General features: G+C 33.4%; 4 protein-coding genes across 5 annotated transcripts; 2 read left to right on the plus strand and 2 right to left on the minus strand.

The window, feature by feature from the left end:
• Window positions 1–20,789: 20,789 nt before the first annotated feature.
• Window positions 20,790–21,962, minus strand: LOC141684458 (uncharacterized). Its single transcript, XM_074489443.1, has 2 exons — window positions 21,421–21,962; window positions 20,790–21,071 (listed from the first exon to the last, which is right to left on the minus strand). Exons 1-2 carry the CDS (start codon window positions 21,703–21,705, stop codon window positions 20,982–20,984), a joined length of 375 nt encoding a protein of 124 aa, XP_074345544.1. The 5' UTR covers window positions 21,706–21,962; the 3' UTR covers window positions 20,790–20,981.
• A 3,064-nt stretch (window positions 21,963–25,026) lies between these two features.
• Window positions 25,027–39,964, plus strand: LOC141683826 (exocyst complex component SEC6). 2 transcript variants are annotated; one of them, XM_074488590.1, is made up of 26 exons: window positions 25,027–25,140; window positions 25,402–25,542; window positions 25,757–25,795; window positions 25,941–26,029; window positions 26,185–26,275; window positions 26,606–26,695; window positions 26,797–26,876; window positions 27,425–27,517; window positions 28,423–28,449; window positions 28,694–28,801; window positions 28,952–29,084; window positions 29,183–29,227; window positions 29,644–29,699; window positions 30,161–30,269; window positions 31,688–31,828; window positions 32,020–32,199; window positions 32,989–33,072; window positions 33,377–33,463; window positions 35,348–35,392; window positions 37,028–37,106; window positions 37,650–37,719; window positions 37,821–37,908; window positions 37,993–38,082; window positions 38,238–38,354; window positions 39,374–39,436; window positions 39,572–39,964. In XM_074488590.1, exons 2-26 carry the CDS (start codon window positions 25,414–25,416, stop codon window positions 39,704–39,706), a joined length of 2,268 nt encoding a protein of 755 aa, XP_074344691.1. In that variant the 5' UTR covers window positions 25,027–25,140; window positions 25,402–25,413; the 3' UTR covers window positions 39,707–39,964. The 2 variants fall into 2 exon arrangements, with proteins under 2 accessions (XP_074344691.1, XP_074344692.1); XM_074488591.1 differs by lacking the exon at window positions 25,027–25,140 and having other exon boundaries at window positions 25,446–25,542; window positions 25,934–26,029.
• Window positions 39,965–40,909: 945 nt separating this feature from the next.
• Window positions 40,910–56,795, plus strand: LOC141684292 (putative aarF domain-containing protein kinase At1g71810, chloroplastic). Its single transcript, XM_074489208.1, has 21 exons — window positions 40,910–41,327; window positions 45,098–45,142; window positions 45,674–45,712; window positions 46,152–46,322; window positions 46,419–46,571; window positions 46,819–46,854; window positions 48,130–48,173; window positions 48,957–49,047; window positions 50,143–50,184; window positions 50,300–50,408; window positions 51,420–51,534; window positions 51,618–51,667; window positions 51,804–51,882; window positions 52,509–52,559; window positions 52,707–52,848; window positions 53,180–53,224; window positions 53,892–53,996; window positions 54,079–54,120; window positions 54,750–54,932; window positions 55,186–55,305; window positions 56,286–56,795. The coding sequence occupies exons 1-21, from the start codon at window positions 40,974–40,976 to the stop codon at window positions 56,388–56,390; spliced, it is 2,121 nt and encodes a 706-aa protein (XP_074345309.1). The 5' UTR covers window positions 40,910–40,973; the 3' UTR covers window positions 56,391–56,795.
• Window positions 56,796–59,694: 2,899 nt separating this feature from the next.
• LOC141685312 (uncharacterized) lies at window positions 59,695–62,063 on the minus strand. Its single transcript, XM_074490420.1, has 4 exons — window positions 60,536–62,063; window positions 60,366–60,433; window positions 60,120–60,276; window positions 59,695–60,059 (listed from the first exon to the last, which is right to left on the minus strand). The coding sequence occupies exons 1-4, from the start codon at window positions 62,061–62,063 to the stop codon at window positions 59,695–59,697; spliced, it is 2,118 nt and encodes a 705-aa protein (XP_074346521.1).
• Window positions 62,064–72,089: the final 10,026 nt, after the last annotated feature.

Here is a 72,089-nt window from a genome sequence, read left to right on the forward strand (position 1 = left end):
AGGTAAAACCATAATTAGTAGTTGATTGTTTCAAGTATTAAAACAATAAAATGATATGCATTGCGGTAACTGATAAGTAAGCACACAAATAGGGATTAGTTAAAGTACCTATGATAATGATCATCATCAAAATCATAACCAATGGCCTCGTCAGAGCAATTAGTTAGCATCTTTAAGTTATGTTTTTTTCATCAATGTTATTTTTATGTCTGATCATACATACCCCAAGTATCTCAACACTGATCACAATAACATTTGAGTAATTGTTTAGAGGTTCACCAATTCCATAATTGGGTTTTAGAAACTTGAGTAAGACTGTAACATTTGCGGTTACATCTAAAGTTACATAATTTATGTATTAGATAAATTTTTAATTTTTAAAGTTGCATAGGTGGTTGAAATCTAGGTTTAAATTATTTCTATAAGGTTAATTTACAGTTATGGTGAGATTACATTTAGAGTTACATAATGGTTATATTAGATATTAATAATCTTGTAATTTTTATAGTTGCATATGTTGTTGAATTCTAGGTTTCAAACATGTGTATATAAGGTTGCATTAAACATGTTATATTTAGGATTGCATAAGTAGTTTCATAAAAAGTTACAAACAATAATGTATGTTGCTTTTTATAACAACATAATATTAAATGTGTTGCATTTGAGGTTTCTTTGAGTTGCAAATGTACTTGAGGTACTAGTTGAGATTTCTTTGAGTTGTATTTGCAGTTGAATAATGGGTTTATAGTTTCGTATTTATATGAGTTGCACCAGTAGTTGAATTTTGGATTTCTTTGAGTTACAAATGTAGTTGCAGTTAAGGTTTCTAGTTGAATTTGAGATTTATTTGAGTTGTATATGCAGTTGCTCATAGTTGCTCATAGAATCTCTCAATGATATTGTCGCAACCGTAAACTAGTGAACTAGTTTGAAATAAGTTTTAGAAAATGCACAACCTAACTATTGAATACACCAAAATCTTCGATGTAAGTAATATGACCAAGAGCAATTTCAGATGAATCTTAAATCAAATTTAGAACCAAATTATAATTTAATCTTGGACCCTAATTTAATAGTTTTTTAATATTTAGAGTTCAATAATTCCCTACTGGGTTTTAGAAACTTTTATAAGACTGTAATATAACGTACAACGATTTTATAATTTATAATTTAACCCTAAACCCTACAATCCAAACATTTTATGCTAAACATTGAGTTTCATAATATGTTTACATATTAAATTTTAAATATTTTGTAATTTCATATGTGGTTGCAATCTAGGATGAATATCATGTGTATAAGGTTGTATAATATGTTTAATATCAAAATCTATCATATTAGGTTGTTTATCATGCATGCTTTTTTATTAGACTTAGAGTGTATGGAGAGGTTGCATTGAGAGTTACATAAGTGGTTGCATAAATAATGTCACAAACATTATATGCAATGTTGCTTTTGTGGTTGCATTGAGAGTTGAATCATGTACATAAGGTTGCATAAAGAGTTCAATATGTAGAACTATCACAAGATGGTATAGTACAAATGCTTTCATAAACCTTTTAATCATATTTCTTATTCAAATAAAAATGAAGCCAAAACTGAATTTGTGTTATACAACATGAAACAACTATTTTATGCCAATTGGTGTTTCCTTGGCTTCATAAATCTGAAATTTTGATAAATCTCGATGGTGTTTGTCAATGATCACCTCGTCTTTCTTGTGATGTATAATATCTTCTTCTACTGTTTTTCAGTTGGTATTTGTAGTATTTCTACGAAAACTAGGTCCGCGTAATCCACTTAATCTCCAGTCATTATGGTATTTACTTCATCACTGATATCATTTGTTGCGTTTGATGGTATAACCTATTAAATTTGAATATCAACACGTCAATATTTGTTATCCTTTCACTATTAAAGATGGTAGATGATAGTTCCGTAACCGAGTTTTCAAATATTATTCACAAAGGGTATTTGTTGAAGTCTTTTTCCCTACTTGAGCTCTTTATAGAATAGCCATTAAAGATCGTCAAAAATTGTGAAAGGAGAACATGCCTAACAATGAAAATTACACAACCAAAGAACATGTTAGGTGACATAATTTATAGGAATTTATCAATTCATATATAACATAGTTGAAGATATCAATTGCAATCACAAACTGCTAAAATGCAGGAAAAAAATAACATCTAGGCTTTTTAAAAATAAATGCAACTTAATACAGAACATTTTTCTAGAATCAATTGCATTAGCAAAGTCATAAATTGAAAAATGAGGTAAATCATGTATTTTTCGGACATAAACAAATTCATTACATTGTTCAACATGTATTGCTGCATGTAATTCCTTAAATTAAAGTACATCTAGATGAGGTGTTTTAAGCATCAACTAATGCACCAATTTGACTTATTTTTAAAAAGTATCAAAATGTAGCCAGTAAATACATTACATGCTTAAAAACTTTTACTGCAACCTAAAGTTCATAAAATGGATCTCCATGTAATTTTTGCAAGTACAAATTAATTCCTATTTTGGAATAATATTTTTAAAGTTATACAACTTATAACTGATTGCACAAATGCTTTGATAAATGACAAGATCATTGCAAACCGATCCTCCTAAACTGCAAGGAGCTCTCGATTTTCCTCAACCATAACTAATACAATAGTTTAAGTTAATTATTGCAAAGTTCGCAACCTAGTGACTGAGTACACAAATGTTTTGACAAGATTGTTGCAACCTGAACTTCCTAAATTGCAAGAACCTCTCGATGTAATTTTTAAAAACATAAACCAATAAAATAGTTCTAGTTAACTATTCAAAATTGTGCAACCTAACGACTGAATTCACAAATCCTTTAACAATAAAATTGAAAACTGAACCTCGTAAATTACAAGGGCATCTAGATGATCCTTTCGCAACCATAAACTAATGAATTACTTTTACACTTTCTTTTTAAAATTATGCAACTTATTTAAGAACTGAATAACTACTTTCCTAGACACATCAACCGCAACAAAAAAAGAAGTTAAAATGAAACATCATTTAGCTTAGACACTTAAAAACATAATCTAATTAAAGAAATTTGTTACACATTATTCAAATGTATTCAACTTAATAGCTCAATCATATTGAAAATCAAAAATCTCTTATACAACTAAAATAATCAATTGCTCAAACTCAACAATAAACTTCATAATCCTTTCATAATACAAAACAAGTATATCTATAATTTTCATATAAAATCAGTAATTAGAAGAAATAGTTTGACTTTCGATATCAGTGATGACGTACAGATAAATTGTCAATTGATTTTTATGTTTGTCTTCTATGAATATGTACATAATCGAAAGAATCAATGATGTTTGTTGACGAAAAAGAAATTTGCGGATTGTTGATGATGAAGAAATTGTGGAACGAAGTGTACGGAGGAAGTCCAATTTTCTAATTTTTTATCTTCTTGTATTGTTGTCGTATTTGTGCAATATAAATTGTTTATTAACGTAGATTTGCAAATACTTTTAAAAACTGTAATTATTTTTGCAAAACTTTTCTTTTTTTAGTATATTTACGAAAAATCCCCTAAAAATATAATTAAAAACAGGAAAATGAAAGAAAGAGAAGTCTATATGAACATATCAAAATATGATTTGTAAATCTCTTCTACTCAACAACTCAAGTATCTTCCACACAATATTTGAACAAAAACAATAAAAACGTATATTATTTATATGGGCTATTAAATTAATATATAAATATGATTAAAAGCTCAAGATATGAAACTGAAATATTAATATAAAAATTATTAATAAGAAAATATTTATCAATAGAAAAAAATATATAAGAAATTTATTTTTATTAAAAATTATTTATTCAAAAATATCTAACAAAATATCTCTTAAAAATTGTCACTAAACTACATTGTTGCAAAACTAATATAATATCAATGTTATAAAATTCGGGAATCGAAAGATATCGATCGAGATACCGATTAGAATTTATCGGAGATCTGGGATTAATCAGATGCACTTTATATTTTAAATTATATTTAGTTTTAATATCCTTATTTTAGTAGTAATTTATAAGTTAATACACATTTATCATATTATATAATTATCATTATTTATGTTTAATTAAAATTATATATTACCGATTAAGAAAAATACATAAAGATTAATCGGATTTCAAAAATCGAATCGGTATCGTGCCTTTTCGAGAATTAATCGATAAAATCGGGAATCTTTAGAATCATGGATAATAATGTATATCCGACAAAAAGAATGTATAATAATGTAAAACATAGGTCCTTATTATATGATATGCATGAAATGGATTTTATCCAGATTTTTTATAGTTATTGTCCATTTACTATCAGTTTATTATGGATTGTTATATCTTTAAAAAAATTGATCATGACCGTTAGATTTAAAATAAATGAATATTTTATAACCAACAATAAGTAGGTATTTTATATTAAATAGAATATCCTACCCTTTCAATGATTTAAACAAAAAATAAGTAGGTATTCTAAACCGAATATAATAATAATGCAAAATTCATAATTACTATTTTCTTCAAATTCTAGATCATATTTGTTGAACAAAATTTATAAACCATCACTGAATTAAACATTAATTCTTGAGATTCGCATGAGCTGTATATCGTAAAAATCTAATGTACAAAACTCAAGATAGAGCCGAAATAAAATCAAATGAAACTCAGTAATATTTTTGTTTGTTTAAAATTTAATATAATTTTTTACTTTTTTAAATTAATGAACAATTGTTAAATAAAAAGTAAAATATTCGTGCATTGCATGGCGAAACATTAAAAATTTGGTAGTCGGTTAGTCGGTACCGTATTTGAGTTTATATAATACTTGAGTTTATATAATATACGGGATTGTTTTTTTTATTTATGTTATTCATGATATTTTCTCAAAACTTAAATGGAGACAGTTCGTTCATCGGTGTAATGACATTGGAATAAGACAAAATAATATATGTTATTTATTCTGAATAAAACAAAATTATACTATTGGACGTGATTAATATAAATTTAAAACAAACTAAATATAACTTCTTAAATTTAGTCGATGCAATGGATTTCGGTTTAAAATAAAATAATGACTACTTAGCTAAAAAATTATACTCATTATGTCCCCCTAGTAGTATATATTGGAGGACGGGGGCTTGACACACATTTTAAGACTCCTTTAAATTATAGATCCGTAAACAGTTTTTAAAACTTTTTTTGTTCCGAATAAAAATTTGTTGTTTAAAGTATAATAAAAAAATCAAAAATAAATAATAAAATTATACTTTATATTCACTTTAAAATGTGTGTCGAATATTGAAAAAAGACTGTATTCCGTCAATCGAAATAATAGCACCAGGTTAAAACAAAATAACTTAAACTATTCATCGGACTAAAAAATTATACAACCCATCCGCGGTAAAATAAAATTAAAATCAAAATAAAATTCAACCAATTTAAACAAAATAATATGTACTATTCATATGAGTTAAACAAAAGTCTATATTTATCTGGGTTTAAACTAAATTAAAATCAAATTAAATATTATTAGTTGAATTTGATCATATAATGGGTCTGAGGATAAAATAATTTAAAATTAAATTAATTATGATTCACATACTTTTGAACCAGGATAAAACTTATCGTTTAATTAAAAAATAATTATATTTTATAAACACACATAAAAATAACAATAATACTATATGTTTCAATTTGAAATATTTCTTTTCAAAGTTATATACATTTAAATAAAACTATCGAATTATTTATACCAATAATTTAGTTTATGAGTTTTTAAGTTTTGGGAATAATAATTTACTTGTCAATAAGGCTTTTCCTGATAAAATGAATTAATTGTAACTAAATTTAATATTATAAGATGTCGTTCATATAATTTTTATTTAATTTTACATTAATTAATAAGATTTTCCCTATATTTTGTTTTCGTAAAAAATTATAAGATTTTTAATTTTATATGAAAAAAAGAAAGTATTATTTATAAGTAGCATCAATTGAGCATAAAATAAAAGTTGATCTAAAATTTGATATTAAGACTCATTGCATAAGTATTTTTTTTTCTTTTTTTATTGAAGTATGTGTTTCTTTATTTTTTTGTCTAAGTATGTATTCTTTCTTATTTTAACATTAATTCATAATTTATTTAATAGTTAATATTAATGTCAGTCTATAATAGTTAACACACCTAATTTATTGTCGGAGAAATTAAGAAAAGTAAACAACTTTCCTTGTAGTTGTTTACTTGGCACAGGTGATATTATACCCAACGGCACTAGGAACGACACTAGGAACGACACTAGGACTAACAGCGGAATAATTAGGATTTATTACAAATAAACAAATTGTGATTAAATTAAATAAGAATCCAAATAGAAGTTTTTAAACCCAGCCCATAAACCCAGCTCACGTACTATATAAACATTAATAATTTTGAATCATTAACAACATTAGAGAATTGTCACCTACTCACGATGGACAGAGAGGAATGTGACATTTGCGAAGGACTAAAGGTAGGGTTTCGCTTTGCGCCTTCACCACACGAAGTCTTGCTCCAATATCTCATCCCTATGATCCAAAAACAACCACTCCCCTGCGATCATATCATCAAACAAGCTGATGTTTACGGAGCCTCGACGCAATGCGAAGTTTTCAGAGATGATGATCTCTTCTGGCAGTCAGCATCATCCGGCAAGAAGAAGACTATTTACGTGTTCACTAAGTTGTCCAAGAACGGTAAGCGTGTTTCGAGGAGAGCTGGTCGTGGCACTTGGGTTGGTCAGAGTAATAAAAAGATTGAGGACAAGAAGAGTAATGAGGTTCTTGGAAGCAGAGGAGCTTTTACGTACAAAATCGACAAGAAGGTGAGTAGTAATGGTGAGAGTGATGATAAGTGGTGCATGTATGAGTATACTCTGGATGATAAATTTTCGAAAAAACTTGGTTTACCAGAATCAGTTCAAGACTATGCGATATGCGAGATTATTAAGCGAGGTGATGATAATGCCAGCGAGTACTCTGTTAATCTACTGGAATCATCTAATCAATATGATACTGATTCTTCAGTGCTTATGGGCGAAGTTAATCAGATACTAACAGATTCACAACGAGTTCCCAACATTATTGATACTTATTCTCCGATGCATGTGGGCGAAGTTAATCAGATAGTCCCGGTTGCACAAGGAGTTCCCAACACTGATCACGAGCCTTGGTTCGATGCTGATTTTTCAATGCCTATGGGTGAATTTAATCAGATACTACCTGTTGCAGAAGGAGTTCCCAACATTGATGACGAGTCTTGGATTGATGATATTGATTTTACAATGCCTATGGGTGAATTTGATCAGATACTACCTGTTGCAGAAGGAGTTCCCTACCTTGATCATGAGCCTCGGATTGATACTTATTCTTCGATGCCTGGGGGTGAAGTTAATCAGATACTACCAGTTGCACAAGGAGTTCCCAACATCGATCACGGCCCTTGGATTGATACTGATTTTTCAATGCCCATGGGAGAATTTAATCAGATACTACCTGTTGATCAGCAAGGAGTACTTCCCAACATTGATCACGAGCCTTGGATTGTCGATGACAGCAATTATTCGCAAGCAGCAAATCCTCAACATGTTATCAATCAGAATAATCCTAATATTCCAATGCTTCCTGGAGAGACTGATCAACCAATCCTGGTTGCAGAAGGAGTTATCCACAATGTTCCTGCACCGGATTATCAACCTGAGACTGTAATCGGGAACAATCAATCATCAGCGACTATTCCATTGATGGACGAAGGTGAGCTCGAGTCCCTAGTATCGCTTTTTGCTTCATTGCCAGGGGAAGATTTCGACGACTACATGCAGAAAAACTCGATAAAGTGAATTAGACAAACAAGAAAGTAAAACAAGGGAACCAACTACACAAAACAATGTTTGTTTAGGGTTCTCTTAAGTAGTGCAGTATCTTTTCCCTACATTAGGAGTTTTTTGCTTTTGAAATACTTTTAGGTTTTCTATTCCAACATTGTTGTAATTTGTGGTGTTATTTAAACTTTCATTTAGCTTTTGCAGTTTCATATTTCTACCTGTTTAGATAATTTTCATCTTAAATTTCATGTAATCTCTTGATTCAGTATATCTACTACTCTGCTTTCATTTAATAACTCTCAAACCCAATTTTCTTTTTCACTATGAGGCGAATATTTTATTTGCAGAAGGTGATAAAGTCTGGACCTCATGTACAACGATTCTGGTTGAGGTTTTCGTCGATGGCGGTTGTGACAAACAAGACGTTTTCTGCAACTTCTCTTCACATCATCAAACTCCCAAGAGAATGGAATCTGCAGCAGTTGATAAAGTAAAACTCGGTTATTAGTGATTATGTCGAGTGTGGTGTTCATTGCTAGGCTAATAGGGAACACAGTTAGAACCGAACACTAACAGAAAATAAATGAGCGAATGAAGAAAGTAAGACCTGATTAGAGTATACAAGGGATGCATATTTAGGCATTTTTGATTAGTTTTACTGGTTTTTGTAGTTAAAAGTTGCGAGCAGCCTTGTTCTTTGGAAGATCCATCTCGTGTTAGTATTTTCATAATTATAGGCATTACTTCTATTCCAGAGAAAAGTTTAAGATTATAGCAAGATAACGTGCAACCTATATATCCTCTCTAGCATTCATCCACATGTTATTATAATTAGTAGAGAACTAATTGAAACAATCTACGTGTTTTGAACAAAATAGAATGAAAGATATCATAAAAGAACTGACACCGGAGCAGAGATATGACTTGATTCATACTCAGAAAGCCTCACCTGCTGCATTGCTGGCAGTACCTTTGCTCTCTGCCTTTACTTATCAGAACAGGGATCTTTGAGTGACCCTCGCAAACCCTGTGGCGCCTATGGTACTCCCTGCACTTATTGAGGTCTTCCGAACACCCATCCACTAAACACGTTGCCTTTTTTGCGTAACTGAAAGCACATACCTTCTTCGATTCTAAAGGTAATGGCAGTGATGGTAACCCCTTTGGCCCCTGCAATCTGTCCATTGCTCCATCTCGCACATCTCCTAATGTACTTGGTCTTGATCATAGCAAATCATCACCATTCTTTGACAATCACGCATATGCTACCATAAATTACACACTTTAATTGATTTTCTTTGTTTTGTTTTTTTTTGTCTTGTTAACTCAACATGTTATCAATCAGAATAATCCTAATATTCCAATGCTTCCTGGAGAGACTGATCAACCAATCCTGGTTGCAGAAGGAGTTATCCACAATGTTCCTGCACCGGATTATCAACCTGAGACTGTAATCGGGAACAATCAATCATCAGCGACTATTCCATTGATGGACGAAGGTGAGCTCGAGTCCCTAGTATCGCTTTTTGCTTCATTGCCAGGGGAAGATTTCGACGACTACATGCAGAAAAACTCGATAAAGTGAATTAGACAAACAAGAAAGTAAAACAAGGGAACCAACTACACAAAACAATGTTTGTTTAGGGTTCTCTTAAGTAGTGCAGTATCTTTTCCCTACATTAGGAGTTTTTTGCTTTTGAAATACTTTTAGGTTTTCTATTCCAACATTGTTGTAATTTGTGGTGTTATTTAAATTTTCATTTAGCTTTTGCAGTTTCATATTTCTACCTGTTTAGATAATTTTCATCTTAAATTTCATGTAATCTCTTGATTCAGTATATTTACTACTCTGCTTTCATTTAATAACTCTATCATGTTTCAAGTTGAAAACTTTTGTCAAGGCAACAATTTAAATGTGAACGATCTAATCTTTTAAAACCTAATGGATGAGATCCTGGTTCTCTAGGTTTGCTCACTGAAGTAGATTTCCCTATATATTGCCTACAAATTCGATAATGTTATATAAATTTAAGAACTTTTTCTACTGATACAACATGACAGAGTTCACAATGTTAAAGACAATTTAAAAATCTCAAATTATCGGTAATTGAGCGTAATGCTACAAAAAGTGAAGAATTAGAGAGTCTAAAAGTGAGGTTTAACCGTACCATCACCGATTTTTTCACAAAATTCTACGACCTCCAAATTTTAAAGGTGGATCCGCCATAGCACATGAACGCATATGTATACACGTTTCAGGCCTTCTGGGCCTGATGTATTGATAGTGGCTCTATGGCTGTACACTACTGACACTAAGTTGGTGCCTGGTGGGAGATCAGAATTGGAAAATTGGATGCCTTTGGAAACGTGTATTTGTTTGGGCATGTTTTGGCTAGAGATTGCTATAAATTCCATGATCTCTCTAATCCACAGTCCACAGATCAAAATATTCATCCCAGAAATTAACAGTGCTGCACATAATTCAAAATAAAGCAAGCACATCAATTACATTGGCAGAGACATCATTACATAGAATCCTTAACATCACTATTAATCCAACAACAAAAGAACAAGAAACTTATACTGAGGATGTAAAAGCTAGCTTAAGAATTCCCTGAAGAATTAGTCTCAGGTCCACTTCCTCTGGTGGGCGGTCGCCTTGGAGGCGGTTGGAAACGCATTGTCATGTCTTCCTGGGACAGATAAATACAACAAAATTATAGTGATCCAACTAGAATCTTAAAATATTTGTGACAAAATACATAAGTGTAAGGAAACAATTAAAATTTCAAGACAGTCGAGATTAAAAAAAATAATTCAATTTATTTACGAGGTTAGTCGAGTTTTAGCCTCCCCTGGTTCCATCCCCGGATTGAGGAGGTTAGCACACATTAACCGACTTCTGTAACCTTATTTTTGTTTTGTTTGGGAGAAGGTCAATTTGTGACAATTAAACCTCATATACTATCAAAATATATTTTACACATATCCAAAATTCCTTCATCTTAATCTGTGTATATATTCAAGTAAATGGAAGAGATTAACAGAACTTACAGTTGGTTGTGGAGAAGATGATGGACAGGGTTGAGGAACAGGTTAAGTTGTTGAAGAAGGCTGTGGTGGATCTCCTTCTTTCACATCTGGAGTTGCAACAGCAGCGTCTGGTTTAGTACTAGTTTCATAACCAAAACACTTGAAGAAAATAGCTCTTACAACTTCATGCAAAGAATACTTGCAAAACACTATGTTACTGCAGCAACTATAATGATCATGTCCCCACTCTGTTTTTCTCTCTCATGTTCTCTCTCTCACTCGTGTTCTCTCTCTGGTGCTCTCTCTCTCCACACACACAAATATACATACATATTCTTATATTCAACTTGTTCTCAATTAAATTCTGAACTATTCTAGTTTGTTGATTCTTGTAATTCACAATTCAATCAGCTCAACCTTGTTCCTAGTGATTTATGTGCAGACTTAAAGATTAGGGGGATGGGTTTTGGGGATTTTGTGTTCATGGGGTTGTGGTTAAGAAAGGGTTTGTGGAGTGTAATGTGTTTGTTTGTAATGTGCTTACGATGATGTATTTTAAGAGTGGGGTTTTGAGGGATGCGCGGAAGGTATTTGATGAAATGTGTCAGATAGGGGTTGAGGATGTTGTTTCGTGGAATTCGATTGTGATTGTGTACGTGTAGAGTGGGGGATGTTAAGGGTGCGTTGAGGTTGTTTGAGAGGTGGGGAGAAGGGGGAGTTTGGTGTGAGGGTGGATGCAGTTAGTCTTGTTAATGTTCTTCCTGCTCGTGGGGTTGAGAAAGTGTGGAGGAGAGGGAAGGAGGTTCACGGGTATGCGGTTCGGAGTGGGCTTTCTGAGGATGTGTATGTGGGGAATGCTATTGTGGATATGAATGCAAAGTGTGAGTTGATGGATGATGTGAGTAAAGTGACTGAGAGGATGAAGGTGACGGATGTTGTTTCTTGAACTGCAATGGTTACTGGGTATTTTCAGGTTGGGAGGTTTGAAGATGCTTTGAGCTTGTTTGAGATGATAAAAGTGGAGAAGAGGTTTGGTATTGACGGGAAGTGGAATAGGAAGATTGGAGAGGATGGATTTTGGTTGCGTTCAGGCGATTTTTGCTCTGATTTTAGTTAATTTCATGGTTACTTTTGTGATATTAGTATTGGCCCTGCAGGCACACTTATTTTTCGTCATTTGCAAATACTTGCAACTTATTTTGCAACTAAATGTAATTTTCAACATATTTTTTCAAATTTGCATTTGTGGTTGCATATATGGTTGCTAGCAGTTGTAGGTATGGTTGCAAATACAACCTTCATCTTTAAGTTAACCTTTGGATAAGAGATACTTCAGTTTATGTCAAGTATCTCAACACTGATCACAATAACAAGTTATGCTATGTAAAAGATTCCTTAGAAGAGGGTCACGTTTTAGATTCTGATACAGTAATCTCCTACGAACAAGAGTGTCAAATAGGTAAAACCATAATTAGTAGTTGATTGTTTCAAGTATTAAAACAATAAAATGATATGCATTGCGGTAACTGATAAGTAAGCACACAAATAGGGATTAGTTAAAGTACCTATGATAATGATCATCATCAAAATCATAACCAATGGCCTCGTCAGAGCAATTAGTTAGCATCTTTAAGTTATGTTTTTTTCATCAATGTTATTTTTATGTCTGATCATACATACCCCAAGTATCTCAACACTGATCACAATAACATTTGAGTAATTGTTTAGAGGTTCACCAATTCCATAATTGGGTTTTAGAAACTTGAGTAAGACTGTAACATTTGCGGTTACATCTAAAGTTACATAATTTATGTATTAGATAAATTTTTAATTTTTAAAGTTGCATAGGTGGTTGAAATCTAGGTTTAAATTATTTCTATAAGGTTAATTTACAGTTATGGTGAGATTACATTTAGAGTTACATAATGGTTATATTAGATATTAATAATCTTGTAATTTTTATAGTTGCATATGTTGTTGAATTCTAGGTTTCAAACATGTGTATATAAGGTTGCATTAAACATGTTATATTTAGGATTGCATAAGTAGTTTCATAAAAAGTTACAAACAATATTGTATGTTGCTTTTTATAACAACATAATATTAAATGTGTTGCATTTGAGGTTTCTTTGAGTTGCAAATGTACTTGAGGTACTAGTTGAGATTTCTTTGAGTTGTATTTGCAGTTGAATAATGGGTTTATAGTTTCGTATTTATATGAGTTGCACCAGTAGTTGAATTTTGGATTTCTTTGAGTTACAAATGTAGTTGCAGTTAAGGTTTCTAGTTGAATTTGAGATTTATTTGAGTTGTATATGCAGTTGCTCATAGTTGCTCATAGAATCTCTCAATGATATTGTCGCAACCGTAAACTAGTGAACTAGTTTGAAATAAGTTTTAGAAAATGCACAACCTAACTATTGAATACACCAAAATCTTCGATGTAAGTAATATGACCAAGAGCAATTTCAGATGAATCTTAAATCAAATTTAGAACCAAATTATAATATAATCTTGGACCCTAATTTAATAGTTTTTTAATATTTAGAGTTCAATAATTCCCTACTGGGTTTTAGAAACTTTTATAAGACTGTAATATAACGTACAACGATTTTATAATTTATAATTTAACCCTAAACCCTACAATCCAAATATTTTATGGTAAATATTGAGTTTCATAATATGTTTACATATTAAATTTTAAATATTTTGTAATTTCATATGTGGTTGCAATCTAGGATGAATATCATGTGTATAAGGTTGTATAATATGTTTAATATCAAAATCTATCATATTAGGTTGTTTATCATGCATGCTTTTTTATTAGACTTAGAGTGTATGGAGAGGTTGCATTGAGAGTTACATAAGTGGTTGCATAAATAATGTCACAAACATTATATGCAATGTTGCTTTTGTGGTTGCATTGAGAGTTGAATCATGTACATAAGGTTGCATAAAGAGTTCAATATGTAGAACTATCACAAGATGGTATAGTACAAATGCTTTCATAAACCTTTTAATCATATTTCTTATTCAAATAAAAATGAAGCCAAAACTGAATTTGTGTTATACAACATGAAACAACTATTTTATGCCAATTGTTGTTTCCTTGGCTTCATAAATCTGAAATTTTGATAAATCTCGATGGTGTTTGTCAATGATCACCTCGTCTTTCTTGTGATGTATAATATCTTCTTCTACTGTTTTTCAGTTGGTATTTATAGTATTTCTATGAAAACTAGGTCCGCGTAATCCACTTAATCTCCAGTCATTATGGTATTTACTTCATCACTGATATCATTTGTTGCGTTTGATGGTATAACCTATTAAATTTGAATATCAACACGTCAATATTTGTTATCCTTTCACTATTAAAGATGGTAGATGATAGTTCCGTAACCGAGTTTTCAAATATTATTCACAAAGGGTATTTGTTGAAGTCTTTTTCCCTACTTGAGCTCTTTATAGAATAGCCATTAAAGATCGTCAAAAATTGTGAAAGGAGAACATGCCTAACATTGAAAATTACACAACCAAAGAACATGTTAGGTGACATAATTTATAGGAATTTATCAATTCATATATAACATAGTTGAAGATATCAATTGCAATCACAAACTGCTAAAATGCAGGAAAAAAATAACATCTAGGCTTTTTAAAAATAAATGCAACTTAATACAGAACATTTTTCTAGAATCAATTGCATTAGCAAAGTCATAAATTGAAAAACGAGGTAAACCATGTATTTTTCGGACATAAACAAATTCATTACATTGTTCAACATGTATTGCTGCATGTAATTCCTTAAATTAAAGTACATCTAGATGAGGTGTTTTAAGCATCAACTAATGCACCAATTTGACTTATTTTTAAAAAGTATCAAAATGTAGCCAGTAAATACATTACATGCTTAAAAACTTTTACTGCAACCTAAACTTCATAAAATGGATCTCCATGTAATTTTTGCAAGTACAAATTAATTCCTATTTTGGAATAATATTTTTAAAGTTATACAACTTATAACTGATTGCACAAATGCTTTGATAAATGACAAGATCATTGCAAACCGATCCTCCTAAACTGCAAGGAGCTCTCGATTTTCCTCAACCATAACTAATACAATAGTTTAAGTTAATTATTGCAAAGTTCGCAACCTAGTGACTGAGTACACAAATGTTTTGACAAGATTGTTGCAACCTGAACTTCCTAAATTGCAAGAACCTCTCGATGTAATTTTTAAAAACATAAACCAATAAAATAGTTCTAGTTAACTATTCAAAATTGTGCAACCTAACGACTGAATTCACAAATCCTTTAACAATAAAATTGAAACCTGAACCTCGTAAATTACAAGGGCATCTAGATGATCCTTTCGCAACCATAAACTAATGAATTACTTTTACACTTTCTTTTTAAAATTATGCAACTTATTTAAGAACTGAATAACTACTTTCCTAGACACATCAACCGCAACAAAAAAAGAAGCTAAAATGAAACATCATTTAGCTTAGACACTTAAAAACATAATCTAATTAAAGAAATTTGTTACACATTATTCAAATGTATTCAACTTAATAGCTCAATCATATTGAAAATCAAAAACCTCTTATACAACTAAAATAATCAATTGCTCAAACTCAACAATAAACTTCATATCCTTTCATAATACAAAACAAGTATATCTATAATTTTCATATAAAATCAGTAATTAGAAGTTACCTTTCTACGATTTGAATAAATTTGAAGAAATAGTTTGACTTTCGATATCAGTGATGACGTACAGATAAATTGTCAATTGATTTTTATGTTTGTCTTCTATGAATATGTACATAATCGAAAGAATCAATGATGTTTGTTGACGAAAAAGAAAGTTGCGGATTGTTGATGATGAAGAAATTGTGGAACGAAGTGTACGGAGGAAGTCCAATTTTCTAATTTTTTATCTTCTTGTATTGTTGTCGTATTTGTGCAATATAAATTGTTTATTAACGTAGATTTGCAAGTACTTTTAAAAACTATAATTATTTTTGCAAAACTTTTCTTTTTTTAGTATATTTATGAAAAATTCCCTAAAAATATAATTAAAAACAGGAAAATGAAAGAAAGAGAAGTCTATATGAACATATCAAAATATGATTTGTAAATCTCTTCTACTCAACAACTCAAGTATCTTCCACACAATATTTGAACAAAAACAATAAAAACGTATATTATTTATATGGGCTCTTAAATTAATATATAAATATGATTAAAAGCTCAAGATATGAAACTGAAATATTAATATAAAAATTATTAATAAGAAAATATTTAGTATTATAATTGAAAAAAATTATAAGAAATTTATTTTTATTAAAAAGTATTTATTCAAAAATATCTAACAAAATATCTCTTAAAAATTGTCACTAAACTACATTGTTGCAAAACTAATATAATATCAATGTTATAAAATTCGGGAATCGAAAGATATCGGTCGATGTACTGATTAGAATTTATCGGAGATCTGGGATTAATCAGATGCACTTTATATTTTAAATTATATTTAGTTTTAATATCCTTATTTTAGTAGTAATTTATAAGTCAATACACATTTATCATATTATATAATTATCATTATTTATGTTTAATTAAAATTCTATATTACCGATTAAGAAAAATACATAAAGATTAATCGGATTTCAAAAATCGAATCGGTATCGTGCCTTTTCGAAAATTAATCGATAAAATCGGGAATCTTTAGAATCATGGATAATAATGTATATCCGACAAAAAGAATGTATAATAATGTAAAACATAGGTCCTTATTATATGATATGCATGAAATGGATCTTATCCAGATTTTTTGATAGTTATTGTCCATTTACTATCAGTTTAATATGGATCGTTATATCTTTAAAAAAATTGATCATAACCGTTAGATTTAAAATAAATGAATATTTTATAACCAACGATAATTAGGTATTTTATATTAAATAGAATATCCTACCCTTTCAATGATTTAAACAAAAAATAAGTAGGTATTCTAAACCGAATATAATAATAATGCAAAATTCGTAATTACTATTTTCTTCAAATTCTAGATCATATTTGTTGAACAAAATTTATAAACCATCACTGAATTAAACATTAATTCGTGAGATTCGCATGAGCTGTAAATCGTAAAAATCTGATGTACAAAACTCAAGATAGAGCCGAAATAAAATCAAATGAAACTCAGTAATTTTTTTCTTTGTTTAAAATTTAATATATTTTTTTTACTATTTTAAATTAATGAACAATTGTTAAATAAAAAGTAAAATATTCGTGCATTGCATGACGAAACATTAAAAATTTGGTAGTCGGTTAGTCGGTACCGTATTTGAGTTTATATAATACTTGAATTTGATCATATAATGGGTGTGAGGATAAAATAATTTAAAATTAAATTAAATATGATTCACATACTTTTGAACTAGGATAAAACTTAGCGTTTAATTAAAAAATAATTATATTTTGTAAACACACATAAAAATAACAATAATACTATATGTTTCAATTAGAAATATTTCTTTTCAAAGTTATATACATTTAAATAAAACTATCAAATTATATTCTTATATAAATATATATAAGGGGCTTTTATCCAAATTTTTATTAGTTATGACACTGTACCGATTTAATATGGACACTTAGATCTTTTTGTAAATATATGAGTATATATGTATAATTATTCATATCTTAATCATATAAAATAAGAGTAAATAAATTCCGCAACCTAAAAGTTGTCATTCAATTATTATTTAGAAAAATATAAAAAAATTTGCATCGCATTGGTTAGTAATAAAAAGAATAAGACGTGAGGAATGAACTCGCTAAACAAGAACTTGTTAAAAATTGTTTCGTAGACAAAATTATTTATACCAATAATTTAGTTTATCAGTTTTTAAGTTTTGGGAAAAATAATTTACTTGTCAATAAGGCTTTTCCTGATAAAATAAATTAATTGTAACTAAATTTAATATTATAAGATGTCGTTCATATAATTTTTATTCAATTTAACATTAATTAATAAGATTTTCCCTATATTTTTTTTTTGTAAAAAATTATAAGATTTTTAATTTTATATGAAAAAAAAGTATTATTTACAAGTAGCATCAATTGAGCATAAAATAAAAGTTGATCTAAAATTTGATATTACGACTCATTGCATAAGTATTTCTTTTTCTTTTTTTATTGAAGTATGTGTTTCTTTATTTTTTTGTCTAAGTATGTATTCTTTCTTAGTTTACATTAATTAATAATTTATTTAATAGTTAATATTAATGTCAGTCGATAATAGTTAACACACCTAATTTATTGTCCCAGAAATTAAGAAAAGTAAACAACTTTCCATGTAGTTGCTTACTTGACACAGGTGATATTATACCCAACTGTACTTGGAACCACACTAAGACTAACAGCAGAATAATTAAGATTTTTTACAAATAAACAAATTATGATTAAATTAAATAAGAATCCAAATAGAAGTTCTTAAACCCAGCCCATAAACCCAGCTCACGTACTATATAAACATTAATAATCTTGAATCATTAACAACATTAGAGAATTGTCACAGACTCACGATGGACACAGAGGAATGTGACATTTGCGAAGAGCTTTGCGCCTTCACCACACGAAGTCTTGCTCCAATATCTCATCCCTATGATCCAAAAACAACCACTCCCCTGCGATCGTATCATCAAACAAGCTGATGTTTACGGATGATCTCTTCTGGCAGTCAGCATCATCCGGCAAGAAGAAGACTATTTACGTGTTCACTAAGTTGTCCAAGAACGGTAAGCGTGTTTCGAGGAGAGCTCGTCGTGGCACTTGGGTTGGTCAGAGTAATAAAAAGATTGAGGACAAGAAGAGTAATGAGGTTCTTGGAAGCAGAGGAGCTTTTACGTACAAAATCGACAAGAAGGTGAGTAGTAATGGTGAGAGTGATGATAAGTGGTGCATGTATGAGTATACTCTGGATGATAAATTTTCGAAAAAACTTGGTTTACCAGAATCAGTTCAAGACTATGCGATATGCGAGATTATTAAGCGAGGTGATGATAATGCCAGCGAGTACTCTGTTAATCTACTGGAATCATCTAATCAATATGATACTGATTCTTCAGTGCTTATGGGCGAAGTTAATCAGATACTAACAGATTCACAACGAGTTCCCAACATTATTGATACTTATTCTCCGATGCATGTGGGCGAAGTTAATCAGATAGTCCCGGTTGCACAAGGAGTTCCCAACACTGATCACGAGCCTTGGTTCGATGCTGATTTTTCAATGCCTATGGGTGAATTTAATCAGATACTACCTGTTGCAGAAGGAGTTCCCAACATTGATGACGAGTCTTGGATTGATGATATTGATTTTACAATGCCTATGGGTGAATTTGATCAGATACTACCTGTTGCAGAAGGAGATCCCTACCTTGATCATGAGCCTTGGATTGATACTTATTCTTCGATGCCTGGGGGTGAAGTTAATCAGATACTACCAGTTGCACAAGGAGTTCCCAACATCGATCACGGCCCTTGGATTGATACTGATTTTTCAATGCCCATGGGAGAATTTAATCAGATACTACCTGTTGATCAGCAAGGAGTACTTCCCAACATTGATCACGAGCCTTGGATTGTCGATGACAGCAATTATTCGCAAGCAGCAAATCCTCAACATGTTATCAATCAGAATAATCCTAATATTCCAATGCTTCCTGGAGAGACTGATCAACCAATCCCGGTTGCAGAAGGAGTTACCCACAATGTTCCTGCACCGGATTATCAACCTGAGACTGTAATCGGGAACAATCAATCATCAGCGACTATTCCATTGATGGACGAAGGTGAGCTCGAGTCCCTAGTATCGCTTTTTGCTTCATTACCAGGGGAAGATTTCGACGACTACATGCAGAAAAACTCGATAAAGTGAATTAGACAAACAAGAAAGTAAAACAAGGGAACCAACTACACAAAACAATGTTTGTTTAGGGTTCTCTTAAGTAGTGCAGTATCTTTTTCCTACATTAGGAGTTTTTTGCTTTTAAAATACTTTTAGGTTTTCTATTCCAACATTGTTGTAATTGGTGGTGTTATTTAAACTTTCATTTAGCTTTTGCAGTTTCATATTTCTACCTGTTTAGATAATTTTCATCTTAAATTTCATGTAATCTCTTGATTCAGTATATCTACTACTCTGCTTTCATTTAATAACTCTATCATGTTTCAAGTTGAAAACTTTTGTCAAGGCAACAATTTAAATGTGAACGATCTAATCTTTTAAAACCTAATGGATGAGATCCTGGTTCTCTAGGTTTGCTCACCGAAGTAGAATTTCCTATATATTGCCTACAAATTCGATAACGTTATATAAATTTAAGAACTTTTTCTACTAATACAACATGACAGAGTTCACAATGGTAAAGACAATTTAAAAATCTCAAATTATCGGTACTTGCGCGTAATGCTATAAAAATGTGAAGAATTAGAGATTGTAAAATAAGGTTTAACCGTACCATCCCCGATTTTTTTACAAAATTCTACGACCTCCCCACTTTAAAGGTGGATCCGCCATAGCACATGAACGCATATGTATACACATTTCAGGCCTTCTGGGCCTGATGTATTGATAGTGGCTTTATGGCTGTACACTATTGACACTAAGCTGGTGCCTGGTGGGAGATCAGAATTGGAAAATTGGATGCCTTTGGAAACGTGTGTTTGTTTGGGCATGTTTTGGCTAGACATTGCTATAAATTCTATGATCTCTCTAATCCACAGTCCACAAATCAAAATATTCCAAAAAGTAGTGTGAGACATGGAGTCATGGAAATAATATATGCAGTCAATAGCATGGTGGAACATGAATACATTCATCCCAGAAATTAACAGTACTGCACATAATTCAAAATAAAGCAAGCACATCAATTACATTGGCAGAGACATCATTACATAGAATCCTTAACAGCACTATTAATCCAACAACAAACTTATATTGAAGATGTAAAAGCTGGCTTAAGAATTCCCTGAAGAATTAGTCTCAGGTCCACTTCCTCTGGTGGGCGGTCGCCTTGGAGGCGGTCGGAAACGCATTGTCATGTCTTCCTGTACAACAAAATTACAGTGACCGAACTAGAATCTTAGAAGATTTGTGATAAATACGATGGAATAAGGAAACAATTAAATTTTCAAGTTAGTCGAGATTAGAAAAAATATTTAATTTATTTACGAGGTTGTTCGAGTTTTTAGCCTACCCTGGTTCCATCCCCGGATTGAGGAGGTTAGCACACATTAACCGACTTCTGTAACCATTTTTTTTGTTTTGTTTGGGAGAAGGTCAATTTGTGACAATTAAACCTCTTATACTATCAAAATATGTTTCACACATATCCAAAAGTCCTTCATCTAAATGTGTATATATGACAAGGAAATGGAAGAGATTAACAGAACTTACAGTTGGTTGTGGAGTAGATGATGGACAGGGTTGAGGAACAGGTTGAGTTGTTGAAGAAGGCTCTGGAGGATCTCCTTCTTTCACATCTGGAGTTGCAACAGCAGCATCTGGTTCAGTACTAGTTTCAAAACCAAAACACTTGCAGAAAATAGCTCTTACAACTTCATGCAAAGAATACTTGCAAAACAGTATATTACTGCAACTATAATGATCATGATAATCACCATTTCTCTTCTCTGGTTTCACCACCACCACCACCACCTTCTCCTCTGATGTTTCTTCCATTGCAGAGCTTTTTTAGTATTTCTCTTTTGATTCAGAACTACAGTTGTACATTCCTTTATCAGACAATTTATTTCTTAGTTTGGTTTTGTATGTCAAAGTAAAAGCCAAAAGTTTCTATAAATCTTTGAGGAGATAAACATGAAGAATTCTACATAACTCTTTTATGGTATGAAGTAGTATTTGACCCAGGTAGTTGTGAGGTGAAATAATTTAATGTCGGCATTAATGGTTTCTCTTGCTCCACTATTTACTGAACCCTCTCTGCTGTTTTTGCAGTTTTTCATTTTTTAGTAAATTTCAGGGATATCACTTTCAACATCACATCACCTTTTACTTCATTTTTTTAATCACATCTTTTACTTCAATTTTTATTTTGTAAGGAAAAATATCTTTTTATTAACTAACATAATAGTTTATTCTATAGAAATCAACTTGGTACATTCATTTATGAAAATACAGCTTCCATTATATAGTTTAAGTAAACGAGCAGCTATTACTCCCTCCATCTCATATTTCTTGTTTTGATTTTTAAATAGTCAAATTGACCTATTTTGACACACAATTAAGACAAATTTATATGTTATCTTAAAATATTGAAAAATACATTTTAAAGAGGATTAGATATATTTTCTAATGATACAAGTTTTGAATCATATTTAATTATAAATAAAGTGTAATGTATGGTCAAAATATAAAAAATTTGATCATAAACTAATCAAAACAAGACACCTAATATGAGATGGAGGGAGTATCAATTTACAAAATATAGAGTTATATTTTTCCCTTAAATAATGATTTGAAAAACTAATGTTCACAAAGATGATATGTATGGAACAGTTATTTGTTTAATGCATACATGTGAAACCGGACCTACCATTAATTACACGCTTTAATTGATTTTCTTTGTTTTCTTTTTTTTTGTGTTATTTCTCTTTCATTTATAATTGTTATTAACCCCTCCTTACGAGTTACTACCTCCGTCCCAAAATATAAGTTCTTTAACTTCTTACCCGTATTTTAAGTTGAATAAAAATAATATCTTCACAATTTTTTTTCCAAATTTTTTCCCCGAATAAAATAAAGTATTTTTTAATTAATTTTTCTTTTGCAAGTTATTACTATTAATTTTGGAAAGATTACTAACCATTTTCAAAGAAAAAATATTGTCAATTTCATATCTTCTTACTAGTGTTCTAAAAATCGGTATTCGGTTCGACTCGGCGAAGGCATGGAGTAACGAGTACTCGGAGTACTCGAAAAGAGTACTCGGTTAAAAACTCGGATAATAAAATATTAAATTTTAATTTTAATAATTATTTAACTTAAAGTATTATATTAATAGTTGATATACAAGATAATTAATTATGTATTCGAGTATCTCGAAATAGTACTTGATATAAAACTCGAAATTTTAAATGACTGGTAACTTTTATTTAGTATGAATTTAACGTATAATATTTTATAAATGATATGTAATATAATTAATTATTATTTTATTTTTTGGTAGCCTTTTACAATCATTTTAACATTAAAAATACTTAAAAAATGTATTTATTTGTTACAAACTAGTACCCACTTACGAGTTTTTTTTGGAACATTATTCTTATTTTTCAAATTTTTTCTTCTAAAAACGAGTTTTTTCAGAGTAATCTGAGTTTTGCCCGAATTTGACCCGAGTCATAATAAAAAAACCGAGTTATGACCAAGTACGCCAAAACTGGATCGGAAATACCTCCGAGTCTGAGTACTCGTCTGAGTACTCCCAAGTTTTAGAACAATGCTTCTTATCGACAAGTGAGGAAACTGAGTATTTGAGTATTTGGGGTTTGCGCGTAGGATGGCAAGAATAGTTGAACAAACAAATTAAATTAGGGCTCTAATTCGGGTCGAACGAGCCGAGTTTCGAGCCGAGTATAGTTTAATCGAGTTTACCTTACTCGTTTAATTAATTGAATCTAAATATATGCCTGAAATCGATTTTTTTAATTACACGAGTCGAGTCGAGCAGACTCGTTCAACTAAATGAGCCGGTTTTAACCAGTTAGGCAAGTCGGCTCCTTTAATTTTAAACTTAATTGAGTATAAAACTCTAACAAAATTCGGCTCATTTATTTTCACTAGTCAAGTTAGATCGTTTAATACAATGAGCCAAAATCTATGCCCAGCCTCAGCACGGTTAACTAATTGACTTAAATCGAATTCACTTAAACGAGTTCGAGTCGGGTTCAACTCGAATTACAGCTCTACGTAAAGTGTGCGACAATGCGAGAAACATGAACCGATTGTATTAGGTTAAGATTACGGGTGGCGTGACACATGTCCTTGAAAATATATGGCAAAGTGTAAAGTTGATGTTGAAAATATTTTAGTAGATTTTGTTACTAATTAATTTTTTCTAAAATAAACTATCACAGCAGATTTATATTTATAATAATTTTTGATTCTATATTTTATTTAGAAAAATATCTTTTAAGTCAAATAATGTATAGATATAAACAAAGATTCGATTTTGAGTTTTCGCATGTGTCTCAAAATTGTTTGCCCCGACCTGATCTAGATTTTTTTAAAATTATAAGTAATACATTTTGGTGTTAAACCCGTTCAATTTGACTCAATTTAACTTTCAAGATTTCATTTTATGCATTTAATAAGGAAATGTCAAAAAAACAATTCATTTATTGTTTTTTTCCTCAAATGGTGATCGTCAAATGTCTAGTTACTAACTTTCCGGATAATAACATGAAATTTGCGTACAGATATCCTACAAATCAAAAACCAGTCAAATCGTACAATGCATTATTTGATTAAAAATTTAGATATTTTTATTGTATGTCAAAAACAAATTTTATTTATTAAATTATATGTATAACTTTTTTTATCGGGAAATTATATGAAAAACTCAGAACTTAAAATTTATATATTTTCATATATGTCCTCTTTCAATAATTCAATTTCTAAAAGTTAATATTTATCAACAATATCTTTTATATATGAAATTTAATATTTTTCTTCCATATCTACGGGAAGGTTCGATCACCTTTTTTGAAAATAAAATGTTGAATGAGAGTTATGCGATGTACTCTTATTTTATATAAGATGAGAGCTAAAATAAAATTAACCATCCATCTAAATAATGGCGAAAGAGAGTTATGCTAACTGTTTTTACTTTGTAGATGATGAGAGATAAAATATAATTTAATAAATTCGGATTGTTAATAATTTTACCCATTCAAAAATAAAATAAAATTAAGTGTACGTATCCGTAATAAAAATAAAATTTATTTATTTATCTAAAATTAGTAAAAAACATTAATGACCGTACCTTGAGTTAAAATGGGCACAAATACATGTCTGAAGCTGCATCTCCGTGTTGACGCGGTGCTTCTCTAAATCTCTGGCGACTCTTCCGTTAAGATCTCTCTACACATATCGGTTGTAAGTAACTCTATTTATTCTCTAATTCACCACTTAATTGTCCAAATATTCATCACAATTTTTTCATTTTTCATTTAATAAATGAACTAAACACTCAACAGTGTTCTGCATCACTAATATATACTTACACATATACACACACATAATTATAATCAACATTAGGAACAGTCATTTTTTGCCCTAATTTGCTGCAATTGTGTTGAATTGTGAGTAGAAATTGCTTACGAAGTTCTTGTATGTATAATTTGTGATTGTTTGTAGCTTTAAGTGAAGATGATGGTTGAAGATCTAGCTATTGAAGCTAAAGAAGCAGCAGTTCGCGAGGTTGCGAAGCTGTTGACTCTTCCCGAGCTTTTACAGTCGATTGCGTCGATTAAGGCTGATTACATTACTCGTCAGCAGGTAACACTTGTTTGTTTTGTTGATTCACTAGGTTATGTTTGCAATATGTTTCGATTTATGTTTATTAGTTGTGAGGTGTGTAAGGTGAAACATTGCAGTAGAATCACGGAATTAAAGTTTTGAATATATAGATATCACGGATAGTTCATGTATAATTATCAGCATGTGCTATTAGATATGTAAATGCTGAAATATTTATGTTATTCTGTATTAGGCAAATGATGCACAACTGAGCACAATGGTTGCTGAACAGGTACGCGTTCAAACATATCGATTTCCAAATATTGTAGTTGTATCTTAGTGTACTACGTGCATTCATTATTACTGTGTAATTTTCTATGTTATGCCTGTTTATTTTAGTTTTCTTATTAATATAGTATTTTTTTGTAAGGTTTTAGGTTGAACAAGCACAAGCAGGTCTAGAATCACTTGCTTCGTCTCAAAAGACAGTAAACCAGCTGCGTGAGAATTTTGTATCTATTGAGGAGTATGTACTTGAATTTTGAAGTGACGTTTATTACTATGATACTGTGACTTTTAAATAGACCGACAGTTGGCAATCTTAGTCATGACATTGTTTCCTTTGTGTCTCTGAGCGTGTGTATTATTCGATGCTGATTAAAGAGCTTTGTTTTTTAACAGTCTTTGTCAGGAATGCCAAACATTAATAGAAAATCATGATCAAATAAAGCTGCTCAGCAACGCCCGGAATAACTTGAACACAACGTTGAAGGTCTGATGTTACCGTTTTATATTTAGAATTCTATTTAATTGTTTGACTAGAGAAACGATAAAAAAGTTGCTATGGAATTTTCAGAGTAGTTGAGATGTAGACTATATTCTTCCGCCTGAGGAAAGTGAAAACTAAAAAGCTTACTTAGCAATGTATTTATATTATTTTTGCTGCCTAGGGTTTTCTAGGCATGATAACGCTTTTATTTTCATTTGTGTATCTACTGGACTACTTTAAATTTATCTGTTACTAATATGATCTTTCTATCCACTTTTAACATATTATAAATGTCCAAGCACAAAAGTAGTAATAATGTGTTGCTTTTTGCAGGACGTGGAGGGAATGATGTCAATATCTGTTGAAGCTGCCGAGGCACGTGATTCATTGAGTGATGACAAAGAACTAATCAGTACTTATGAGGTAGAGCTATGATATTGCATTTTATTTTCTAGGTGGCTAATTAAAGTGCTACGCTATGCCATAATGTTTCATACCTTATTAATATGTTGGTTTGGGCTCAGAGACTTACCGCTCTTGATGGAAAGCGGAGGTTTGCATTGGCTGCAGCATCATCTCACAAAGAAGAGGTTGGAAAGCTAAGGTCTGGATATTGTAGTGCCCCTTGCTTCAAATGTATTGTAAAGTTCATTAGAAGCTGCTGGTTCCTCTGTGATCTTGATAACGATTTCTTGTAATTGTGCATTTATCTTCTGCTTCACTGTTTATTAAGTTCAGAATACGTTCATTCGCCTAGCAGTCTGAATAGTAAAATAGAAAAATTCTTTTTATTATTTGATGCCTACTGTGCACTTTGAAGATTGTAATAGTAATACCTATCAGCCATACATCGCGAAGCACAAATTACACTTTTGATTCTAATGCTGATTTTTTGTTGGAGTATCTTGGTCCTGACGAGACTACGAAGTGTTATATTGTCTCTAATACCATGCAAAAACCTCTCTAATATGGAACCCAAAAACTGTGAACTACTGAACTCTATAAATTCAGTTTATAGAATGACTGCCATAATGGCAAACTTTCATAGTCACAGATTTGTTATATTGATGATATTGTGGCAATTTATCTTATGCTTGCAATTTTATACCTGCAGTGTTCTGATTGTGATTTTTATATTTTCTTCATCTGCAGAGAGTATTTTGAAGATGTAGATCGCACCTGGGAAACATTTGACAAGAAATTGTGGGGACATATATACGACTTCTTTAAACTTGCTAAAGAAAGGTATCACATTGTTAGTTTGGTTTATTTTCTTTTTTAGCTATAGACTTTGTTGAATTTGTTAATTCTTGTGTATCATAGAAGGAAATCCATTTACAATGGCTGAGGGGCATACCAGAGAGCTGAATGAATTTAGAGTATATGCCTCACGTAGAAAGAGCAATGTAAAATAAAAAGAGACAAGATTCAACTGTCTAGGAATGCCAAAATAAATAGATTTTGAGACAACTAGCAAAATTATAATAATTCCGGACATGTTTGAAGATCTAAATAGTATGCACAGTCTCTGCTTTATTAGATTGGGCAAAGTGTAGCAAGAACTTCAGGTGAAAGCTGTTCCTTGGTTCAATAAAAATAACATGCTTAAAATTATTAAGTATCTCAGTTATTACAACCTGTTATAATATTGGTCACCCACTTAAATACATGATTTATCATCATATATCCCATATTATGTTTAAACTGAAATTTTGTTGGCAAATTCCCATCATGTTTATGAATTTGATTAATTGTGAGGAAGGGTATCCTAGAGTAGTTTTCTTTATCACCTAAATACATATCGAGATTTTATGATGTTGTCTATTTTAGAGACAATTTAAAAGAAAGCATTTGGATCAAATTGGAGAGTGTTTTAATGTTCCATTTGATGGTGTCAGACTTCTTAAAAGTTACCTGGTTTAGTTACTGTAGAAGTCATCATAATACTAAGTTTGCAAATTAAATGCATGATATATAAATAGATCAATAAGCAGTAGATTAATGATTGATTTTCGGTTTAAGGAGACATATTTGTTCCTTCTTATGTGGACTGACTAAAGGTGTTTAGTTGATCTTAACCATTTTTTTAATAATACTCGGTATAGATGCACCTGACACCTCTTTTTTCTTATGAATATTTTTTTTTGCAGTCCACAGACACTTGTTCGTGCCCTGAGGTATGTGCGGCTTTTTGTTAATTGGTAGTAGTTATTCAAATTTGTCAATTATATAAATTGAAGACACTCTTTGAGAATCAAGAAGTTACCTTGTGCATTACACTCACTCAAAAGAGTCAGAAACACTGTATACCTAATAATAAAAATGTATTGTCAAACCTTGAGAAGAAACATGTGTACCTTGAGATGCCTTGCATGGCTGAACACTGTTGTAACAGTTGTTGTCCTCACTTTTCTATTACAGGGTGGTTGAAATGCAGGAAATCCTCGATCAACAGCTTGCTGAGGAAGCAGCCGAAGCTGTAGGAGGTGGTGCAATGGCATCAGTTGCTAATCCTCGTAGAACTCCCAAGTACATAACCTCCGCCATATACATATAACTCTTACAGATTATTACCTTGATTGAACTATCCCCTATCGTATGTATATGCCATTCTGTCCTTTTTTTGAATTGAATTTAAATGTTCTAGATATTAATGATAGTTTGTCCTTCTAACTACAGAACTACTACCACTGTACCTTTGAAAAATTCTAGTCAGACCAAGGTGAAGGTTCAGGGAAAGGGCTACAAGGATAAATGTTATGAGCACATACGAATGTCTGTTGAAGCACGGTTTAACACACTTTTAACTGAGGTAGGCTTTTTTACTGTTTCACCATCAGATTTTTAACTTATATAAGAATTGTTACAGCTTAAACTAGAATCATCTGCTAACTTCAAAGTTTGTATCAGCTTGGGTCCGAAGATCTTAAAGAAGCTATAGAGGAGGCTCGATCGGTATGCAAATTAATTTAGCACCTTGTTATTAAATTTTCTGATGCACATTAGTAGTCAATATTTACTAAAAAGTTTGTAGAATAAATAAAAGGCTAGTTAGAATTAAATGAACAAGTGACTAAAAGTTGTCTTGCTAAATTCATTTTCACTATATTAAACATCACATTTAATACATTAGATTTTAAAGTTCAACAGGACAGGGTTAAATCAAATTTCAAATAAAAAGTGTTATGAAACATTTGTAGGCTGGTGAAAAATTATCTAATTGTTGCTTAAAATTACACGAGAGTAAATTCAGTGCGTGTGGACTGCATTATGTGCTCCATGATGTCAATTTTCGTCTTAGTACAACTTTCTGCCTGTCATATTCATCTTTATTTCCACCTAATTTCATCTCTATTTCCACCTAATTTCAGATTGGCGAAGAGCTTGGAGTTATATATGATTATGTGGCTCCATGTTTTCCTCCAAGGTTTGATTTGTGCTTCTGTCCTGTAAACTTCGTTTTCTTTACTAAATAATCCAAGCTAACTGGTTCAAGTCCTCGTTGATCATTTCCTTTTTGAATATCTTTTAGCAGTCTGTAGCTAACTGGTTTAAGTTCTTGTTGATGGGATATCTATGTCAGATTCAGTTCATCACTTAAGTTATATATCTGCAAGATTTATATGATGTTGAGCCTTTTTTAAGATAATCGTAAATGAAATTAATATGCTGTCATAATAATTTTAAAACAGTTGGTATTCTGATAAGACAACTATTAAACATTATGTACTAGTTAAAAAATGAAAATAAGTTAATTTTGAAGTCTTAGGAACTTGGCATACACTAACAAAGCCTTATCCGTAGAGCCGTCCTTCGTTGATCTTTGTTTTTATTTATCTGTGAGTTGCAAATCTGATTACTGACATGGATTCTTCATGCAAAATTCAGATATGAAATATTTCAGCTCATGGTAAATCTGTATACTGAGAGATTTATACAGTGGTTGAGACTGCTCAGTGACAGAGCTAATGAACTGACAAATATTGAGATCTTGAAGGTATTAAATTCTTTTTTGTTCCTTATCACTAGAATTTTGAATTTTGATTCATAGAGATGCTAGCTTGTGGCTTTACACTTCGGTTAAAATTAGGGGAATATATATCCACGACTCCATGTATAATCATTAGCTTAGTTGCCCAGGCAAGAGGCTTGGAGTTCACGTTATAGATTTGACATTGTGGCTTGAAAATTGCATAATGAGCTAAAAGAGTTAAAATGGGGCCAGACTTGGTCATAGTTACTTTACCCAGGTGGTATGAATATATGAAATGCTAGATGTAGCAAACATACAATATTATTCCCATCCCCGCTCTCTCCCCCCCCCCTCTCGCTCTTGCTCCCTCGCCTCCACCCTCCCTCTCCCTCCCCCCTCTCCAGCTCTCCTATGCATAAAAATTATTATAATGGATGATACTCTGTCTCTAGGCTAAATGTCTGTAATGCCTTGATGCATTACTGCACATTTAAATTTAAATTTCGGACTATATGATTTTATACAAAATATTATAATTTAAATATTATTAACAGCTTTAAAAATTCTTTTACTGTACATTTAACAATTTAGTATGTAAATCAGTCTTAACAATCGTTTAACTAAAGAATGATGCAGGACATGGAATTAATAGGAGGAAACATTAAAAAGATAGATGTTGGTGGACAAACCGCAAAAATTTCAAGGTGATCAAACCGTATAATAACCACTACAGTGACTGCATCCAAGAATGGGACAAGATTAGAATTTGCATAGATAGCAATCCTATAGCAAGAGAAAAAAAATTCTCAGTAACAATAACTAAAAAAGATTAAATATCCTTAAAAAGACCCGAAAATTAGTAAATAAAGAACACAAATCATTTTCAAAACCATCTGAACAGATTGGTATATTTAAAGTCCTATATTAGAATACATTATAAGTGCATTCATAGACATGAGTGCCAATGTAAATTAATTGTCTGTAAAATTTTATAGTTTTTAAGTAGTTTATAGGACAAGGTGCCTAGTGTCTTTTTCAAGAAGAATTATGTTTTAGCTGGAATCCAGTTCTCCAAAATTTTCTAGCAACACCAGTCTCAAACTAGAGTATACAAATAGGTTTGAAAATGTATATAAAGGAGCTAGATTTATGTGAAATATGATTCTTGTCGGCTAAGTGTTGAAGGTCCCAACTCCCGTTTTTGTATGTTTGGTACCTTCATAGCATTTGTAAAAGGTTGGCACACGATCATCTATAAAAGAAAACAAGGTAAATGACAAATCTGAAGCAAATCAAATACATATGTTCCCTAGATCTGTCTCTCACTTTCTTGCGATTCTCAGTTTCTATTGTAGACTTTATTACTTATGCTGTGTATATTGTTAATGTAATTCTTTCTTGTTTAATATTAATTATAATTTCTATTATTGTACTTGCATCAGGTAACTGGTTGGGTTGTTGAGTACCAAGAAAATCTTATTGGTCTAGGTGTTGATGAATCATTAGCGCAAGTTTGTTCTGAAAGTGGCGCGATGGATCCCCTCATGAATGCTTATGTTGAAAGAATGCAAGCTACAACAAGGGTAAGGACATAGTTTCAGATTGTTCTTCATAATTTACTAAACATCGACCCTCAACCTCTCATAATGGGGTTGGGGGCATTACCGCTAGCCCCTAGGGCAAGAACCCCATATCCTTTTCATAGTTGTTGACATAAAAACTCAGATCCCATCTAGTTCTCGATGTTACTAATTTAGATCTCATTTGGTTGCAGAAATGGTATTTGAATATACTGGAGAATGATAGGGTACAGCCGCCAAAGAAGACGGATGATGGGAAATTATATACCCCAGCTGCTGTTGATTTATTCAGAATTCTGGGAGAGCAAGTACAAATTGTTCGGGAAAATAGCACTGATCTCATGTTGTACAGGATTGCTCTGGCTATTATCCAGGCAAGTTCAGCTTTGACTGCTCACTGTTTTATAAAGGAACAAGTTAGACCGCCTATTTTTTTACTGTTCATGACAGACGTGTATTAGTGTTTATTTTCCATTTTCTCAATCAAACTGTGATAGAGATTATCTCACTCTCTCTTTATCTCTAGTTTGTCTATCCACGAATCGCATGTACTTGGGTTCTGTTCTTTCTCGTTTTCATTTATCTGTAAATTTACAGTCTCTGAAAATCAATAAACACGAAGGTTTACCTTGCTGTTATAAGCGGTATTAACTCTCGAGAAGTGAAACCTATAACCTTGTCTTACATACAGTTATTTGATTTTAAACACTGCCAATCATTGACCTTTGCACCTGTGGTCCATCCTGTTCGTGTTGCATTATTTTTGTGTTCCAATCATGCTATAGGCAAGCAAGAAAAGTGAATTTATACTACATCAGTGTAATGCACATACATTCATTGTTTCAATATCACTCCACAATATTGGAAAATGTAAATAACAGTGTGGGGTGGACATCTTTGTCTCTTTGAGATCCTGATTTTCTACACCTGACTCCATAAATTTATTCATGTATTGTGTAGACGATTGTATATCATGTACACTGCCTGCTACCGCTAATGTCTCATCTCGTTAGGTCACAACAATAATCCAGTTCTATTTTACGCGTTCATATTTTTTTGTAATTGTTTAGAACTGTTAAGCATCAATTATAATTCTAGCCATGGTGTTGACTTGGTGACTAATATGCATGTTTATCGATTTGGTGGGTTCTTTTGATTTACAGGTGATGATTGATTTTCAAGCAGCTGAAAGGAAGAGGCTGGAGGAACCTGCTTCAGAAATCGGTTTAGAGCCTCTATGTGCTATGGTTAGTTGACTTGATATTAAATATTATTATACCTCCATTGTATAAAATGAGGGTCACTTCCCATATTTTTGCATATTAGTGATCATATAATATGCATGTTTTAGGAGTATTTAGTGATACCTTATGGCATGAAAATGAATTGATTATATCAGGCTTGTGGATTTTGTATTACTATCATTTGAAGCTGGACTGAAATTGTGGAACAAAAGCTAGTGATTTAAAACGAAATTCTTTTTTATGGAGATGAAAATATCATTTTGATTTCGTGAAATTTTCTTTTGCTAACATAATTTTATTAATACAGATCAACAACAATCTAAGGTGCTATGATCTTGCAATGGAACTAAGTTCTAGCACTATTGAAGCTCTTCCTCAGAACTATGCTGAGCAGGTACATCTCAACTTGAGACTGTAGTAATTGTTTACTTGTTCTTATCAATCCTCAAATCCTCATTGTTCCTTATTTGCTCATTACCTGTGGTGACTGATGTCACTTTTTAGATGGATTGATAACCTTTATACTGCTTATACATATCCTTCTTTGTATGTTTATAATTTTTCTCAAATTCTGTTAAACTACCTATAGGCATTTCTGTCCGGAATTTACCAGGGTTTTGTCAACTTAGGTTAGGTCCCTGATGGAGGGGTAACTATAAATTTCTGGTAGGTGCTTGTCTGTTATCGTTCAAAACAGATTTTAGTTGTGTTGTTTGTATGCTTGTCCCCGTGTCATTATACACCCAGAGAAATTTATTATTTCTGCTGCCTTCCCTAATTGCTTTTAAGCTTTCTGGGACTAGGTTTGGGACTGCCAGCCTGACACATCCAAAAACATTAACTCATAAACATATTATATATATCCATGCCAGTTTCATATCTTGAACTAGAAGGTAGTTGTTGGAAAGATGGTCCTCCATTATTATGATTTTATGGAATGAATCAACATATTAAAAGAGTTAATTGCACTTTGCAATCCCCACCTTTCATTTAAAATCAAAACAGTATACCTACTTTGCAAAATACAGTTTGCAACCCTTAACTTTCAATATCAACTACAACATGCATCCCTTGCGGTTATAAAATTGAAATTGAGATGTTAATATTAATAACTAAAATATCAAATTAATTAAAATATTTATTTTAATGCATTTTTTACATGAAAAAAATTATAGCTGTTTTTTATTAGTAATACTCTAAATTAATCGTAATGCTAAATACTTAAAATATATTTATTAATAAAATTATATGTTTATATATATAATCATAAAGTTTCTAAATATATCTATATTTTAAAATTTTAAAAATTATATTGAGTAATAAAATAATTGACATTAATATTATTTTTATAATTTGAAATTCTAAATTTTATTTTAATTTAAAAAAAATTAAAATCATTATTTAAATATTTTGCTGAATTTCAATTTTACCCTCCACAATATAAATATTTTTAACAAAATGGTTAAAGGGATGCATATTCAAAAGTATATAGTTTTGTTATTTAATGAAAGGTAGGGGTTGCAAAATGCAATTAACTCTTAAAAGAACTACTATATGAAAAATATAGTTTTGAGACTTTAAAGGACTGAGATCAGAATAGACTCCAAGGAGAGTTCATTGCATCTGCAAACCTCTTCTTTGTGCGCAGGAGTAGAGTACAATTTATTAAAAAAGAGAGACAACTAAAGCATGTTTACAAATATTGCTCTTTTAATCTGAATTTCCTAAACTTTTTATTATTATTAACGAATGGTAACTCTTGGCTTCATGGTTTAACTTAATCATTGTGTTATGTGTAAGTGCTAATCATCTATCTGGAAAGATAAAAGAGTAATTAGAACATTTTGAATTTGATATCATATAATAGTCTGTTTTTATTATGAGCTCATCACTTATCACTATCCTCTCCATTTCTAGTTTGAACTGCATACTCTAAACTCTAAACTTTATAGTTTTATAGTCTTTTTTGTTTACTTTTACCCTCTATTTACTAATAGCTTCTACCTCCCTTACATTTCTTTTTCACTGCTCGGCATGCATCTTAAGGCGTATATAAAATATAGTTCCATAACTTATTTTTTTTATTTTTTTTCTCAATAAAAATTTAAACATTGAATTTTTATTCAGAATATTTTTTGTTAAAAAAATAATTTATGAAACTATACTATATCTGAGTCTTAAAATGAGTGCCGAACCATCGCTCTCAAATGTAAAGAATTGAGAGGGTCGGAGGGAGTATAACATTTGTAGTCAAATGTGTTTGTATGTTTCTTTTCAGGTCAATTTTGAAGACACATGCAAAGGTTTTCTGGAGGTTGCAAAGGTACACAGTAAATTCACCTTATTGTTTGAAGTCTCTAGAAAACTGAATTTATTATTGTTCTTTGGCTCAGAAATAGTTTAAAATAAGCATGTGTACATATTTTAGGTGAATAAGAGTCCCGATATATAGGTTGAGTGTAGAGTTTGGCCTTTTTTTTGCTGGTCTGAACTTTTAATATGTAAGGGATCTTGTTATCAGGCTTTTTGACTAATAACTTGTATCCTATACTTTCTTTGAAGTTTCTTAATTTGCTTATATTAATTATTTGCCTAGTAATACTTTTATGTGGAAGTTCTTTTAGGGTATTAGTCAAGTGATATTAAGTGGTGGCTGTAGCGACCTTTTATTTATATAATATATGTATATATGTAAGAATATATGTATATAGGCTGCCACGAGATTATGTAATCAGATTAAGTAATGATATTTTTATTGATAAACTCATGCACACATATAACATATTAGGTGATATTTGAGAGATCACCCTCTCTCCACACACACGTTGATAAGTAGATGATATTCGAGAGATCACCCCACTCTTAACACAGACATTGATATCTAATTCATGCCTAACCCAACACGCAAACCTTTTCCTATTTATACTATACTAAATATTATCTGTCCCAACAAATCCTCTCTTTTAGATTTGGAACTGACACAATTCACAATTAACTCCACCAAATCGTCCGGAAATGTAAATTCAACATTTTCTTCATTTCCTTTAATCAAGAGCACTAAATATATTTGACTCAAGGGCCTAACAATGGCTTGCGAGAGTACGTTGTTTGCATAACGTAGTACTTTCTTTTTTCTTTTTCTTTTGTTATTTTTATTTGTGGTTTTCTTATGTTAATTTCTTAAAAGAAATTGTAGCTTCACTATTTAAACTAATCATAATTAGACACAGTAAATGGTCTTAATTGAGTTTAAAACTTTAGGGACCCCTTCTGAAGTACTTTTGGGTGGACTATACATTCATTTTTCAATACATATGCCAAAAACGATGACACATGTTTAGGCAGACCTATAATGTCTACATTTATTTAGTTTACATTTATTTAGTTTACACAAAGAGGTAAACATGCTACTTAACCGTGTACAAATTTATAATGTGTTCATCAGAAAAATAATTATCACTTGTTTCTACCTGGTAGGATTACCCTTGTTCAACTTGGCCACGTGAATTTCTGTTTTACAAGTAATGATATGTATGACCAATGCAAAAGAGATAGTATTGAATATAGCATTTTTTGTGTTCTAGTAAATGTAAATCAGGTATAAGAATTGACAATTAATTCCCATTATATAGGGGTATATTAAGGTGATAAAGTATAGAGAAGAAACCTAGCCAAATTTTTGGGTTAATTAGAATAGAGCTTATGTTTTTGTTATGTGGGAATGAGAGAGTAGTATGAAGGCACACTAATTTTCTATATAGTGGTTACTGAAGATGTCCCTGCCTAAGTGAAACTATTGTCTAGCATGGAGTGCAACATAATATTTTTTTATATCTCCCTAATGTCATATTTCTTATTGTGTACGTCGTTTTAAAATACTTTGACCTCCGTACACATGCATTAAGAAACATGGATCATATATTCATCACCATCATAACTAGTTCTTATGGGGTCGTAGGAAGCTGTGCATCAAACAGTCACTGTAATATTTGAAGACCCAGGAGTGCAGGAGTTGCTCGTGAAGCTGTATCTTAGAGGTAATATTAAATCGTAATTCTATTTTTGTGTGCACATATAGCTTTGTTGGATATTAAGTACCCTGAACTGGAATCTAATTTTGCCCTAATGGAGAAACTTGGCAGCTCATGGAACGGTTGTATGAACCATATCTAAAAAGTTCAAAGACTTTTGCTCGTTTTTTTTCTCGATTTTTAAATAATTGAACAATGAGCACTAATTTGTAAACCAGTGGACTAACTGGTTTACTTGGAGTTAGCTGAAATACTTAACAAGAAATTGGTATCTTCACATGACTGTCTAAACTTTGGTAATTATGCAATGTAGAACTTGATACATAGACTTTGTTTATTGAAATTGCCTATTTTAATCTCACTTCTTTGTCCTGTAAGTTACCTAAGACTAAACATTTTGATTTTTTTTTGTGGTTTAGGCTTATTCAAGTTGAGCATGTAGAAAGAATTTTAAAATCATTATAAAATCTAATTTATGTGTTTACCATATATTATTCTCTTTCCTTTAAAGAATGAATTGGTTGAACTTTGGGTGGTTACTGTTGACAGAATGGTCTGAAGGACAGGTTACTGAATACCTACTTGCAACATTTACTGATTACTTTGGAGATATCAAGATGTAAGCTTCCTGTCTGTAAACACTTTTATGCTTTCAGTCTATATGAATGTTCATTTATTTAAAAAAAATTATTTGTCATTTCATATTTTGTGTTAATATAGGTATATTGAAGAAAGGTCATTTAGAAGGTTTGTGGAATCATGCCTGGAGGAAACTGTGGTCATTTATGTGGACCATCTACTTACTCAGGTTTCTAAAAGAAGCTTTTTGAAATATGGCATATTGTCTTTGCATTGATATTTATTAAATGCCACAAATACACATGCCCTGTAGAAAAATTACATCAAAGAGGAAACCATTGAACGGATGAGGCTAGACGAGGAGGTTATCATGGATTTCTTTAGGGAATACATAAGCATATCTGTAAGTTCATTCACTGTGCTGTGTGTATTGTTAACTTTGTCTTTTAACTTGATAGATGGTCGGTCTCGTGCTTTATTCCTCATTATGATATTCTTATTATGCGTTTATGCCAACCACTCTGTGACTATCTCATATACTTTTTTTGGACTTCACAGAAAGTTGAAAACAGACTACGGATAATGAGCGACTTAAGGGATCTTGCTTCAGCTGAGAGTCCTGATTCTTTCACTCTTGTTTATACAAATATTCTGGAACATCAACCTGATTGTCCTGTAAGCTTTCTAGCCATGTTATTATAAGATCTCTATCTATAGCGGTCAAATTTAAGTAAACACATCTGCTCACTACAGTATGAACACACACTATGGGCCCATGGTCAAATTTAAGTAAATACATCTGCTCACTACAGTATGCACACACACTATGGGCCCGTTTGGGTAATCTTAAATAAAGGCATTTTTTTACTTAAAATGAATTAGTGTCATATAACTTATTAGTGATTTAGGTGTTTGGATGATTTTACTTATAAGTAGAAGTGTTTGGTAAATTATACAGTCTTTCTACCTTATTTGACCCTTTTACTATTTATGCTAAATTCAATGTACTTGGAAAAGGTACTTCCACATAATTTTCTTTCAATATTTTTCTTCATATATAAATATAAACTTTAAATTTTTATGCAAAACAAAAATTATGAAAAAATGTTATATACCGGTGTCGCGTGTAAAAAGTCAAAGGATCATATCATTTTGGATGGAAGTGGTAACTAATAAATTAATAAAAAAATGTACTAAAAATAGTTATTTAATACAATGTTTATAAATGATAACACAAATTTTGTAATTAAAATTATTAAAAGCAAAAAAGATAAGTAAAAAATATGATTGGAAAAGAAAAGGGGAAGATTAGAACCAAGCACCAGCAGAGAAAACCATTGCAGAATCTAAAGCCAATACTTTTTTGCAAAAAAGAAGTTACTAAGAAAAGGTTCTGATGAAGTTATTTAATAGCTGGAGGAGATGAGTTGGTTTAAAATGTACCCATCTCTTTACTTAAAACTCCACATAAGTACTATGCCAAACAGTGCCCATAAGTTCAAACCCATTATAGCGCAGATAAGCCCGCTCATCTGGTACCCCACACACACAGACAGTATAGTCTATACCTGATGATACTTTAAGGTGTATACAAGTATTATTATCTTTTTCTGAAACCTGCTGGAAATATTGGTCTGGATTATCTGCTCAATCTATGTTTGGTTAATAGTATCTTAACCTGCCTGATATTGCAGCCTGAAGTTGTCGAAAAAATTGTGGGTCTACGAGAAGGCATACCTCGGAAGGATGCAAAAGAGGTACTCATCTTCTTTTTATATGTTAATCCGGATACAAAAATCTATCTTGAAACTATGGTGTATCCAGTGGCAAGATATTTGTTGGTGGCATGGTTAGTTTACTTAATTGACATGCATTTCTTTTTCATTGAACAGGTTGTGCAAGAATGTAAAGAAATATATGACAATTCCCTGGTTGATGGGAATCCTCCGAAGGCAGGTTTTGTTTTTCCCAAGGTAAAATGTTTAGCAGTGTCCAAAGTATCGCTGTGGAGAAACTTCAAGGCATAAATTTCTGTTTCTGGCATATTAGATTAGTTGAGCCTGGGGATTTCCCAGGATGTGTTTATCCAACTTTGGTTTATGATGAAATCTAAAAAAATGGCAGTTCTTCTGGATATAAATAACCCATACAGAAATGGGTTTTTGTCTAACACTATTGTATTTATCATGACTTGTGATATGTAATTATGTATTTAATTAAGAGAAAAACAACTGTATCTATTCACACGCATCAACTTTAGCAGTTAATCTTTTTTTTTTTTTGAAGATGAGTTCTAGTGGAATTATAGCAGAAAGATTTTTTTTTCCTTGAAGAAAGATGTTTCCCCAACTTTGTTTGGGTTAAGAAGGTATTTTCCGAATTTTGTCATCAGGTTTCACTAAATTTAAAGAAAATATCTTTTTCCCCTCTGCTTGTAGAAAAAAAGTATATTTCTCTCTGAATAAAAAATTGTTTGAAAATTATTAGGATTTTTTTCTGAGTGGCCCATGAAAAAAGGAAAAGGTTATTCATATTGACCAAAATTTTACCGTTTTATCCTACTTTTTTTAGGGTACTCAAGTGTTGGAATTTTTCCATTTTTTTATTAATATTTTTTCTGAATCTTTCCCTAGAACAAATTTTATGTGATTTATTTTCTGAAATATTTCTTTCAAGTTACGAATAAACAAATATGGAATTGGGATTATGATTGCTAAGGTACACAGGGTAAGATAAACATGTTAGGAATATTCAATTCTTCTGCTTGTAAAATCGTAAAACCGAATAATACTGCATGCAAAATTGTTAACTCCTATATTGTAATATGCAATAATGCACTTGGCAATTAAACCAATCCATAAATAGCTCAGTTTATCTCTTGTCATTCTAAATTTTGAATTTTATTTCTTTCCTTTCGAGATTTTCTTACAACATAAACGCAGTTTTTAATGAATATAAACTTAATTACTAAAAATCCTGAACTAATACATACTAATGTTTAAAAATTTAAAACAAAAAAAAACAGAAAATAAATTTCAATAATAACTATTTATCGAAAAGTACACAAAATTTATCAATTTTAAACGAGTGGTTCAAAAAAATGTAATTCACCAACACCAAAAATATCTCAAAATAAAACCCGATCACAAAAAATAAATTAAAACACTATAAAAAATAAAAAATCACAAAATAAATAAGCTGCTAAAAAGAAGATATAAAATGTAAAGCAGTCCATAGTGTAGTGTGTACATCTTCACAACCGTTACTTCTAACCAACACAAACCCCCTCCCGCCATGATAGTCTCACCACCGCCCCCGCCGCCGTTCACCGCCGCAACAAACCACCGCATCCCACTCTTCCCGCCAAAACCTATCGCATTCCGGCGGTTACCTAACTTTCAAGTTGCAGCAGCTGCATTTACAAGCGATGTTGACTCGTTCACTAACAACTCAGGATACTTATTCCAACTCAGTGACTCGGAGGCCGATTCAATGACCGAGTACAACATTAAAAAAATTAAAACGTTTTATAAAGACAAGCCGCTTGTTGTGCTCCGTCGCCTCTTTCAAATTAGCACTACGCTTGGAAAATGGGTCGGGTTGAGGTATTTGGATAGCATTAGTGACCGCTCCGAGGAAATGTTCAAGGTACTGTATATAAACTTGTAATTTAATACATTTTCAATTTTGCAAATTATTTTTAATGATATTTGTTTAGGTGAATTTTACTGCATTGCTTTCGAGTACTTGCTCGTCTCGATTAATTAACTAATTAACTGTATATGGAGCTGAACGAGAATAATTTAACTGTATTTGATAATGTGATTCAAAAATACTATCGCGTTTGGATAGTTAGTTAGTCTATTTTGGCTCTGGATTTTAGCTTGTTTTCAGTTTAATTAGAATTGAAATTTGGCGTGATTGCTAAGTGTTTAGAGTACTAAAGTTTGGAAGTAATAGTTTAAGACATTGGCTTGTAACTAATCAATTTTCAGGTACAAGATACGTTCAAATTACTAATGCAACTGATTTTTTTTGAAGGCTCGGAACAAACATTTTAATAAATATAGGAAATTAATTTGCAGTTGAAAAATTTATTTTTGGGTTAATGTTGTGAAATTTTACTGTCTATTTTGTTTTAAACTAGCTTTATAGCCCGTACGAGGTACGGGTAATTTCTAAACTCACATATTAATTAACAATGTACATATTATATAAATGAAATATAAATTATGTTATAAAATGCATTTTTTTCTATTTTATATCGGATAATTAATATATAATATTTGGAAAAGTTATACTTATCTTATATTTTGAACACTATTGCTGAATTGTCGTCATTGAGCACTTGAAAAGATCAAGTTCACCGATTGTTTTATAACTCGTGCAATGCACGGGCATGCTCTAGATTGCGCATTTTTAATTGCATTTTTAATTGCAGTTGTTGACAGTGTATTCGTGTTGTTTCTAGGTGAATTGATGAAATTAACCAATTTATATGAGTAGTTTTTGACTTTCTGGGGTGTGGTTATATCGATGCAAAACAAGTTTTTCGACATTTAATCTTAAGGTGAAACAATAGAGAAATGTAGTGGTGTTCTATACCCAAAATATGAATAAATAATTTTTTAAATACCTAATGTATTTGAATGCTAAAAGTGCGATAAATGAGGTTCGTGATTGGGGATCTTGACCGGAAGTATGTGTTGTTAGACTAATGATCCCATCAACTCGAGTATATGTAATATTAATGATCCTCGAGTTTTTTCAACCATTTTTCTTATATGCATATAAGTTCAATATTTGTTATATATTATTACGGTTAAAAAAATTATGCATTATATCGTCTATACCTTTAAAATTTCAATATAATCATTGTTTATGTATAGTTTTAACCATTTTATGAAAATTATGTTTTTTTATAATAGTTCCCACATTGTTAGAATAAAAATTAATTTCTAATATTGGCGCTTCGATCCTCGTACACTAATATTATTTTTCTCCTTAAAAATGTATTTAATTTATTCATGTAATTATAAATTGTTATTATTAAATAATCAAGTAGTAATAAATATACGTAATAATGAGACATAATACTTAATACATACATATAAATTAGAGGTAATTAATGCATGCATATTAAATTAAAATAATTATTAACATACAATTATGAGGGGCAATTCAGTAATTTTAATATGATTAAATTGTCTCATCCAACCCCCTATTTGCTCTATTATATATATAACTAGCTCTATAGCCCGTGCAATGCACGTGCATATTCTATATTACGTGAATTGATTTTATTTTGATTGAAATTATCAATGATATATTCATGTTGCTTCTTGATGGATCGATTAACTAAATATATTATTTTATGGAATTGAGATCGATGTCGTACTTAACGTATTTTTTATCAAAATGAATTGAATATGCGGCAATGAAATCAAAATATACGATCAAAATATAATACGAATGAAAGCACACATTTCTCATTAAAATAATTACAACTCATAAGAGACAACTCATAACAATGAAATATTACGGAGCTAATTAAAGAGTTACTATAGTTGTTTACATGGTACAATTAGTGATACAAAATACAATGAATATGAGGTAATTCTTACTTTCCATAGTAGAAAATGTAATGATTGAATATGAAAGTCGACATATTGAATATAATATTGTACATTTGACTATATGAATACATTTTTCATTATACATCATTTTTATGATAAATATATTAATAATTAGGTCAGTAATCCATGGTTATGGAAATTGAAAATTGGACTAAATCGGTTGAACTACCGATTTGCGATTTATCGGAAATCGGAAATTTATCTAAATGTTTGAATCGAAATAAAATCAGACATATTTTTTTATATTTTTTTTAATATATATAAGTAAAATAATTGTACGTGAGATGTGTAAAATTATCATGTTATCATTTGTACATCCATACCAAGTTATAGCATTATTTTGTGTGCATTATTCATTAAAATAATAAGAGTCTTAATCATCTTTATGAATCTTTCTTCTTCTTCTCTTATCTTTCCAGTTTCCATTTGGCGGCCATCTGGTTTCTCCATTTAAAATCGTCTCTCTTCACCAACTCAATACTGAGTATATTTCTTCTTACTTTTCTTCTCTTCAGAGCCTCAAATCGTATGTTTAGTTCGTCAAATTTTGACCGGAAAATTGCCGATTTTGCAAGAAAATCGCCGATTTTGACCGAAAATGGAAAAAATGTTGTATGCTCCGATTTTGCTCTATAATATCGTTTGGTTGCCTTCTAGCATTTTATTAGAGAAATTGTTGATTTCTATAACTCTGCAGTAATCTTTCTACTCATTTACCTATACGTCTGAAAAAATCTTTAAACTGGTTGATATAAGAAAAATGATTCACCTTACTACTGTAAAACATTGATGTAACCCGAATGAACTTGATAATTTAATATTTCATCATATATATTCAAAATCTTCAAACTAATATTAGTTTATATTTGTTTTGTCCATATAATAAGAATCTCAACTTTATTATAAACCCCCTCGTAACCCACTCTTTTATTAGTATACAAACAAAATATCTCTTATATTTCTTGGGTTTAATGATACACTAATATTGTCATTTTCATATTAGCTAACATATTAATTTTATTTGTGAAAATAAATTTATTTTATATAGAGTCTTCAAAAAAAATAAGAATTTAGTATATTTATAATAAAATTATTAAAAAAAATTAGATATCTAATTATAGGTTGTTAATTTTCAATGATAAATGATAACATATATAAATTATTAATATTAATGAGTTAGGTGTAATTAACATATATTATTAAATATGACAAATATTTGTATTTATTAAAAAGGAGTAATAATAACCCAGGTGTAAGTAATGCATGATATTAAATTTGGCAATTATTTCTATTTATTAATGAAGGCTAAATTAGTAATTTTGAATAAATTGTCTCACCCAACCCCCTATTTGCTCTATTATATATATAATAGATAGATGTACGTTTGGGTTCTTTGCATAGAATTTGAATATTTTGAAGGTTTTAATATGTATACGATCTAATTTTACATTCATAAATTGTTCTTTATAATTTTATATTTTTGTTATCCAAAGGTAATTTGTTAAGTAATCAGTTGCAATTTCTTGCTAGTGCTGAATGCAAGAATTTTAAAGCATTGATTTTAGGTACATCATATTTAATCTTGTATTGTAGTTTTTTTCTAATCAAGTTAGGACTGACAATTTCTAGAAAAGAGATCTCTAAATAGGACGCGGACTCCCATAGGAAAGAGGAGCGACGGATTTAAGATTTTTTTAAAGATTTAAGTTATCTTACGTCTATGATAGAATAATATTCTTTGTTTCGTGTATATAAAGCTATTATTACTTTCTATTGATCCAGATTAGAGCTGCCGAGTTGCGGAATTTACTGGTGGAACTTGGTCCGGTACGCCTTCTGTACAGGTTACTGATTGTCACACACACACACACCCATATATATATGTATCATTGTGCATATATGCATGTATTCTGATAAATGTTTTGTATTTAATCTGGAGCAGAAACTTGATACCAAATTATTTAAAATATAAGATATTGTGCTATGAAAAAGCAGAAGTGAATTATGAAGGTTTTGCATAATTGAATCAGAAATATTGCTATGTACTGTCCTCTTTTTTTAAGAAACGGATCATGATTTCTACAAGTTTGACTCCACTGAGTAAAATACAGTAAACCGCCATTGTTAACAAGATTTCATTGTGACTTTCAGCATCCCCTCTGTTCAACCAAAAGGGGTGTAACTAAACAAAAGCACTCCTAGAGCTATTTTTATTATTTATTACTGACCCTAATATTCTTTGCCATTTGATTTGAGCTTGAATAGCATATGTACAACTTGTTTAGGCTCAGTTATATCAATGCATTAGTATTTCATGCTAAAACTAAACAGATAGCTTCCTTTTATCTTTGCTTCCAGGCTTACATCAAAATTGCTCAGGCTATCTCATCCCGTCCTGTAAGTTCATGATTTTTCTGCGAATTCCTTCAGTTATGCTTACTTTTAACATGTAATTATTATTAAAGACAACTTGTTAACTTTGGCCCTTAAGTAGAAACTGTGAGCAACAAATTAAGATTATCCATGTATTTAGGACTTCATTCACCAGAAAATTAAATTTGGATAGATGAAATGGTAGAGGAAGGGAATATAAAATCATTTAGTAAACATCGGAGGAGATAAAAAGAAAGAAGCATGTTCCATGGAAAAGATGGAAGGGTCCTTTTTGAAATCTCTGTTTTTCAGAGAAGTAATCTTGTTTGATGGTTAGAGGAATCACCCCAGGGTGTAATATTTATAGATCCAGTGGGAGAATTAGATGGCGAAGCAATTAATAGATGACTCGTACTCTTTCTCTTTTATGTAGTGATATTAATATGTGTCAGCTTGTTTACAGGACTTAATACCTCCATCCTATGTCGATGAACTCTCACTATTGCAAGATCAAATATCTCCATTTGCGACTGAACTTGCTTTTGATACAATTGAAAAAGAGCTTGGATTACCGATTAATGAGCTCTTCTCTGAGATCTCACCTGATCCTGTTGCAGCAGCATCCTTAGGACAGGTATGTAAACTGGTCATGTTCTTTTGGTCCTACTTTGCATTTGTCATGGTTTATTATCACATGAAGTTATGCCTTAAATAACAAATTACTGAACAGGTCTATCAAGCTAGGCTTCGGTCTACTGGCCAGTTAGTTGCAGTCAAAGTGCAAAGACCAGGAGTTCAAGCTGCTATATCAGTAGATATATTGGTCTTGCGTTATCTTGCAGGACTGATTAGAAGATTAGGAAAATTCAATAGTGATCTGCAGGTAATGTTGCAATGTACTTGAAAAACCAAAAAAGAACAATGGAAAATGACCAATATAGCTAAACAAGTCTTGCAGCTTGATTTAGGTGATTACAAACACAGATGTTAGACAGACTGATGAATAGACTATTAAATCTAGTGGAGGGCTTTGTTCATTTTTTATACAAACAATCTTCATTATATAGCCTACAGCTTGTTATTTAAAAATCTGATTACAATAATCAAGTTATTGGTGTTTAATTTTGCAGGCAATTGTTGATGAATGGGCATCAAGTCTTTTTAGGGTATGTGCAATAAATAGAATTGTAATTTTGTAGAATCAAGGTACCTGTAACAGTAATTCTAAAAAAGTTCACATTGCTTATGTTATAAATAGTACTTCATAATTCATATCATATCTAGCATGCAACTTTGTAAATGCTCCAAGTTAGTTATGTTGCCCAATTAAATTAATCACCCTGGCTGAAAAGATCATACGCTGGAAATATCATGCAACATTATTAAATCTATCTTGGGCTATGCATATATTTTCGTTTTACTTAATTGCCAAATATATGATCTAGAAACTGTTGATAGATTGAGGACTGATCACAAATAATTTAAATAGTGAGAGACTGTGTAGCTATATCTAGACACCACGAATATCAAAGCTCATTCTCAAACTCACCTATTGGTTGAATAGTTCATGCTAGGTTGATGGTCGTGGGGTGTACATCCAGGCGTTGATAATTAAGAATTTGATGTATTAGCCTGTCATTTACGTGGTCTTGCTAATTGGACGGAGAAGTACAATACTTTGATGTTAATGAAATGCCTTCAGAAATGGTAATTTAGACAGAGAGGTCAGCATAGGTACTCTGTCAGGCTTCTTACCTCACTTGATGGTAAATGTGCAATTTCATAAATAGAAAAATGGTCTAGCTAATCTTTCAGGTATAATTTGCAATTATAAAGAAAGTGTTGAACCAATCTATTATAGCTTGGTTCGGGAGATCAAGTAGAAATTGAACTTAAAAAGAGCTCTAAAGCTTACCATTGTGATATAGCAACGCAAGGTTAGAGGTGAATGGTGATCTTATGCACCCAACACTCATATTTTTTGCTTTTAGTATTAGCAAATATGATTAATAAAATATTACTTTCCTAGTCATAGACTAAAGGTGTCATTTGAGTTGAGGTTACCTAGAATGTCAATCATTCTTTGCAATTCTAGTTCAACCAACATTTGTATGTGTGAAGAAGGACCAAATTGCATTAATTTATAACATCTAATTCAATAGTGTGGGATTTGTTCTGATATTAGGGAAATTAAGTGCAATCATGTTGACTGGAGACTACGTGCACACATAAAATCATTTTTAAATTCAAATTGAAAAAATAATCTTCACTTTATGCACCACTGACATCCATATAAGGCTACCGCTCTTACAAACCATGCTTACTGCTACATTTGAGAGGGTCTAATATAGAACCACTCTCTGAGTCCCTCCCTCTCCTTATACCTTGAAGGTTTATGCTTAGTGCTTTATATTGAATACAGGTAATCACATTGAATGCAGGAGATGGATTACAGGAACGAAGCCAAAAATGGACTTAGGTTCAGGTAGGGAAATACTGGATTTATGTACTGAAAAATAAAAAACAAAGCTCTTGCACATCATACGTTTTCGTAGAGCTATAGCTATCAGACTAATGGAGATTTGTTTTTTAGAGATTGCCCTTTTGGTACTAATGTAATAAACCATAGTTGCTCTGCAGCACGTGACACAAAAATGTGTATACATAATTTAGTCTCAGGAAGTCATGTTTTTCTACTTTTTCTTTTATTATTGTTTGAGCTTATTTATGAAACCAAAAAATGTTTATATATATTAAATTGGTTTTAATTTTGTTTGTAGCCTTTTGTATGTTGATAATTAAGAGTGATGTCTATCATGTAATTGTGATAAAAGAGTATATGGTACATCTAAATTATAAGCTAAAACAAGTATAATTACATGTGGGTGGTATATGAATATAAAGTACTATAAACTTTATTTCTCAAAAATTGTTTATTGTGAAGGATCAAAGACCTTTTAGAAAATTGTAGTAGATGGGAAGCATTAAAATATTATTTCTAAAAGTTTTAGTTGTGGAATGTAAGGATGTAAAAAATGACGTGATTCACTTCCTACAAAAGGAAAAGTCAAATATTATTTCTTGTTATATAAAATACATGTTTTTTTATTCTAAAAGGATCTGTCATTTCAGCTTTCTCTTTTCAATTAATTGTACTTCCAATATTAATTAACTTCAATTAGTTCTTGGTCCACACTTTCTGTACTTATTGTCAACAATTCATTCAATATTGTCTATGCTTTAATTTCATAACATATTGTTTGAGCAGAGAGCTGTATGGTGATTTAAAAGATGTCATGGTTCCAATAATGTTTGAGGCCCAAACAACTCGGAAGGTCCTCACTATGCAGTGGATAGAGGTATGTGCAGCTCTCCCATATATTATGTTGTTTGGACAAAAGATAACATATCTCTATACAGCGGTGTTCCAATTTTTGTTCTCTGAAAGATAATTATCAATTTTTAAACTTGGAAAATACTATCTAATCTTGTTACAAAATGTTTTCCATCTATGGATAGTCCACTTAGTTAATAAAATAATATCATTATAAGTTACAATGGAAATATCTTGTCCCTCTTCTTTTACTATATAGTCTCTGTTGGCTGCACACCAGTATAATATTTGCATTGGTTAGTAACTAAATACTTTGCAATAAGAGGGGAAAATTTGTTGTTACCTCCATTCCATCCTTGATAATTGATGAGTGCTTCAGACCTACTCATATCTTTTGATATTTCAGGTTTCATATCCCCTTCAATAGTTCAATCTCAATTTTATGTCTCTTCAAGAAAACATATATCTTATTCCCTTGAAACTATTTAGTGAATGCAATGTAACACTAGGAGGCACTTTTAAAAATTTCAATTCTTTTCATAAATAAAGAACCAAGAAATTAATCTTTCCAATTTCAGATTTAATTTGTGCTTTGAATTTGAGGGTGTAGTAGAAAATTCAGAAAGACGTTCAGTTTAGACTAAAAAGAATATTAAAAACTAGACGATTTTGTAAATGGTAAAGTCCAGTCCTTTGTTTCATTGTTTCTCTTATAAGCATAAAAAACCAGCCAATTTGTGGCTGCACAACTTGTATTTTGATTTTGCTTCATTTAGTATCAGTGGGACAGAACATTAAGACATGCTTCCTTGGCTAGAGGCTTATGAAAATTTTAAGTGTAAGGCATGGGCAACTTCATAATCAACTGGACTCCTCAAAAAAGAGATCCTTGACAATTGACCAATGGCATTACTATGATAATAATTGTCTATTCTTCTATAAGTTTATTAGGTATTCAATTTGATCTATTTTTTCATAAAATGGTAATTACATGATCTGTATAAACCATTGCTTACAATGTATCGTTGTTTGTATAGCAATCTGGGTAATGATCAGTTCAAGTCGTGATTGCTTATATCATCCACACTTAACTAAGTTTATCTGCCAATATATGGTGTAGGGCAAGAAGTTGGCTGAAGTGAAAGATCTTTATATTGTGGAGGTGAATTAAAAAAAATCGAGCACTTGCTTCTAGATGGCTTCACACTGTATCCCTGCACTGCTGCCTTCTGCATAATGACAATCTAAATCCTTCTTCTTGTAATCTTTTTGTACAGGTTGGAGTGTACTGTTCACTTGTGCAACTTCTAGAACATGGATTTTATCACGCTGATCCACACCCTGGAAACCTGCTCCGTATGTCTGATGGGAAATTAGCGTATTTAGGTAATCCTTCCTATTAGTTGTTCTTTTGAGATTCGGCTTCCTTGGATTGTGCTATCCATATTGTTGTACTGCTTTACTGTAATTTCCCATATTTAGTGGGTGGCACAAGCCTTGAATTTTTGTGGTTGACAAACAGATTGGTGAAGCATTAAATTCTGAAACATTCATTTGAGCTATTAATATGACCCGTTTGGCTTTGCTTATATCAGCCAAAATAAGTGCTTATTTCTGGGAAAAAAGTAGTACATGCTTCTTCGGGGAAATAAGCACTTGGCATATACAAGTTGAGCTAAAAAAAGGGTTATATTGTACAAGTTTCCGTGAAGATCTTGATTGACATTACTATACTGTGGGATCCTTCTGGGAATATACAAGGTTATATAGAATATAGATACGGAGTGTCAACATTGAGAGTGTGTGGAAGGTCAATCACAGTCCCTTGTATTTTCCAGAGACAAGAAATTCCTCGATGTCTATCATTTATTAGAGAAAAAGAATTATGTTTTGTTGGCACAGTGGTTTCTTCTTCTATTTGAGAAGTTTCTTAATCATACCTTGTTATTATTTTTTTAAATTATTTTTTTGTATGGCTATAGCAAAAGTTCCATACCAGACATGTGGAATTTAGATTTATTTGGGATTAATTATTTTTTGAGGAAGGGTTAACATCATATGTGGGAATACCATATTGGTTGTTGATTTTCATCTGTTCCTCTTGCTACCTCAGCCAGATCATCTGACTTCCAGGGTCGATGTTTGTAAGTATAAGCCATTGGATTTGCTTGCATAGTTAGGTAGGTTAAACTTTAAAATCTAGTGGACTCAATATGCAAAAGCTTAAGTTATGGATTTTAATCCATCTTTCTAAGAAATAGAGTATTATGGCATAATCTTATATTATGTTCACTTGTGAGCTTTCATGTATCTTTGATTGATAACGTAGCTTATGCTCTGTATTGCTTACCTTTTGGTATTCATTTATTATTAACATTCACATCATTTGAATACAAGATTTTGGTATGATGGGCGAGTTCAAAGAAGAATTTCGCGATGGTTTTATTGAAGCTTGCCTCCACCTTATTAATCGCGATTACGATGAATTGGCCAAAGATTTTGTCACTCTTGGGTACATTTCCATATTCCCTGCATTTGCTCTAAGTAGTTAGCTTTTATAACTCTCAGGGATGATATTCAGTATAAACTTTACAGGCTCGTTCCTCCAGGCTCAGATAAGGATGCTGTTTCAGAGGCATTAACAGGTTTTCTTGCTTTTGACTACATTATTCTTGAATTTGGATATATGTTTGTACAGTCCAATTAAAATTTCAGTCATAGTCTACATTTATCACTAATGTATCTGTCAGTGTTTACTAAAATCAAATTTAATTTCTGCAGGTCTTTTTACGAATGCAATTGCCAAAGGGGTGAGCAATGTTAGTTTTGGAGACCTTTTTGCAAATTTGGGAAGAACAATGTAAGGTTTATTAAAATCATAACCACATTTTAAGTTAAAAAACTAACTATTGAATCCTCTGTTGTTTTTTAAATGAGCAATTACTGCTTGGATCCGACTACAGTCAACTGAAGAATGACATCTGCAACAAAAAACTGACTTATATGATACAAGTCAAAGGACTTATGGTCATGCCTCATATCACTTTTAACATTAACATGTGTGAAAATTTATGTTCATATAAGTTAGGGTGTAGTTGGTGAGCACAGCCCACAATTCCTGCTGCTTTGTGATTCCCTCTGAAGATATAAATACCGGAGTTTATGCTCTTTTAGGATAATCACGCTAACGATCTAGGGTGCAAATTAACAATTTTATATTAGGTGCATGTGATGATTTTGAATGAGTGTGTTTTGGTTTAATCATTACTGCTTTTAATCGCTCCTTTGGTGAGGCTTAAATTTTATATCTCTGAATGTAGATGGAAAGGAATAGTAAATAGTTGACCAATATCAATCTAAGGTGCTGCCTTTTCCGCTTTCATATTTCTTGTTCTCCTTTTGTTATAACATCGTATACGGTTGCATCTTCATTTGGTTCTTGTCGTGTATCATGTGCTTAGCTGGTGCTTTCGTTTTTGTATGCAGGTACAAGTTCAAGTTCAGGATACCTTCTTATTTTTCTCTTGTCATTAGGAGGTAGTCATCTTCTTCTGGTAGTTAAAGAGAAATTTTACTTTTTTTATTAGCTGATTGTCATTGGTTGTAGTATTCGAAACACTCTTCAATGTACTCTTTCCACAATATTGCGGTACTTGCTTCATAAGTATTTTCCCAAAATTCCAGTCTTGCAGTCCTGGAGGGAATTGCTTACAGCTTTAACCCAAATTATAAAGTTTTGGGCGGTGCTTACCCATGGATTGCCAGAAAAGTACTAACTAATAGCTCACCTCAGCTGAAAGCTTCTTTGCAGCGACTCCTTTACAAGGTATAAGTTCCAAGTTACATATTTTAATTTTTCCTAATTCCTGTGGCACTAATCCCGCAGTCGTCCAGACACGCAAATATGCAAATTCAGACAATTTATATTTCAAAAGTTTTACTTGATTGCCCAGAACAATTTTATTGCGGACAGATACACATACACACGTGTAACTGTCTCAGTTTTTCAGGAATGAAGCTGTGCTGACGATTATATGTAATTATAGAATTTATATACATGTACACACAAACACACAAGCACATGCACACAAAGTTTATTACTGTTTATCGCTTAAAAATTATCTTGGGTGCTTTATTAAAATTCAATTTCTTTCTAGGATGGTGTTTTCAGGATTGATCGTTTAGAGGCTCTAGTAGCAGAGGTATTCTTCTCATTTATTGCTTATTTTTGTGTTGCGCTTATTGCTATATTTCAATTATTTCTGGTGGTATGGAGAAACATAAAAGCATCCAGAAGTGTGAAGGATTTTGAATTTTGTGGATATTACTATTTCTATTGTTGTAATTGTGTATGGTAGAATCTTTTTATTTTTTTGGGGGTTGGCTTTATTCATATCATAGGAAGCCCCCCCCCCCAATTTTTTTTGCATAAATTGCACTTTAATGATTTAGAGAATTTTTCTTAAATTAGGCAAGTGTTCTGGTGGTAGTAGACAAAAGACATGCAGTATTATGAAAAGATATAGAATTTTGGGTATTATTCTTTTTGATGTAAATGTGGACAGTTAGATTTTGCAGTATTTATTAGCTTATTTATAAAAAGAATATTGGTTTATTATTTTAAAGATAATTCATAAGATATAGTCTATTTAACCCCTTTTGTATAGCTAAATTAGCTACCCGACTACCCTGTTTTTAATATTATTTTATGTAAGGCATTTCTTTAGAAATCGAAATCAGTTGTATATCCACCAGAAAATATTGTAATATCAAATTTTTATGTAGTATTGTACAAATTCATTCGGTAAACTTTGGTAGTTATTTTTCATTAGCTGATTTTACTTTGAACATGATATACTATTACCTCAGGCTCTACGTGCCAGAACAGAGGAAACCTTGGGCACTAGTAAACCAGAAGAGGGTGACGTTAAGGTGGTCGTCAAGCAAATTCTTGCCTTCGTGTTAACTGAGAAGGTGTGATAAACTCTGTGAATTCTCTTTAATTGTTCACACTTGATTGCATTTGTAACCAAAATAAATTATCAAATTATTTCAGGGTACCTTTGTGAGAGAATTACTTGTCCAAGAACTAGCAAAGGTACGCATTCAGGCATATTTATCATGTAAACCACTAAAAATTTCAAATAAAAAATCTTTAGAGAATGGATACACAATGGTTTCCTATTGTACAAAGTTTTAACTCTCCACTTGATTTATCTTATATATTGGTGGTCATATTTTACTTATTTTTGTGACCACGTGTATGTTGGAGTTGGACATCATTGCACTTGGTTTTCTTTTATGCCAACAAAAAAAGAAATTGACACTTGTAAATATATAAATAAAAGTCGTCAGGAAAGAAGAGTCTGCGCTGAATGACAATTAATTAACAGTAAACTCATCATTTTAATTTTGCATATGGATTATGGAATATCCCTATGTTACTCGGACTCTTCATTTTACCTTCGAGTACCCGTGTCGGACACTCGACACTCGGACAAGGACACTCGGACTTGGACACTTAATTTAAGCCAAAAACATGTATCTTTTTCAAAATGTTGCCGAGTCCGATACTCCGACACGTGTCCATGTCGGACACTTCTAGCCGAGTCCGGGTAACATAGGAATATCCAGAAAGCTGCCTACTCTTAGTTACATCCGCATATGTTAAGTTGCATTAGTTGAAGTGGAACCTCATTATTGTTTTCTTTTAAATTACACTACAAGGGACTGGACGCACTTGGGCTAGCCACCTTGGATTCAGTGACAACAGCAGCAGCATCAAATCTACCTTTTGGCTCATCAATCTTTACTTCTTCAATGAAAGATGAAGATGTGATTAACTTAAGAAACTTGTATCGGCTTCTGCACTTGCTAAAAGGAGTCCGGGAGGATGAAAGGTCTTTAGGGGTAAGAAGAACATGGTGGTTGTATGTGTGGAAGAATAAATTATCACACTATAATTAAAACTGTTTCGCTAGTCACATATATACTTGTTTAGAATTTGCTGCAATTATATTGTTTAACTATATAGTCAATGCAGAAAGACCTACAGGTCCACTTTGTTCTAATCGTTAAATAATGCAGGCATTATTAGAGCACAACTTGTATGGTAAAAGCAGTATCGATCATCAGAAACTGAATTATGATTACTTTCTTGTAGGAAGCAAACGTTGGTGGACCCTCTAATATAAGCCAGAAAGAGTACAAGGATGTAGCTTTAGCTGTTGATCAGCTTTCTCCTATTCAGGATATACTACCTCTCTTATCTATAATTCCGGAGGTAAGTACAGAGTGTGTACTTATACGTAGTCAACAATAAAATCAAAGCTTAAAATCCAAGTGCCGTCCTCAAAGTAAGTACTGCAATCATACTAGAAATTTTTCATTTTGTTGACAACACCCACCCATAAAATCCAAAGTCACTGTAAAGAAAATTTCATTACACAACCATTTTGAAGAAATTATGCCCTAGTTTAAATTTCAAGTTCTATATGTAATATCTGGCTTATTTATATTATTAATCTTCTTACTAGTAGCATAGTAATCTTTTGAGATAAACAAAGAGGGTTCTAAGAATAACCAAAAATTTCGTCATGTTGCTTTTATCTGTTTTACTATTTTCCAATCTTAATCGACGACTTGGGAGAGATTTTACCAACTTTTTATTTTGATTTTGGTATCTCGTGTACAAAAACAAATCCCTGAAGTCAGCATTAGTTCAATGTCATGTTTATTGAAGTTCGATAGTCAAAAAAAAGATGAAAGTTACATTGTCTTGTAAGATCTGTGGAAGAATGTTGAAAAACGGTCAACCCCAATGTCAAAATGTTGTATTTGCTGAAATATCCTACCTCGTAACTATTATCAGTACAGGCAAATTATACCAATTTCACCCCCCTCCCCCTTGACACTCTAAAAGAAGATTCAATGTGGCGGACTATACCAGCCCCCTCCCCCCCCCCCTCCATGAAAGAACAGGACAGTGCGATTATAAATAATCATAGCTATGTACATCGTATACAAGTTTAAAATAAAAATACCGCCTTTTTCTGTTTCATGGATTTGACCTCATGAATCAGAGTACACATTTTAAGAACTTTAAAGGGATCCACTTTGTCAGAACTACATGATCCCTCTTGCTATGGAGATGTACTTGCTTTCTGAAGTATATGCTAATGTATTTGACATTTGACACAACTTTATGATAAACATGATTGTTTTATACAATTTACTGAAATACTTGACGTATGATGTCCACAGCTTCCTCTGGATATGCAGCGACAACTACTATTTTTGCCAGCTGATCTTGCAGGAAAGTTACTTTCCCGTGTTACTGCAAGGACATTGCAAAGGGCTCTCTTGTGAAATGGAACTGTAACCAAACTTCTGGAAAAGATTTGTACTGCTTCGTCTATGCTGCTCCCCACTCTCGCAGATGCTATTCTGCCATTGCAAACTTGCAGTCACCTCATATATGAGGTGGCATTACTGCGATTGCACCAAGCACAGCAGTTGGACCTGATGAGGTCACTGTTTGTAGACGTGCTTGATTTTTGTATATACAGAGTTATTTATATAACAGAAAATACGAGAAGACGAACTTCATAATTTAACCAAGATAACAAAAAATTTTGTGCAAGAAATTGATATTTCTGTACATGTTTCAGTCATTGTTTTGTTAGGACTGCTTTTCTTGGAGTTTGCTGTTTTTTTGTAAGGTACAATTATCTCTTATATAAAGCTATCCTGAGCTCCATCTTTTAGCCATCAGCCCCTAATCTATTGTAGTGCTACTATTTGTAAAGTTTTTACTGCGTTTTGAAGAGTTTGTTCAAATTCTATGCCTTGTATTAATCATTTATAAAAAAAATTCTGACCAAGATACACATCACAGAGGATCAACTGGGAGCCTGGGTTATATAAACATCTCATCAAGCAAAGTTTTCTTCTTCTTTTTGCCTTGTCTACTACGAAATTACTTTTGCGTTGCAATTACTGGTAATGTAGTTTGTAAGGGTAAAATCAAGGATATAATTAAAAATGTATATCTATGTATCTGGCACCTAAAAACGTTTTTGGTTGCTAAATAGAATTAACTTTAATAAAATTTGTTTAAATAAAGGATATTTCTAGTGTGTGCCCGAGAGCACATGATTTTGGAGTATTTTGATTGCCTGATTGGTTGTTCTGAATTAGAGGGGTCCACCACTATCACAAAATCACAAAATGTTGGTTAATCAAAATAAGTTAAAATTATAAAAATTTATGTTTATTTGTGATCATGGGCACTTCATATATAATACAATAAGAGGGGGTTTGATGAGCAATTTAATTAATATTACGATTATACCCCTACATTAATATCTATATAACATTTATTTCACCTCATCATTCATTTATTAAAAATTATTAATTGTTGTATAATTAATAAATGCATATATATATTAATACATACATACATGCATACAATAAATATATACATATATATAAATCAATGCATACATACATACATAGATACATACAAACAGATATACAGACATACATACAAATATACACACATACATATACACATACACACATATATACATACTGATGCATGATGAATCTTAATTCACCCTTACAACTTAACATAATCTATATTATCTAAGAGAATTGAACAAATAGATAAGAAGAATACTAAGAAGGGAGATGAGAAACTTCAGAAAATGACAACTTTACTTGAAATAATTCTTAATCTTTACAAAGCTTGCAAATCAGTTATATAGAGCTCTTCACAAAGCCCCAGCACATGAAAGAATATTCTAACAGATTTTTCCGCCTAAAACATAACAACTCCTCTTCCCGCCTAATTTTATTTTCTAAACAATTGAATATGTATTTATTTATCTAATATCAATATCCTGTAACATAGCTTCCTCCCTTAGCAGACTTGTCATCAAGTCTGTAGTTCAAGGCACTGGAAGTTCAGGAAAAGAACTTGCAAATTCTTCAGCATCTTCCCAGGTAGCTTCTGTAGGTAGTTGATGTTGCTATTGCACCAGGTACTGCACCTTAGCTGCATTTCTGATTTCTGAAAGGAATCATTCTTTTTGCTAGAATTACCTTTGGCAAGACTTGAGCACCCTGTCCAGATATCCAATTAGGAATGACAGCAGTCACAGGCAAAGGACCTCGAACTTCCTTAAGCTGTGAAATATGAAAAACACTGTGAATCCTTGCTGAAGTTGGCAGTTTCAGTTTGTATGCCACAGAATTAATCTTTTCAATGATCTGGAAAGGACCAAAATATTTTGGACTCAATTTGACATTGACCCTTGTCTGAACTGTGGACTGTCTGTATGGTTTTAGTTTTAACCAAACCCAATCTCCCACCTGGAACTCTCTCTCAGACCTATACTTATCAGCTTGCATTTTCATCCTGTTCTGAGCATTCATCAAATGTTGTTTGAGCAATGTAATCATTGTCTCTTTTCTCTGTAAATCTCTATCAATCTTTAAATTGTCAGATTCACCTGGCAAGTAAGGTAAATGTAAAGGTGGTTGTTGATTATAGACCACTTCATAAGGAGTAAGCTTAGTAGCACTGTGGTAATGTGTATTATACCACCACTCAGCTAAAGATAACCATTTCACCCACTGTTTAGGAGTATCACCAAACATACACCTCAAATAATTCTCTAAACATCTATTCACTACCTCAGTTTGGCCATCAGTTTCTGGATGATAAGGTGATGACATCAAGAATTCTGTACCTTGTAAAGTAAACAAAGATTGCCAGAATTTGCTTAGAAAAAATGAATCTCTATCAGAAACAATGCTTCTAGCCATCCATGCAACTTGAATACATTGTCCAAGTAAGCTTGAGTCACTGCCAAGGCAGTATATGGATGAGACAAAGCAACAAAATGAGCATACTTACTAAGCCTGTCTACTACCACCAAAATGACTTATTTCCCTTCAGACTTAGGTAATCCAGAAATAAAATCCATTGAAACATCTATCCAAACTTCCTGAGGGATTGGTAATGGTTGTAACAAACCAGGATATGCTACAGTTTCTGACTTTGACGCTTGGCAAACTTGACAATCTCTCACAAATTGTCTTACTTGTTTAGATAATCCTTTCCAAGTAAACATTTGTTTGATCCTACTCAAAGTGATATCTCTTCCAGCATGCCCAGCTTCAGCAGAAGAGTGATACCAATTGATCAACTTAGCTTTTAAATTGCCATTAGGACCTACCACAATCTTATGATTCTTCCTCGATAAACCATCTTTCAGCAAATATTTCCCTGTATCTTGGTTCTGGTACAGCTTTGCCACAAGTTCAATCAGCTTTGAATCCAATGTGTAGCTATCACATATCTGTCGAATCAAATCAGAAGAAACCCCAGAAATTGCTAAACAAAGAATTTCTGAGCCTGCTACTTTTGATAAAGCATCTGCTACCAAATTTTCAGAACCACTCTTGTATGTAATCTCATAATCAAATCCCATCAATTTTGAAAGCCAAAATTATTGGAAAGGTGTAGAAATTTTCTGTTATAACAGCCATTTGAGGCTTTTCTGATCTGTCTGATAACAAAATGACTACTAGAGACATATTGTTCCCACTTTTGCACTGCAAAAACTATTGCCAATAATTCCTTTTCATAAACAGATAGTTTTTGTCACTTTGGTCCCAAAGACCTGCTCAGAAAGTATAATGGATGACCATCTTGCATCAATACTGCTCCAATCCCCTTTTGAGAAGCATCAGTCTTAATTACAAACTGTTTAGAAAAATCAGGAACTGCCAAGACTGGTGCAGAAACCAAAGCTTGTTTCAATTTTTGAAAAGCTTCCTGTGATTCCTCATTCCATTGAAATCCTTTCTTCTTAAGCTGTTCAGTAAGAGGCTTGTTGATTATTGCATAATTCCTAACAAACCTCCTGTAATAGCCAGCTAAACCCAAAAAACTTCTAACATCTTTAACATTGGTTGGAACAGGCAAACTACTGACTGCTGAAATCTTAGCTGGATCTGTTTCCACCCCTTTTTCAGAAATAAAATGACCCAAGTACTATATTTTCTTTACAGCAAATGCACACTTACTTTCCTTAGCAAATAACAGATTATTTTGCATAAGCTCAAAGACTGCCTCCAAATGTCTCCAATGAGTATTTTTGTCTTTACTATAAACCAAAATATCATCAAAAAATACTAATACAAATTTCCTCAAATATGGCTTGAAAATGTGATTCATCCAACCCTGAAAGAAGCAGGAGCATTAGTAAGGCCAAATGGCATTACTAAAAACTCATAATGTCATGTATGAGTTTTAAAAGCTGTTTTATAGACATCTTCAGGTTTCACTCTCATTTGATGATAGCCTGCTCTTAAATCCAGCTTATTAAACACTGTAACCCCTGCCAATTCATCCAACAATTGTTCAATTACTGGTATAGGAAACTTGTTCTTTACAGTTTTTCTATTTAACTCTCTATAGTCAATACAAAGTCTTCAAGAACCATCCTTTTTACCAACCAAGACCACTGGAGATGCAAAGGGACTAGAGATGTTCTGTATAATGCCTTTATCCAGCATTTCTTGAATTAATTTCTCAATGATATCTCTTTGTTTAAGAGGATATCTGTAAGGCCTTATGTTAACTGGTCCAGATCCAAGCTCCAAAGGAATTGGATGATCAAATACTCCTCTAAATGGAGGCAATTCCTTTGGTTCTTCAAAAATGTTAATGTACCTTTGCTTTAACTCTTTTAAGTATTCCTCATCTGAAGGTGTTTCTGGCACTCTCTCAGTTTGAAGTAACTGACAAGCCTCTAACTTAATCTCACCTACTTCAGCTAACTGCAAGAAGTACAGCTGAGCTGCATTTTTCATCATCTTATAACTAGGTGCTATATCCATTACCTTCAGTTTTGGAGGTGAACTCCCTTTTAAACATATTTGTTGTCCCTGGAATGTGAATATCATCTCTAATTTATTGAAATCCCACTGAATAGATCCAAGCGTCTTCAACCATTGTATTCCCAAAACCATGTCACAACTCCCCAATGGAATCAACAAAACATCTGTTATAAAACCCTGACCTTGCATCTTCCAGCTAAATGACTTACACATTTGTTGACAGGCTAAATGGTTTCCATCTGCAACTGTTACCGCCTGATGAGGAATAGTCACACATTGGCATTTTAACTTCTTGGCCATTTCAATGTCTAAAAAGTTACGCGTACTCCCAGAATCAATCAGAATATGCACTACAGCATTGCCTACTACCCCTCTCACCCTCATGGTATGAAAACCTTGGTTTTCAGACAAGGCATTAACAGACATTTTAGGATCTTCTATCGCTTCCTCCTCTTCAACTTCATTTTCACTAGATTCCTCACTCATTTCATACCTCATCAAGTCACCATTATTACCTGGAATCTCCACTGTAAACAACTGGGCTTCCTTAAATTGACATATATGACTCCTATCATATGGCTGATCACAGTAGTAACACAAACCTTTGGCCATTTCCTCAGCTCTAACTTCTGCCGGAATATGCCTAAAAGTCCTAATATTCTTATTAAAACCAGTATGCATTTTCTTATTATCTAAAGCCTTTATGGGATTAGGTAATAAAGGTGGTTTATCATTAGCAAGAGCTGAAAAGGAAGAATTTATCTTTGATGATGTAGCATAAGGAACCTGACTTGCATACATTTTATTCTGATTCCCTTTAGTCACTTTCAAAGTTTCCTCCTGCAATATTGCAAACTCAACAGCTTGTGCAATACTAACTGGTTTGAAAGCCTTTATAAAAGGTTTCACACCAGGTTTTAATCCACCAATAAAACTATCTAGCACATATGCTTCAGGCAAATCTGGACTGTTATGCAACATAAGTGCCCTAAGGTCCTCAACATCATCAATATACTTTTCCAAAGAATCAACATGATATAGTTTGTTAAATTGCTCCACTATATCAGAAGATTTATCATCCCTGAACCTAGCACTTGGATTTATCATCCCAGAAGATTTATCATCCATTGTTAGTTATAGTTTTTTGGTACAACAAATAACAACCATCAAAAGGGCATGTTTGTGTACAGACTTATAAGTTATTTATAGCTTATAACCCCGTAAGTACTTATCTCGAACTGTTTGTCGACCCAACTTATAAGTCAAATTTACCACTTATAAGTTGATAAGTTTAATGTTAATAACGACGTACTTTTTCTCAACTTATTTTGATTTTTCACTTTTTTATTAATTTTAGTTTTTAAATATATGTTTTTAAATGTTCAGTTAATTTAAGTCATGAATTCAGATAATAATATTTAAAAATTATTTTATTTTAGTTCATTTAAGTTAAAAAAAATGTTGGCTTATAAGTAAAATTAACCAAACACTTACATAACTTATAAATATTCATCTACTTATCACTTTTAAGTCACTTAGCAATTTTAAATCATAAGTTACTTATTTTAAAATTTCTCAAACAGGCACAAAGTCAGATATATGGGAACCGTTCGATGCATTAATAAATAATATTATATTAATATTTAAACTGCTCTCATGGATTCTTAAACTGTTTTCATGGATTCAGGGTTCGAACTCTGTCAATAACTTATTGTATTTAAACTTTAATATTCTTTATTTTATAAATTTCTACAGGTTCGTTGGATGCAATAATAAAATAATATTATATTAATATTTAAACTGCTCTCATGGATCCAGGATTTGAACCCCGTCAACAGCTTATTATATTTCCCGTGGACAACATATTATATTATATTATTTATTTATTTTCAGTCAAATCTCAAATTATCACAATATATTTTGATAGGGATAAATAAATCCTGATTGTATAATTAAATATTGCATTAATTGTACAAGCCCAATAAGAAGATGTATGATATTCAGACCAGAAAGGTTAACACGTTGATCAGGCCTGATGGACCAGATCAGGCCTGATGGAACAAAGAAGGCCCAAAGCCCTAATTATTTATTAATTTCGTAATTAATAAATAAGGGAGAAAAACAGCTATCAAGATAAGTCCTAATGGGGATATAAATCCTTGTAGATTGGCCTCCAAGGAACTTCATGGGATAAGGAATCAACTTCCTACTTCCTAGAACTCCGAAGTCTATCCTAATTCAGAGACTTGACCCCCAAGTCTCCTATACCAAGTCCAATTCAAGGACTCTCACATCTATATAAGGGGCCTCACCCTATAAATCAGAACTACGTTTTTTGACTTGATCCTTGGCAATCAACAAGGTACGTAGGCATCTTGTTAAGGCAGATTGAGTCACGAAACACAAGAACAGTCAAATCGAGCCTCGAAACTCACGTTCCTTAGTACTAAATACAACAATTATATATATTAGTTTTTTATCCATAACATTTGGCGCCGTCTGTGGGAATGCACAACAACAACCATGGCGAGAACACGGAGAACAATTAGAGCTCTGGAGGAAGGAACACCATCAGGGACAACCTAGGTGATTTCGTCAACCGTGGAGATTCCTCCCCACTCAACTTATGCATCTACTCAAGGGGAAGCCCAGATAGGGGCAACTCAACCTCAGCCACAAGGGACGACTCCCCCGACTATTCAAGGTACGAATCCTCAAGTTCAACAAGTGTATGTACCTGTGACTTCTAGACCCCTCGGGTATGAATATTCAACTGTTGTTACTACTAACCCCCCTTACGGGATGCCCCTTTACCCTGAGGTTGGAGGAAGTGGACATGCTGGGCGAAACGAAGCACGAGGGCAATCGCCCCCCTATATACGAGGTTTGGCTCCTATCTCCGAGGATCGGGAATTTTCTGGTCCTTATACTGAGAGAGACTCTGAATCTTCGGATGATGAAGTGGCCCCAAAAAGGAGGCGTCCTGGCAAGGAGCCGATGGCCGATGGAAGACAACGCCCTCAAAGCACCCAAGGGGCGAATCCCCAAGAAGTGCAGGAAAGGATCAGGGCTCATGAGGCTGAGATCCAAAGGCTGAAGCGCGACTTGGAGGCACACCAGGCCACCAGGCCCCAAATACCTCCTAGGGGGAGAAATCCTCCTCCTGCCATAGACCTGGATGGTCCGGTACGAAGAAGGGATGTTGTCCCAAGAACTGATCCAAGCAATCTTCTTCCCCTTGGAGATCCTGATGATCCTACTCCGCCCTTCACTGAAGAGATAATGAATGCCCATATCTCAAGGAAGTTTAAGATGCCAACCATCAAAGCCTATGATGGCACGGGAGATCCCGCTAACCATGTTAGGACATTCTCTAATGCACTGTTATTGCAACCCGTGAATGATGCTATAAAGTGTCGGGCCTTCCCTCAAACCCTGTCGGGTATGGCTCAAAGATGGTATAGTCGCTTGCCCCCAAACTCTATTGGGTCGTTTAGAGAATTAAGCCAGGCTTTTATTAAGCAATTCATCAGTGGAAGAGTTCATGAGAAAAGTTTTGCATCTCTTATGAGCATTGTCCAGGGAGCAAAGGAATCCTTGAGAGATTACCTGAATCGTTTCACAAAGGAGGCTTTAAAAGTCCCAGACCTTGATGATAAGGTAGCCATGATAGCACTGCAACAAGGAACTAGGGATGAGTTTTTCAAGATGTCCTTGGCCAAACGTCCCCCTGAAAACATGTTGCAGCTCCAGGAGAGGGTAGGGAAGTATATTAAGGTTGAAGAGAGCATAAGGAAGATCGTAGTAAGTAATGAGCCCACTGGAGGCAAGAAGCGGAAAACTGATTTGGAATATATTGCTAAGGACAAGTATCCTAGAACCGAACAAAATTCTGATTCAACCCCCAAGAAGGGAGGACCTGGGAAAAAATTCACAGAATACGCTAAGCTGAATGCTCTTAGAAGCCAGATTTTGATGGAGATCGAGAAAGATAGAGATATTCGTTGGCCTAAGCCCTTGAAGGCTGATCCCGCCAAGCTAGATAAGAGCAAGTATTGCAGATTTAACAAAGATGTTGGCCATGACACCGATGAGTGTAGGCAATTGAAAGACGAGATTGAGTTTCTGATTCGAAAAGGAAGGTTGAACAAGTATACTGGAGAAGGAGGGGACAGGAATAATAATGGAAGGAAAAACTTTGAAGATCGTAGGAGGGACCAAGACGATCAGGGACGGAATCCCCAACCTAGAGGGCCGGTTATAAATGCAATTTATGGAGGTCCGCAACCTCGAGGGCCTGTGATAAACACGATCTTTGGGGGTCCAACTGCTGCTGGATTGTCCAAAAATTCCAGAAAGGCATATACTAGAGAGGTTATGCATATTGTTGGAGAAGCCCCGAAGAGGGCCAGGACAGAAGTAACATTGGCTTTTGATGAGTCTGACCTAGAGGGTGTGAAGTTTCCTCATGACGACCCGCTGGTCATAACACCGATAATAGGAAATAGCCCGGTCAAGAGAGTTCTTGTGGATAATGGTGTTTCTGTGGATATCTTGCTCCACGACGCCTTTCTAAGGATGGGGTATAACGACTCCCAGTTAACACCAACCGACATGCCGATATATGGATTTGCTGTAGTAGAATGTCCTGTAGAAGGGATAATCAAGTTGCCAACCACCATAGGTACGGAACCAAGGCAAGCAACGCAGATGTTGGACTTTGTGGTGGTAAAAGCTAGTTCAACCTATAATGCTATCATGGGAAGAACAGGGATACATGCCTTCAAGGCAGTCCCTTCTTCCTACCATTCAGTCATGAAGTTTCTTACCCGGAACGGGATTGGAGAAGAGAGAGACGATCAAAAAATGGCTAGAAGTTGTTATGTGGCCTCTTTGAGGGAAGATGGAGTCGGGGGGCAGGTTCTTCCTATTGAAGATATGGATGTCCGAGAAAATGATGAGAAGAGAGGAAAGCCAGCAGAAGACTTGGTTTCGATTCCTTTAGACCCCGAAAATTCTGAGAGGATGACTTTCATTGGAGCCACATTAGAGGAGCCCCTTAGAGGGAAGTTGGTGAAATTTTTGCAAGAAAATAGTGATGTGTTTGCATGGTCAGCGACTGATATGCCAGGCATAGACCCGGAGCTGATTACTCACAAGTTAAACGTGGATCCAAGCCGGAAGACAGTGAAACAAAAGAAAAGAAATTTTGCCCCGGAAAGACAAGAAGCTATAAAACAGGAAGTAGAAAAGCTCTTAGAGGCTGGTTTCATTGAGGAGATTCAATTTTCGGAATGGTTAGCAAACCCGGTAATGGTGAAAAAGGCTAATGGAAAGTGGAGGATGTGTATAGACTTCACTGACCTGAATGATGCATGCCCTAAAGACTGTTTTCCTTTGCCAAGGATTGATACTTTGATTGATGCCACTGCTGGGCATGAGATGCTGAGTTTCATGGATGGATTTAGCGGATACAATCAGATTAAGATGCACAAAGATGACATTCCAAAGGTATCATTCATCACTGACTTTGGTGTTTATTGTTATCTTGTTATGGCATTTGGTCTTAAGAATGCAGGAGCCACCTATCAAAGGTTGGTAAATTAAATTTTTAAGGATCTTATTGGTAAGACTATGGAAGTCTATGTTGATGACATGTTAGTCAAGTGTCTAGTAAAGACTGATCATATAACCCATTTGAGGGAAGCTTTTGAGGTCCTGAGGCACCACAAGATGATGTTGAATCCTACAAAGTGTGCTTTCGGGGTAGGATCTGGAAAATTCTTGGGATTGATGGTCTCAAAGAGAGGAATTGAGGCTAACCCCGATAAAATAAAGGCAATCCTGGACATGGAACCGCCAAAAACTGTCAAGGATGTTCAGAAGCTCACAGGAAGGGTTGTTGCGCTGGGACGATTCATCTCCAAGTCAGGAGACAAGTGCCTATCATTCTTTAAGTCATTAAAAAATATTAAGGACTTTGTATGGAACGAAGAAAATCAGATAGCTTTCGAAGAATTGAAGCAATATATGGCGCAGACCCCGTTATTGGCCAAACCAGTTTTGAGTGAAGTTTTGTTCTTGTACTTGGATGTTTCAGAGAGTGCCTTGAGCGCGGTGTTGGTTAAGGAGGAACTAAAAGTCCAGAAACCCGTATAGTATGTCAGCAAAATTCTGCATGGTGCTGAATTGAATTATTCAACTATCGAGAAATTTGCTCTAACATTGGTAATGGCTTCAAGAAAGCTGTGTCCTTACTTTCAGGCTCATCAGATTGAGGTGCTAACAAGTCAGCCACTGAAAAATATCATTCACAGTCCCAAGGCAAGTGGGAGATTGATTAAGTGGGCAATAGAGATGGGAGAGTTCGATCTCAAGTATAAGCCGCGAACGGCAATAAAAGCCCAGGCGCTAGCTGACTTCGTGGTGGAATGTACCATACCCGACCAAGAAGTCGGGGGGCAGGGAGATACCACACCACAAGACAAGGGAATCGATAATGGGGACAAAGAGAAGGAAAAAGAATATTGGGTTCTCTATTTTGATGGAGCATCAAAAATAAACTCCAGTGGAGCAGGATTGGTTTTGCAAAGCCCTGATGGGTTCTTAATTGAGTATGCTATGAAGCTAGATTTCCCAACCACAAACAATGAGGCAGAATATGAAGCCCTGATAGCTGGCCTTGGCCTAGCGGGAACACTTAGAGTCAAAAACTTAAAGGTCCGTGGGGATTCGAAGCTGATCATATCCCAGGTAAAGGGAGAATTTGAGGCAAGGGATGATACGATGGCTAAGTATGTCCGCCTAGTAAGGGCTGTGATGACCCAATTTAATGAATGCCATGTTGAGCACATTCCAAGGGAAGAAAATACTAAGGCGGATGCGTTATCAAAGTTTGCTTCATCGGATATAGAAGAAAGTTCAGGAAATATGTACTTCCGTGTTTTGAAAACTAGAAGCATAGATGTTAAACTTGTGGCTCCTATAGGCCTGGGGACGTCATGGATTGATCCTATTAAGGCTCACATTCAAACCGGTTGGTTGCCAGGCGATGCAACTGAAGCACGGAAGTTAACTGTTCGGGCACTAAGGTACTCTTTAATAGATGGGATTCTGTACAAAAGATCTTTCGTGGTTCCTTATTTAAGGTGTCTCAGGCCTGATGAGGCACGGTTGGCTCTTGAAAAAGTGCATGAAGGCATTTGTGGACAACACTTGGGGGGCAGGGCTTTGGCTCATAAGATAACTCGTTTAGGCTTTTATTGGCCAGAAATGATGGCTGATGCCAAAGAATATGTGAAGAAATGTGACCGCTGTCAGAAGCATGCACCTGTTGTTAGACAACCCCCCGAGATGCTGACCTCTATCAACTCGCCCATTCCTTTCGTTATGTGGGGAATGGATATTTTGGGGCCTTTTCCCATGGCCACGACACAAAGAAAGTTTCTGATTCTAGCCATTGATTATTTCACCAAGTGGATTGAAGCCAAACCCTTGGCCAAGATCACAACTAAGCAGGTTGCACAATTCCTGTAGGAAAACATTATATGCCGATATGGAATTCCCCGTATCCTCGTCACTGACAATGGAACATAATTCAACAATGAGGAATTCAAGAAGTATTGTGAAGAAAATGAAATTGAGTTACGGTTCACCTCTGTGGCTCACCCACAAGCCAATGGGCAAACGGAAGTAGCAAATCGAATAATCCTGGATGGACTAAAAAAGAGGATCGAGAAGTCAAGAAATAATTGGGTGGATGAGATACTTCCCATATTATGGGCCTATAGGACTACCTGTAGAGTCACGACAGGAGCGACGCCCTTCATGTTGGCATATGGGGCAGAAGCAGTAGTTCCTGTGGAGATATCACATTCCTCTCCAAGGATTCAGGCTTTCAATGCAGAAGAAAATGAGGAAGGGCAGAGGTTAGCCCTGGACCTAATTGATGAAGTGCGAGATGAGGCACATGCAAAGATAGTAGAATACCAGAAAAAAGCTTCATTTTATTATAACCTAAGGGTTAAAGAAAGATTCTTGAAGCAAGGAGATTTGGTATTAAGGAAAGTGGAAGCTTCTGGTGTAGGACAGAAAGGAAAACTTGCCCCAAATTGGGAAGGGTCGTACAGAGTCAAGAGCGTTCAGGGTAGAGGAACCTACAAGCTGGAGACTATGGATGGTTTTGAAGTCCCGAGAACCTGGCACGCACAAAACCTGAAGGCTTACTACGTGTAAGATAGTCGAAGTCGATTCTCACTTGTCGTTGTGACAAGTAGGTTTAAAAGCACCTTGAAGCTTTGCTTGCGTAGGATGTTATATTCCAGTAGAATTTACATTGTCTAGTTATTATTGATAAGGGTCGAACCCATGCTATGTAAGGTTTTGGAAAACCAGACTTCATATTAAAGAGTTTGAAATTATTTCAATCTAAGGATGTTTAAAGTTCAAATGCATATTAAGTAATGTAAAGATAAAATAGAAAGAGGCAAGTAAGGAAAACAGCATATGAAATAACCCCGAAGGGTAACAAGTTCTGACATAAACAAAGTTCACATATTTTCTAAAAAATATATATATACACACAAAGAGAACTTAGGCCTCGGAAGGCTGAGATTTTTCGGAACCACTATCCGAGGTCTCCTCGGACGTCTCAGTCGTCCTTTCAGAAGTCCCTGCAGAGGTTCCATCAGAACTGCCTTCAGATGCTTTGGAGGATGCGGGAGACACTGGATTCTGAGGCGCAGCCCTTGGAGGCTCTTCTACCCTGACCTTCTTCACAGCAGGCGCAGAATCTTCTTCGAATGAAGTCTCCTCCTCCCCAGAGCTAGACTCCAGTTTTTTCCTCTTGTGGCCTGGGCTCCCTGAAGGGCCGTCTTTGATCATATCAGCAAGCTTGTTAGTAACGCCCCCAAGCTCCGGAACTCGCACAGGGCAAGGAAAGGAGGACTGCTCGAGGACCTCTGGAAAATCATCTTGGATGACCTCCACAGCAGCATCCCAGCCCTCTTTATAGCTAACTGGGTGTAGGAGGGCATCGTGCTCCACCATCAAGTCCTTGAACTCCTGGGTGTCCATCCAGCCGTCAAAGGCTTTATCCTTCTGGGCCTTCAGAATAACATTTTCAGCCCGGGCCGTTTCCAGGTCAGAAGTGGAAGAGGCCAGTTGAGCTTCAAGGGCCTCTATTCTCTGGTTGGCCTCCTCCAACTTCTTGTTAGCATCCTCCAGACCAACCTTCCAAGCCTTAGCTTGGTGAATCGCCCCTTGGAAATGGGCGTTAGCCTGCAAGAGAAGCCGCAAAAGTATGAGAAAAGAAACGTGAAAAGGCAAGTATGAAGGGCATAGGAAAAGGGCGTACCGTCGCTAAAGCTTGGGCTCCGAAAAGCTCATTCCCCTCTAAGTCCTGTTGAAGGACAAAATCTTGATAGTCCATCGGGGAGATGGAATGCTTAGACCATTCATTGGCCAGCGCCGTGCTGCCAACAATTGAATCCTTGCCCCGGATCCCCCAAGCAGGTTGAAAATAGGCCCCTGGCCTCTGCTTGGTGCGCAAAACTTGGCTGGGGCCTTCCTCGCTTGGTTCCATTGCTTGGAGGAGGAACTCAGGAAAGCGGTCACCAAGGCGTGGGTCTTTAAAGACCTTTCCAGCCCGCTTCATCCTGGTTGTCTCCAGGTCTTTAGGCTTGGTAGCCTCTTCAATCTTCTCAGCCACTGCAACAAGAGAGATAAGTTGAAGAATCAGCGAAATAGAAAATGAAGGAAATAAAAAAGAGATAAGGAAGGAAACTTACTTTTCTTAGGGACGGGCGAGAGGCCGCGTTCTACCAGAACGGTCTCCCGAATAAGGTCCCAAGAATGGGAAGTCCCATTATCTTGCGTAAGGAGGTTGAAAGCTCTAGCCTCCTCCTCAGACAAAGTTATATCATTTGGGCTCCCATCGACGGCCAGCCCAAAGGACGACCGAAATAGGGTGCCCCAATCTCCACCCTCCCAAACGATGCACAAAAAATCTTTCTTCCACCCCAAGTTGTTGTCAGGGATGGACTTCCGTTCACAATGTGGGGGATAGTGGGGCGCTAGTTTAGAGAAACCCAACCCGGACTTTTATCAGGGCTGTTTTTGAACTGGAAAATTTTCCTGAAAACGGCAACGGAAGTAGGGACATTGTGCTTGGCACATTATGACAGATAGCACAGAATAAGCCTCCAAGAATTAGGGGGAGTTGGCAAGGGTTGATGCCCACATCAGCCAGTAATAGAGGAATGAACGGATGAAAAGGGAGTCTGATACCTGCCCTTAGAGTATCCCTATAGACGCATAATGCGTCCTTCTTCCACTGGTAGGCCCTATCGGCCGGACCTGCAAGAACCAGCTTAAAAGGTTGCTTGATTTTGAAGCAGCTGCTCAACTTTTCTAGCTCCTTGGGATCCCGCAAAGCACTAATATGGTCGTGCGCGTCCAGATGCGCATCAGACGGGTACTCATCCCCTCGAGTGTTGATCATGTCGATTAAAGAAGTGTACCTTGATCGAATGGGGAATTCGTTGGACTTTCTAGACACGTTCATTTTGGCCAAGCGAGTCATTTTCTTGTCAGCAATCTGAAAAGGGGGGCACATAGATATGTTATCCTAAAAAAAACACATAATGGAAAGGAAAACACAAAAAAAATAAAGGCAGGAATTTTACCTGAAGAAGCGCTCCTAAAAAAGCCTTTGAGCTCCGACTTGTTGTTATTGCTCTGAGAAACTTAGCAGGAGGAGAAGAAAGAAAACTTAGAAATGAGAAAGTGAGCAGCAATAGCCTCTCCTTACTCCTTTATATAGGAGGAAAAGGGAAGTTGAAGGGACGAAAGCCCATTAAGAAAAGAGGCCCAAAGAAAAAGCCCAGGAAAAAAGGAATATTCCAGAATAATTCCAAGGAATCCCAGTAATAATTCCAAACCAATAAAGAGGCCCAATAAGATTTTAAGGCCCGATAAAGAGGCCCAATAAGTTTAAAGGCCCAATGAAGAGGCCCGGTAAAATAAGACCCAATAAAGAAGGCTAGGCCCAAATCCAATTAGGATTTGAAAAGTCTAATAACCTAAATTAGAGCCCTAAAAGTTGTAAGGCCCAATGAAGTTAGCTAGTGGAAGACCAGAATTCAGGTCGAACCC

The sequence above is a fragment of the Apium graveolens genome, chromosome 9 (genome assembly GCF_009905375.1).
Source record: "Apium graveolens cultivar Ventura chromosome 9, ASM990537v1, whole genome shotgun sequence".
Lineage (NCBI taxonomy): Eukaryota > Viridiplantae > Streptophyta > Magnoliopsida > Apiales > Apiaceae > Apium > Apium graveolens.

Coding starts and splice junctions, on each gene's coding strand:
- LOC141683826 (XM_074488590.1), top strand. CDS start 25,414: ATGATGGTTGAAGATCTAGCTATTGAAGCTAAAGAAGCAGCAGTTCGC. Junction 26,696..26,796: donor AACTAATCAGTACTTATGAG/GTAGAGCTATGA, acceptor GTTTGGGCTCAG/AGACTTACCGCTCTTGATGG. Junction 28,802..28,951: donor AATCCTCGTAGAACTCCCAA/GTACATAACCTC, acceptor TTCTAACTACAG/AACTACTACCACTGTACCTT.
- LOC141684458 (XM_074489443.1), bottom strand. CDS start 21,705: ATGGAAGAAACATCAGAGGAGAAGGTGGTGGTGGTGGTGGTGAAACCA. Junction 21,072..21,420: donor CATCTACTCCACAACCAACT/GTAAGTTCTGTT, acceptor TTTGTTGTACAG/GAAGACATGACAATGCGTTT.
- LOC141685312 (XM_074490420.1), bottom strand. CDS start 62,063: ATGGATGATAAATCTTCTGGGATGATAAATCCAAGTGCTAGGTTCAGG. Junction 60,277..60,365: donor TGAGAGTGAAACCTGAAGAT/GTCTATAAAACA, acceptor TGCTTCTTTCAG/GGTTGGATGAATCACATTTT. Junction 60,060..60,119: donor TCTGTTATTTGCTAAGGAAA/GTAAGTGTGCAT, acceptor TTTCTGAAAAAG/GGGTGGAAACAGATCCAGCT.
- LOC141684292 (XM_074489208.1), top strand. CDS start 40,974: ATGATAGTCTCACCACCGCCCCCGCCGCCGTTCACCGCCGCAACAAAC. Junction 41,328..45,097: donor GCTCCGAGGAAATGTTCAAG/GTACTGTATATA, acceptor CTATTGATCCAG/ATTAGAGCTGCCGAGTTGCG. Junction 52,849..53,179: donor TGCAGCGACTCCTTTACAAG/GTATAAGTTCCA, acceptor ATTTCTTTCTAG/GATGGTGTTTTCAGGATTGA.